Source organism: Hippopotamus amphibius, chromosome 1 (genome assembly GCF_030028045.1).
Source record: "Hippopotamus amphibius kiboko isolate mHipAmp2 chromosome 1, mHipAmp2.hap2, whole genome shotgun sequence".
NCBI lineage: Eukaryota > Metazoa > Chordata > Mammalia > Artiodactyla > Hippopotamidae > Hippopotamus > Hippopotamus amphibius.
The window spans coordinates 20,968,796-21,039,342 of record NC_080186.1 but is presented as its reverse complement, the minus strand read 5'-3'; the positions used below and the strand labels follow the sequence as shown (position 1 = coordinate 21,039,342).

Sequence of the window (70,547 nt, the reverse complement as noted above, 5' to 3'; positions counted from 1 at the left end):
CTAAACAAGAGGGAAGTTAGAAGTTTCTGTCTCTCATGTGAAAGTCCAGGAATGTTCTGGGTTCAAGCTGGCATGGTGGTACCACAATTATTAGGAACCTAGGCTTTTTCTATCTTTTTTGGTCTCAAATCCTCCACATTCAGCTTTGCCTCATGGCCCAAAATGGCTGCTGCAGCTCCAGCCATCACACCTGCATTTCATCTAGCAGGAAAAAGAAAAGAAGAGAAAGACACAATCTTGTTTAAAGGCAATTCCTAGAAGTTAAATGACCACTTCTAATTATATTCCATTAGCCAGAAATTAGTTATATGGCTAGATCTGCCTCAAGGAAGATCGGGAAATATAGATATTTATTTAAGTGTTTGTAAATAGTGATTTAAGGTACAGAAAGAGTGTGTAAAGTAGCTGTAACAGAGAGGGAAAGGGTGATGGGAGAGGAAGATAAAATCAGTCCACTAACACCAGTCACATGCTTATGAATGCCAGTGACTGTTCTAAGCACTTTGTGTATAGCCATGAATTCAATTCTTCAAACAATCTTGGGACATAGGTCCTACTATTCCCTGTTTGTCAGAATGGGGTCACACACTCACTCCCAAAATGCACTGACTGAAAGTTTAGCCTTTCCAGCTACTCCCTGAGTGACTCTGAGCAAGTTCTTTGCTGGCAAAACGGAATAGGTAAGCCATACTCAACTCAGACCAGACACAGTTTACCCCCGAGACCTGGATACATTGTTCCCCCTAAACCTTGGCCAAGTCAGACTTCTGCCAGCCAGGAGGAAAGGGTACGTGTTGCCCTAATGTCTATAAGCCAGGTATCAGCAGAGGCGCCCATGAGACTGAGGTAAATTTCACCCAAAACCCAGCCCGTGGACATGCTCAGGGTTGCTAGCTCTGACTTCTTGCTTCTGCTAAATTCTTATGTCTGTGGGTAGTTGGAGCTTCGAGGTGCAATTCCTCAGCTCTGGGACCTCCAGGAGGGTCTGCTGTTGGCACAGTGCTGGGCACAAAGTAGTTGCTCCCTAAACGCTTCTTAAATAAGAACAACAATAAGCATCCTTTAATGAGTGGTTATCACGCATCAGGCACTATGCTCAGAGCTTTACATATATTATGCCATTTGACACGGACAACTGCCAAGATATTCGTTTCATTGATAAGAAACTGAGACTCACAAAGACAAGATACTTGCCAAAGGTCTCACACCTGGTAAATAGCAGAGCTGAGATTTGAAGCTGTTGCAGAAATCAATCCCACGAGAAACCAAGCACCACACTCGGAGGGTTGGAGAACTCAGGTTTATTGAGCCAGCGGCACCAGACAAGCTAACGCTCCAAAATTCTGGGCACCGTTCTAGGTGCATTCTCTCCTTATATAGGTTAAAACACATAGCTACAATTGGCATTAATTGATTGGCTACAGTTGGCATTAATTGAGTGGATTAATTGATTGGCTACTCAGTTTTCATAGGTTACAGGTGATTACAGAGCGCAGGAGTTGCTAGGGGTTACATGTAAAGGGTTTTCAAACAGAGGCGAGCAGGCATAAAGCTATGAACTCCAAATTTCTCCTCATCAAAGCCACACATTTTTTAAAAACAATGCTTGGATGTCTGCGGCTCTCAAATAGCCACCCCTCTCTACCCACACGTACCATGAAAGTCCCAGGAGCCTGGGGTCTAGGCTGATGGTTCTGGGCACTGACAAAAGCAAGAATGAGTTTTGTCTGGGCTTCCAAGGATTCAGACAACTGCGGGACACTCCTGTCCAGTCTCCTTGATTTCTTCTGCTCCCAACCCCCTACCTGAGCGATCCTGTTGCCCAGAATGGAGGCCATTTTCACTGTGGAGAGAGGAAAGGAGGACAAGCCTTTCATCCACAGGGGACCTGGAAACATTTTCCAGAAAAGCAGCAGAGTACGTGGTTGAGAGCGGAACTCTAGGCTGTCACTCCTCAGCTTTGTGACCTGGTAAGGATTAAATGAGTTAATGCGCGTCACAGAAAGCACCGAGAAAGGGGCCAGCACACTTTCTATCCACAGTCTCCAAGAATGAGTCATCATCATGCCTGTTTCAGCGAAAGCTGGTATTAACAGAAGCCAACCACCCAGAGAGGGCTGTTTTGGCCCCTCAACTTTCTTTTTCTATATAATTAAATTGGTTTTTAAATAACAAGTGATACATGGTCAACTGGTAGAAACTGTAAAAATTCAGATTGAAAAAAAATCACCTACAATTCCACTCTCCAAAGATCATCTTTCTATTCTTTGACTGAACTAATATCATAGTGATTTGGTGCAATTTATTTTTTCCCCAGAGGGTGACTGGGATTTGTGGTTGTCCCACCCCCACCAGCATGAGTCACCCTGGTCCCACGCAGTCACCCAAGCCTCTGGGTTTGCTAAGGGGCGTGATGGCTCAGAGGCAAGTGAAAGAGGCTGAAGAACAGGCTCTGCAAGTGCATCTGGCTTGTCCCCAGCCACCTGGGGAATTTTATGAGCAAAGTGCTTCAGTGACTTTTAAAAGGAAAATCAGAGCTGCCACCCTGTTTACAATTTTTCAACCGCTTCCTGTGGTACTTAGAAGAAGGCCAAGATTGTCTACGTAGCCTTTGATGCCCCACCCCTGTGGCCTGGGTCTGAACTGTTGACTCTGTATTATCCATCGTGTGACTTTGGACAAGTCATTTAAACCTCTCTGTGCCTCAGTTTCCTCATCTATAAAATGGGAATAACAGAACCTACTTCTTAAAACTGCTATGAGGGTGAAATATGCTGAGTGAAGTACTTAGAACAGTACCTGGCACATGAAAAGCCCTTGATAAATGTGAGCAGTATGACTATTACTGTATCGTTCCATTCTTCCCTTTGCCCTCTACCCTGGGATGCACGTCTCAGCAGCCTGGCTCCACACCGCCCCCATTTAACCCCTCTGTACACAGCCTCTGACAGTGTCCAAAGGTGATAAGACAAAGCAATCCTTCCCCTCAGATGTCTTTCCGGTTTTGTAAGGGGGGGGGGGGGCGGATGGGATATCTTTCCAGAACCCCATCTGCTGATTGACCAGAACCGGGTCCCAAACCTCCCCCTAAATGAATAACTGGCAGAGAGGAATGGAAACGCCCTAGTTACACCACACCTGGACAAAATCAGGCTTCTGTTAGCTTCGATGGTTCTTCCCAAACTCCAGGTGCATCGGAATCCCCACCCACCCAGGCTTGCTTAGGTAGGTTTCAGGTAAGGTAAAGAATTTGCATTTTCCAGATGTTTCTGCTGCTGCTGCTGCTGATCCCAGGACCACACCTTGAGACTCCCAGGAGGAGGGGGACAAATGTCTGCCCTTGAGATGTAACCCCCTATGGCCTCTGGGCTTAGAGATGGGCTGCTGGCAACCCAGCTGTGACTGTGGCTCTGCGAAGACCTCCCCCACAGATCTCTGCCAGTTCTCATGGCCACTGTCCTGCTGCTGCTGCTTTCTTGTCGCTATGGCCTTTATGTATGCCCTGGAATGGATCCAAGTGAGGGACCAAGGGACGGAGAACATTTTCCCCAGCTCACAGAGCAACCATGGGTACCGGCTGTTGTGTGAGCAAGACTTTCACTAAAGACACAGCACACAGTGGAAAATAGCACAAGAGCTGTTCCTGTTCTTAAAAGCCCTGGGGCCACCCTGACACTGAACTCTCAGGACTCTTCACCCCTCGGTGGGTCCAGCCAGCTCCTCTCCCTTCCTCCGCACCTCTCTCCTACACATGTCTCCCTCCTTGCTGCCGCCAGGGGCCACCAGAACAATGCGGCTCCCTCCAGCCCCTCCTCCCCAACTCAGCCCGAGTCCCACCAGTGGCCAGATCCTTGAACCAAGGGCCCAGGGCAGGAGAGTCAGAGAAAGGCACCTGTGCAGAGCCTGGGGGTAAGGGTGCTGAGTCTGAGCTCCCAGCTTGGGGAAGGAGGTGCTTCTGATCTGAGCAAATTCTGAGGGCGGACAGGAGACAGCTAAGGCCTGAGGGCGGAACTCTGCCTCCCGTGGGCGGGGCAAGGACTGGGTTTTGGTTGTGAGCTATCCTGGCCCTGAGATGATTTTAGGACTATTGTGAGAGATGCTGGGCAGAGGATCCCTCCTACTTCTTCAGCTCTCAGAATCACTCACAACAGGCTCATACAAGGAATCACTGAGGCTTTTGAACCTCCAAAGCAGAGCACCTGCTGGCCAGGGCAGGTAGCCCCTAGAGGCATCCAGAGGCACCAGTTTGGGGGACGTGGTTTTGTTTTCTTTTGTTTTGTTGATCATACCATGCAGCATGTGGGATCTTATACCCTGACCAGGGATTGAGCCTGTGCCCCCTGCTGTGGAAGCACGGAGTCTTGAGATTTGGACCTCCAGGGAAGTTCCAGGGGACAGGGGTTTAGAAGCTCCAGGAAGATGGCATCCCTCTAATGCAGTTTTTTTTTTACTTAGGTTCTGGAAGAGCAACTGTGTCCTTTATGGTGAACTTTAAGGATGCCTAGAGGCTCCGACAGGGGGAGGACCCCTTGGCTGTCAGCATTTTGTGAAATTTTGATTTCACCCTCCAGAGGAATCCAGAGGTGGGGGGGTCCATTGTTCTTTCTAACCACAGTTTCCTTCTCTGGAGAGTAGATCCTGCTTTATTAAATAAAAGGCCCTTTTGTTCTGAGGCCCCTTATTGGGTTTGGCAAGGGTAGCCAGGTAGTCGAGTTTGGGAGGAGAAGCTGGGAAGGGCCGAATCGCTCAAACTGCTTGGTGTTACAAGTGAGCCTGGGAAGCCCCTGGGGGCGGTGAGGTGGGAGGGCTGTGAAGGTAGGAGGGCAAATGGAGATGGGGAGCTAGCAGATGGGAGCAGGCAGCCCAGCACGGACAGAAGGGAGCGGTGGAGGGGCTGGGATGAAGTGTGTGTGAGGAATGCCTGGGGGCCACAGCTTTTAAGAGCAGGAATGTCCCAGGAATGTCACTTTCAGTCGTGTGCTGAGCAGCGCTGTGACTTCCAGAGACCCAAACAGCTTCCGCTCACAGAACAGCCTGGTATTCATGGTTTCTTGGGAGAAGAAATGGGCTGCATCCTACGTTTGAGTCAATTCCAGGGCAGAAATAAAGAGAACAGCTGCTAGAATTCAGCAGAAGCAGGAAACCAGAGCCACACAATTGTAAGCCTTAGAAATTGAAGAAGCCTTGGGGAGGGTGAGGGATGGGGTCTGAGCCAAATTTATTTCAATCCTGATGAGCTGGGAACCCCCAGCCAAGCCTGGGTTCTGCCTTCAGAGCAGACTCTGCCCCCTGCTTCCTTACTAAAAGAAGCCTGTTGTGTTCAGGTGAGAGGGCAATGTACCCACCCAGAGAAGGGTGGGGAGGTTGATGACTGGTGGAAGATAATGGCATGTGTTCCCACTCCCCTCTGCTGTGACTGGGTTGAGGTAGGCATGTGACCCTCTTCTGGCCAATGAGACAGACAGGGAAGTGGGCTGGGGGCTTCGGGAAGGATTTCCCTCTCTAATAAAAGGAGAGAAAACCATTTTAGGGCAAGCCCTGTCCCAGCTCTCTTTTTGCAGGTGCTGTCTGTGGCCGAGCAGCCAAGCCATTACATTAAAAACACAGTCAGGGGACTTCCCTGGTGGTGCAGTGGTTAAGAGTCCACCTACCAATACAGGGGACACAGGTTCGAACCCTAGTCCAGGAAGATCCCACATGCCGAGGAGCAACTAAGCCCAAGCACCACAACTATTGAGCCTGCGCTCTAGAGCCCGCTGTGCCACAACCACAGAAGCCCACGCACCTAGAGCCTGTGCTCTGCAACAAGAGAAGCCACCATCATGAGGAGCCCATGCAACACAGTGAAGAGTAGCCCCCACTCGCTGCAACTAGAGAAAGCCTCTGCACAGCAACAAAGACCCAATGTAGCCAATAATTAATTTAAAAAACAAACAAACAAAAAAACTCCCACAGAGTCAGGGTTAAAAGCCTGGCTGGGCTCTGATTAGCTGTCTGGTCTTGAGAGAGTTGCTTGATCTTTCTGCCTCATCTGCAACATAAAAATAACAATGGCACCATCCTCATAGGGTTGTCGTGAAGATCAAATGAGCGAATACACCTAAAATGTTTAGATATCTCTGGCACATGGTGAGCACTCGATACATGATAGCTGTTATTATTATTTTTGTCTGTGGATATGATGCTTGGAACCACTGTAGCCATCTTTTAGCCATGAAGGAGGGACCCCTAACATATCAATAGAAGATGGGAAGGCAGAAAGAGGAAAGCAGTGTTGGTTCCAAAATAAGACCCCTTAAAATTATAAAGCTCTCAACTCTTTAGGCAACATTTAGTTGAGTATTTTGTTACTTGCAGCCTAAAGCATTCTAACCAATTTGTACATTAAAATTTGATTTCATTGACTTACAATGAAGATAAACCATCTAATCTATAGGACACTCATATTTATTCATGAGAATACTCACTCTGGAGGCAGCCTATGGCAGTGACTGCCAGTTATTCTCAAATATATAGTTTCTCCTTTTTTAAAAAAAAATTATTTTGTTGACGTATAGTTGATTTACAATGTTGTGTAGTTTCTCCTTTCTTTAATAAAAAGAACTACCATATTTTACCTGGGTACATGCTGCCTAGTCAGAAACTACATTTCCCAGTCTCCTTTGCAACTAGGTGAAGCCATATGCCCAACTTCTAGCCAAAGGAACGTGAATAGAAGTGAAACGTGCCATTTCTGAGTTTTGCCCTTAAAAGGATTAGGCTTGCCCTTCCCTCGCTCTTTTCTCTTTTGCTGGTGGGAAGATAATAAGAGCTGGAGCAGTTACCTTGGATCCAGAGATGAAAGAGCCATTTTGAGGGTAAGCAGGGTTGCCCCACCAACCCTGAACCATCTACCTCTGACCTCTTATATATAAGAAAAAAAATTATCTTGTTTAAGCCACTGTATTTTTTTTATTGCTTCACTACAGCAGATCTACGTGAAGCTACCGAATATCAGGTAGATATAGTGACACAGAAGTACTGTTCTGTGATTATTACTATGACCTTATGTATCAGTCAGCTATTGCTGCATAACAAAACACCCAAAATTTAGGACTTACTAATGCTTTATTATTTCTCATGATTCTGTGGATTGGCTGCATTCTTCTGCTGGTTTTTCCAGGGCTTGCTTGTGCAGCTGCATTCAATTGGAGGAATGGCTGAGGGCTGGGTTTGTTTGGGACAGTGGGGCTAGCTGGACTTCCCTCTCCATGTGGTCTTTCATCCTCAAGGAAGATAGTCCAAGCTAAGTTTCCTCATATGGTGATTCCATGAGAATTCCAAGAGAAAGCCCCAAGGCACCAGCACTTTTTAAGCCTCTGTTTGTATTCATGGTTGCTAGTACTCCACTGGCCAAAGCAAGTCACAAGGGCAAGCCCAGAGTCAATGTGGGAGGGTATAGATACCAGAGGCTTGATTCACTGGGCCATTTAGGTAACAATCCACCTTACCCTATTATGGCCTATGCATTTTGGAAGCTCATTAAGGATAATTAGAAATCCTAGTGCAGTGCTCATCAGGCCCATCTGCACAGGGTGTAATAACCCTCTAGGATTAGTAACAATTGAAATTCATTCCCTCATTTGGATATTCATCACCTAGCTCCGTTAAAAAAAAAGGGTTTCAGGTTGTTTATATAAGTACAAAGATTTTTTAAATGATAAATAAAAAGTGAATATTGGAGGGACTTCCTAGGTGGCGCAGTGGTTAAGAATCTGCCTGCCAATGCAGGGGACACGGGTTCAAGCCCTGCTCTGGGAAGATTCCACATGCCACGGAACAACTAAGCCCATGCGCCACAACTATTGAGCCTGTGCTCTAGAGCCTGTGAGCCACAACTATTGAGCCTGTGTGCTGCAACTATTGAAGCCCACGCACCTAGAGCCTGTACTCCACAACAAGAGAAGCCACTACAATGAGGAGCCCACACATCGCAACAAAGAGTAGCCCCTGCTCGCAGCAACTAGAGAAAGCCCGTGTGCAGCAACGAAGACCCAACACAGCCAATAAATAAATAAAATAAATAAATTTATTATTTTTTTTAAGTGAGTATTGGAGAGAATCAGAACAGAAGGAAAGTGAAGGTAGGAAAAAAACAAAAGATGGTAGCAGGAGTAGGTTCAGAACAAAAGATGTGTATCTCAAAGCTCCATGCTCCTGCTAGGAGAAGGACATGAGGGGCACTGGACAGTGCTAGAACAAGATCCAGGAGATGGTCAGGGGGTAGTGGAGGGGATCGGGGTGAAGAAGTGGCTTCCCACAGAGCTCTGCCACTTTGTGGGACTTAGGGGAGCTGGCATGAGGCTACATCTGCAGTACTCCAGGGTGGTGCTTCTCAACCTTACTGTGCATTAGAATCACCTGGGCAGCAGGTTTAATTCAGATTCATAGGCCCAATCCCCAGAGCCTGAGTTTTTGCCAAGCTTCCCAAGTAGGTGGTCTTTGAACCACATTGTGAAGTGACTTTGAAGCCCATGAGTGGATGCCAGATTCCGGGTTGGATATTCAGAGGGGAAGAAAAGCAAGAAGAAAGCTTCTTGAATAAGTGAGTAGCTCTCAGAGTCCCAGGAAGATTCTAGAAAGGGGAAGGGGATACAGTGTGGTCTTGGCACTCTCTAATAGTTCAGATACTTTATTTCTGCACAGAACAAAACCCTTTCCTGAATAAATATCTCCCAGTGAGAAGCTCAGCCCTCAGCAATATTACCCGCTCTAGGGCCCGTCCCCATCATACAGCACCATCACTGGGATTCCACCCCTTCTTCAGTCATTGCTGATTGGACCAGGGGTGGGCACCTGACTCAAGCTGCACCACACACGTTCTCTTTGCCAGGAAAGTGGAACAGAAACAGGAGTCTTTGATACTGTGTCCATTGATGGCTGGGTTCCACAGTGACAGCCCATGAACCCCTGATGTTCAGGTCTACAGGATTGCCTGGTCCCTGCCCTTCCTGGATCCTAGCTCTTCAGTGTCCCTCCAGCCTGTGACACATTCGGGCATCTTTCCACTAAATTCTACTTTTGGCTGAGTCGGCTTCTATCCCTGGCCTCCAAAAGCACTTTCACTGCTGCAGGCTGGCAGGATGACATGGGGTCAGAGTTGGTGGGTCTGAGGTTGTCCCTATGATCTCAAACTGGGCGGTCCCTAAGAAATGGGCCCATCTAGACATTTTCCTGGGGAAACTGTAAGATGCCAAGGGCTGACACTGGTTTTGTTTTTGTTTTTTTTGTGTGCATGTGGTTTTTTAAAAAAAAATTTATTTAGTTATTTGCACCAGGTCTTAGTTGTGGCACATGGGCTCCTTAGTTGCAGCATGAGAACTCTCAGTTGTGACATGTATGTGGGATCTAGTTCCCTGACCAGGGATTGAACCTGGGCCCCCTGCATTGGGAGCATGAAGTTTTAACCACTATGCCACTGGGGAAGTCCTGGGCCAGTAATGTATTTGGGAGAGCTGGGATGGACTGGGAAAGACACTTTGTGCTACAGCTGGAACTCACTGCCGAGATGCAAAAAGTAGGAGATCAATGAGGGGCAAAGGAGGAAGCGAGCTGATGGGAAGTTGGTGAGGTGTGCACTGGCTGTCATCTTCATCTGTCTTCAGACAGAGGCCACCGTGGGATGGAAGAGATGCTTAAGATCACTTAAATCGCTCTTTGAGGCAAGAAAACATCAGCATATTAGTTTCATATTCCTGAAGATTTATCTGAAGGCTCCTGTGGTAGCCAGCCTCCAAGATGGCCCCCAGCAAGCCCCACCGTCTGGTGGTCAGGTCCTTGTGTAGTCCCCTCCCACACTAAACAGGGCTGACCTAGGTGACCAATAGGATACAGCGGGAGAGACTGCATGTGATTTAGGCTATTTCATAAAAGACATGATGGTTTCAGCCTCACTCTCCTGGATGGATCACTTACTCTGGGAGAAGCCAGCTGCCATGCATGAGGACACGCAAGCAGTCCTATGGAGGGGCCCATGAGGGGAAGAACTGAGGCGGTCTGCCAACCATCAGCACCAACTTGCCAGCCACGTGGGTGAGCCACCACAGGAGGGGTTCTCCAGCCCCAGCCAAGCTTTCAGGTGACTGCAGTGCCGACTGACATCCTGACCACAACTTCAGGACAGACCCTGATTCAGAGCCACCAGCTAAGCTGCTCCTGGATTCCTGATCACAGAAGCTATGTGCGAGAATAAATGTTTATCGTGGCTAAGTGTGGGGGTAGTCTGTGGCCTGGCAAGAGATGATGAATGCAGCTGAGGGTGAGAATATGCTGCACTTGGAACATCTCCAGAAAGCAGTCACAAAGCGGATGACAGGAAAAGACTGTGTGGCCCAGACTTGCCTCAGTGGGACCTCAGGCACCAAAGGCAGCCATGCAGACTCCCCCAGCTTCTCCTATATCAGGGAGAATAGGAAAGGAAGCTCCCTTGGCATTTGAGGGAAAGGGCCCAAATGATTGGAAGCAGCTATTAACTTCCTTGTCTTTAGAGAACATCCTGCTTCATCACCACAAGAGACAAAATAAGTTCATAATTCCTCTGCTATTCAAATACCAGGATTTCTTTTTAATTAATTAATTAATTTATTTATTTATTGGCTGCGTTGGGTCTTTGTTGTTGTGCACAGGCTTTCTCCAGTTGCTGTGAGCAGGGGCTACTCTTCATTGTGGTGTGCAGGCTTCTCACTGCAGTGGCTTCTCTTGTTGTGGAGCATGGGCTCTAGGTGCGCGGGCTTCAGTAGTTGTGGCACATGGGCTCAGTAGTTGTGGCTCGTGGGCTCTAGAGCGTAGGCTCAGTAGTTGTGGTGCACGGGCTTCGTTGCTCCGTGGCATGCGGGATCTTCCCAGACCAGGGCTTGAACCCTTGTCCCCTGCATTGGCAGGAGCATTCTTAACCACTGCGCCACTAGGGAAGCCCCAAATACCAGGATTTCTGAGTGCCCATCTTAGTGATAGTGAGAGATGCACCTTTTCTTCTCCTGAGGTAAGTCCAAGGATCCCAGAGAGTCTACCAGTCCAAAGGAGACCACTCTGGTTAGTTTCTTTTGGTAGAAGAAACCGGAAAGTCTGGTCAGGACCACTGAGAGGGCCCACTTCTCAGCTGCATAGCCTTCACCAAGCCAGAAGTTCTATCAGTTTCTCAGAACATATCTGAGGAAATGAAACATTGCCTTTGCAAAACGCCCAGGGACCCTTCCTGAAGGAACAACTCTGGGATGACCCAGTTTGTTAGAGCGAAGAGGTCCAGGCCATTGGTACAAGCTGTCCTGACTGCTGAGTCAGGCTGCGTGCTTCTCCGGAAAGATGGGAGACTCAAGGTTATGCTAATTGTGTGGAGACTTTTCCTGGCCTGTCTGGGCTCGCCGCTTCCCTCAGGGAAAGGTAGGCCTCTGAGACCTTCATGATTCCTCTCCCCTTTTCTGCCCTCTACTTCTCCACACGCTTTGCACGCCGCCACCTCTAACTCATCCTGCCACGTCTCGCTGCCTGCAGGCCCAAGGGGCTCAGAGACCAGGATCCTTTTCCCTTAGGATCCACTTCCCTGGTAGTCCCACTCTTTTCTCTCAAAGATTCCTCTTTTGGAAAATTCCTGAGGGGCTTGACAACAGCACTGTCGTGACCTCTGTCCTGTGGATGTTACAGTCATGGTGGGCACAGGGACCCTCACCCTGACTCACTCCTCACCTCCCATGATGGGAGGAAGATTTTCTTCCACAGCACTGGACCCAGCATACAGGGCAGGGCCAAGGGGCCAGGACAGGACCCTCCTGAAAACCACTGCCCAGCGCGCAGTGGGACAGATGTGCCCTCTGGTGGCCTCACACCACAGACCCCACCACCACTCTCATGCCCCGGCGCAGACCTTACTACCACAATGGCCTTCAGGACCCCACCTGCCCACCTCCGTCCATGAGCCGGCTGCCCCTACCCCAGAGCAGGGGTCTCAGCTGAGAAGAGAAGTGAGGTCACTGCTCCTTGTCTGCTGAGTCGGGGTGGCGCTGCGTTTGTAGTTACCCCCGCTACCTTTTGGAGAACTTTGATGACCCCTGGGAAGGACTGAGAAGGTGCCTTTTATGCTGCAGGCCTCTGTGAGTGTGAGCTTGTAGGGAGTCCAGGGAAATGGTGAGGTCTAGAGTGACACCTCAGCCATCCTTGGGCCTCAAAGGTTGGGGGCACAGCCTCTCCGCACAGCCAGGATGGCCCCAGAAGAGGAGGAGTCTGCTGTCTCACCTGGAAAATGGGAATAATAAGATCTTCAAAGGAGATTATAGAAGGAAAGCTTTTATTCAACCTCTGATGAGGTGAATTTTCCAAAGGAAGTGGACACAGGGGTAGGCAGGGCTGGGGTGCAGAGGAGTGATTCTGAGTTTTCAGAATTTCAGGTGGCTCTGAGTCCTGGCAGCAAAGCTGGGCAAACAAAGACAAGCAAAGACAAGGACTGATTCTCTGGAGAAACTCAGGAACATGATTTGTGGGCCTGACCTCATGTTTCTTGAACGAAAAAATGACCGAATCGGTGAATGAATGACTTCACAACTGGAGGTGAGCTCACACAGAACAGCCCTGTGATATTCTCAAGTCATGGAAGCTGACTCCCAGAGGCCAGCAGTGGTCAAAAATTGGGAGCCAGCCCCCAGCTCCCAGCCCTTGAATTCCCTACGGTGCTGCTGAGAATTTGCCTCCTGTGCCACCTGCTGGTGGGCACTGACTGGCCGGCTCCTGCTAGAGTTGGAAATCTGTCACCTGGATGCAGAAGGGGATGGTGGAAGGATGGGGACCGGATTCTCTCCAGATGACCTACTCCCTCAGGAACAGCTGCTCCCTGATTTTTCCTGATCCTTCTAAGGGTTAGTCAAGAGAACATATAAAAGCCTTGGAAGAGGCAAAAGAGATTCCTAAGTGTCCTTTCAGAGGAAGGCTGAGCATCCCTGATGATCTGATCCGTGGGGCTGTGTGCTGTTGGTTGTCTTTGACTGACTTTATAACTCTGTAGGGAGAGAAGTAATTTGTAGAAAACAGATAATAATGCAGATGATTCTTGCCCATAGCAAGCAAATGATTCCTATGTACAGCCACGCAAAGGAATTTTGTCCAGTAGAGAACATTCTCATTTGAACTACTTTTAACACCTTGCTGGTTCCTTGTCAGTTACAGAGTGAAAGAATATCTTTGACACACATTCATTTTTTTTTTTTTTGTATAAGGGCCATGATCTTATCTTTTTGAAAATTACACTCGAGTAGATTCTTGGTCCTCAAGGAATCTACAAAGTCTCTCAGACCTTCCTTCCCATCGTGTCCCAACCTGTTCAGGTGGCACCAGCAACCGCATCTTCTGGGTCCCCACTGCACCCAGCACTGACTTCAAGGACAAAGTGCCCTGTGTGGTTCCCTGCCACCCTCTCTCTCCAGACTGCCAGTGCCCTAGAGCAGGGGCTGGATCTGATTCTCCCTGGATCTGCAAAGCTTGGTAGATGCTGTTGAGTGAACTTATGAATATTTAGTGTGGACCACACCCCTTGCTGGAGAGGGAGCCCAGGGTTACGGGAAGGGCAAGATATGCACGTGGCCTAACACTTCTCAGACTCAGTTTCCACATCTGTGCAATGAGGATCATATTTCCTGTGTGCTGAACATACCGATGGGAAGGAAGTCTTAAGTAACTCCTGCATGTTTTCCTTTTGCCTCTTTTGGTTTCTAGTCTGACCTCCCACCCCACCCCCAGAATACTAAGAACAGGAACAGGGTCATTTCCTCTGGCTCCCCACCCTGCAGGGCCTACGGGAAGTGTGTAGTTAAGTGTCCCCCAACCGCTACAACCCAGCCTGGTTCATGAATGAGAAAGGGAAAGGGAAATAGCTTGAGGGGCCAGGTGCCCACCATTTGGCAGTCAAGGATCATGGCCTACTTAGCAAAAGCCCCAATTGGGCTCCTATGCTGGGAGGGGAGGGGAAAAGAGGGGGTGGAAGTGACTGCAGGGGAGAGGTGGGTGTGGACCCTACACCTGAACACTGACAGGGAAACACCAAGAAAAAAACCAAAAGGAGGGAGAGGATGGAAGCGGCGCCATGTCCAGACCCCAGCCCCGACCCATCCTAAGCCACAGGAGCCCACCTGACTCTCTGGCCCGACTCCTCTAAACAGCTTCATCTGCTAAAGGGGGGAAAAAAAAAATTTACCGACAACCAAATAACTGGGATTCGGGCGCCACCTCGTGGCCATTTGTGAAACTGCCCACCCAGGCTGAGCCGGTGATCCAAGGGCAGAGAGAGGCAGGCCAGCACTTCTCCAACTTTCCTGGCCTCCATCCTCTTCCTCATTTTCTCCCTCCTGTCCATTGAGCACTAACTGTATTCCAGACTCTGTGCTCATACCTTTCAAGCCTTTACCACATTTATTCTTTTAAAAAAGAGATAATACTTAATACTAGTTTACAAATGAAGAAACCGAGGCACAGAGAGGTGTAGGAGTTTTCCCTAGGCCACACAGCTAGGCAGTGGACCAGAAGAGCTTCTCTCTGTACAGAAGAGGGATAGTGAAGCAGTCGGTCCTGCCCCTTAACAGCTGGTTGGCCTTGGGGCCTTTCAGCTCTAGTTCAAATAAGTTTTTGGTGCTGACTCTGGCACCTGCACTGGGCACTGGGACATCTAACCCTCCTCCTCAGTCCCTGTTCATCCCCTTCACAGCACTGATGCTGTGTCTCTAAGCTCCAAATTGATCTCAGAACACAGAATAGGTGCTCAATAAACATGTGTGAGTGAACTCATAAATCAATGAATGAATACAAGATTTTTAAAAACCCAAAAATGTGTGCCTGCCCTCAAGGTGCTGATGGCCTGGTGAGGAAAGCAGATCAGTAAAGGGCAGAAGTGGTTCCTGCCCCCCGCCCCCGCACTCCCCACCTTCCCTCAGTGCTTTGCCAAAGGGACATACAGCTTCTGTGGGACCCAAAGGAGGCACCTAACCTCATTCTGCCCTGAAGCCCTGAGAAGAACAACCAGCAGAGCTGAGACCTATAAAGGAGGGAAGGGGACAGGCCTCCAGACAGAGGCCACAGCTTAAGCATGCACCTGCCTGGTGTGCACTGCAAATTCTAAGTGTTTAGGAGGAACATAGAGGGAGGAGGAGAGGTCTGCACGGAATTTATCAGGGATTTGCCATTAAAACAAATCCCTCCCTTGACAATGCCTCAGATTCCTCATCCACAAAATAGGGATAAGATGAGGATGAAATGAGACTTGGAGCCTGGCACACAGTAACATTTAGGACTCTGATCGTTTACCCACACCAGATGCACTTCAGAGGTATGGTCACCAGGGGACAGTAGGTAGACCCCGGAGGCCACTGGGGAATGGCCTGAGACTCGGAGCTGCATTGGATCCCAATCCCCATCTAGTTTATTTTTTATTTTTTTAACAATTTTTTTAAATTTATTTATTTATTTATTGGCTGCGTTGGGTCTTCGTTGCTACACATGGTCTTTCTCTAGTTGCTGCGAGCAGGGGCTACTCTTCATTGTGGTGCGCAGGCTCCTCATTGCAGTGGCTTCTCTTGTGGAGCACAGGCCCTAGGCGTGTGGGCTTCAATAGTTGCGGCACATGGGCTCAGTAGTTGTGGCTCATGGGCTCTAGAGCACAGGCTCAGTAGTTGTGGCGCACGGGCTTAGTTGCTCCGTGGCATGTGGAATCTTCCCAGGGCAGGGCTTGAACCCGTATCCCCTGCATTGGCAAGCAGACTCTTCACCACTGCGTCACCTGGGAAGTCCCCCCATCTAGTTTAAATCACTGCCTCTCAGATGGCAGCATCAGGAGATCTCTTGGGGTCCAAATGTCCAACCCCCATGAGATTCGTCTTATAATGCATGGGCTCCAGGTCAAGGAACTGGGGTGGGCCTCACAGAGAGGGCATCAGAGAGAGTCCTTTGATGTAGCAAGTAATTCATTCTTGCTTATTAAGTACCTACTATGGTCCAGCAGTTAGCAGCCCTAGGGATGCAGTAGACAATAAACCAATAGCATGTGTTTGTGTGTGTGTGTGTGCGCGCGTGCGTGTGTGTTGATGAGATGTTGAAAAGTTCTTTTAGGGAGAAAAATAAACATGGGATGGGGAATAGGGCATGTGGGGATGGTTTACAGTTCTAAATAGGATGGTGCAGGAAGGCCTCCCAAGAAGGGACTTTGCATAGAGACCAGAAGATGTGGTGGAATTAATCCACGAGAATATCTAAGGAAGCCGAGTCCAGACAGAGGGGGCAGCAAGTGCAGATGCCCTGGGTCAAGGTTGTGCCTGCCTTGATTCAAAGAGCCTCGAAGAAGCCAGAGAATGGGCTGAGGGTGGGGAGGAGGCGGCCAGATGCAGTAGGGCCATATAGGCCACTGAGATGCCCAAATGAGGATATAACATGCAGTGACAAAGGTACGCAATGGGCGAGCAGCTCAGACCGCTCACTGGGCGAATCTCAGCTTGTGTCTCGTGACCCGACCACACCTCCCGCAGTGCACTATGAATTAATATTTGCTATAAACCCTGTAATTATCTTGTGAATAGCACAATTATGTTGCATTGTATTCTGTGTGTTAAAAGCATTCATTTGTTAAATGTAAACATTTACAATATACCATGTATTATGCAGCCCTTTTTACTTTTTTATTTAATAAACTGGAAGCCTTATAGTTAGAAGCAGAGGGTGCTTTTCTTGCCCTCCAAGAGTCCCCTGGAGGCAGGTCTACACTCACCCTCACCCACACCCTCACACACTCACCCTCACCCACACCCTCACACACTCACACTCACCCACACCCTCACACACTCACACTCACTCACCCACAGTGCCCGGCCAGAACCCAGGGGCGCTCACCTGCCACCTCAGGTTGGCCTTGGGCAGGTTCCTGCTGCGTCTTCCACTACGTCAGCGCCACTTCACCCAGCCCTTGACCATGTACGGAGCATGTCCTCGTCCTCCTGGGCCATCACTATGAAATGGGCAGGGATTCATGTGTCCACTCTACAGATAGATAAACAGGTTCTGAGCAGTGCTTGGATGGAGCAGGGAGTCTGGAGGAGGCAAGATGGAGATGGAGAAGATTTAAAAGTGTAAAGGTGAGGAGAGGAGCAGAAGAGTCATTGCTAACCCTGTAGTGGACCATGATCTCAGACAGACCTGGGTTTGAATCCCAGCCCCACCATTTATTTATATTAGGTAAATTCCTTAAAATCCATGAGCCTCAGCTTCCAAATCTTTACAATGGGTATAATGGTAGTACTCACCTCATGACTTTCTTATGAAGATTAAATGAGGTGGCATAGATGAAATGACTGTTGTTATTATTGTTATTTTCAGTCTTATCAAGTCCTGGGGTTAGGGGTGGGGTGGGGTGGGGTGGGGAGGATGCTACTCAAATTCCCCCACTCTGCCACACACTGATTAGACTCCTGTTGGGCTGCTTCCTCTGCCTGTGTAGACAGCAGTTATTTTACGACCATCACAGCCTTTCCCACCACTTCTGCTTTATAATTTACAAAGTGGTTTCATTCATTCATTCAACATTTACTGAGTGCCTCCTATATAAACCAGCACAGTGCTAGACTCTGGGCAACTGCTGGTGAATGAAGCAGGCACTGTCCCTGCACCTAGAGACCTTACAGACAGCAAGTAATCACACATGAAAATATAGTTAGAAATGGGAGGACTTCCTAGGCGGTGCAGTGGTTAAGAATCTGCCTGCCAATGCAGGGGACATGGGTTTGAGCCCTGCTCTGGGAAGGTTCTACATACTGCAGAGCAACTAAGCCCATGTGCCACAACTATTGAAGCCCATGTGCCTAGAGCCTGTGCTCCTCAACAAGAGAAGCCACTACAATGAGGAGCCCACGCACCACAATGAAGAGTAGCCCCCACTCGCATCAACTAGAGAAAGCCCGTGTGCAGCAATGAAGACCTAACGCAGCCAATAATTAATTAATTAATTAATTTTAAAAAAAGAAATGGGGTTAAGGGCTAGGCGAGAAAGATATGGGGGGGGGGGCCAGGGGAGAAAATAAGGGGCCCCAATTTAATCTCAACAGACCTGCTCATCAGTGGCCAAGGAGGACTCACCCCTGCTGCCCTGATGGAGCCCCTGAATCTCAGGACAGGGCAGGATCTTGCCCAAGGGCACCGGTGAGGTGAAGTGAAGCAACCAGGAAGGCAGCACATCCAGCTGGCCCTGGCTCCTTCCATTCTGGACATACTGGCCTCCTTGTTTCTCAAGTTTGCAGGCACATTCCTGCCTCAAGTCCCCTTGAACTTGCTGTTCCCTCTCCTGGGATGTCCCACGCTCCGATATCTCTGTGACTTCCTCTCTCACTCCGCATGGACTTCCGTTCAAATGTTAGCCTCTCAAAAGAGCATCCTCTGGGACTTCCCTGGTGGTCCAGTGGTTAAAACTTCACCTTCCAATGCAGGGGGTGCAGGTTTGATCCCTGATTGGGGAGCTAAGACCCCACATGCCTTATAGCCAAAAAAAACAAAACATAAAAGCAATATTATAACAAATTCAGAAAAAACCTTAAAAAGGATCCACATCAAAAAAAAAAAAAAAAAAAAGAGCAACTTCCTTACTTCTACCCTTTGTCCTCCTCACTTTCTTTCAGAACATGGGTCACCACCTCACATTATTATTATGCACGTGCTGTTGTCTGTCTCGCATCTAGAGCAGGGACTGTGCCTCCTGTTCACTTTTGTATCAGTGCATGGGGCACGCCTGGTGTTGAACAAATGAATGAAGGTAATCATGAAGTGGGATGAGGGCTATGAAGCCTATGGGTGAGGGAACAAGAGGCCTAATTGGTGGCGCGGTGTCAGACATGATTTCCCCAAGGAGCTGGGACAGCCCTTCAGAGTTAATCCAAACGGAGGCAAGGGAAGCAGGCCCCTGAGCCTCCCCGGGGACCAAGCCCTGAATCCAGGCTGCCCCCAGGGAGGGAACGTAGTCTTGTACGAGGTGGTTTCTGGGGGAATGAGCGCCTGAGTCCTGAAGGGGGGTCTGCGTCCACAAGCAGCCCCTTCACACGACCCTCCGGAGGGGCCCTGCTCACCCCAGCTTAACTGTGGGAAGTCCAGACTTATCACAAACCTCTTCCCCATCCCCGTATCTGTGGAAACTTCAGGAGTGTTTATACATGCCCAGGAACCCACCTTGAGCGGCCCCACTCAGGGAGCTTCTCGGCCTGGTATGCAGTAAGGGCTCACCACCTGTTAGATGGCTGGGATGGAGTGTGGAGGAAGGAGAGGGGCACGTCTAGGGAGACCCCGAATTTTCTTTCCGGTTTGGGCCCCTGACTAAGATGGAGGCCAAATTCGGGGAGAGAAGATGTGGTGGGTTTGGGACATATCGAAGCCATGGTGACTGAGATGCCCAGGCCCTGGGTTATGGTGCCAGCTCCCCAAGGAGCCCCCCACGACCGAGTAAAAGGGAGAAGAGACCAAGAGGGTTGCAGTGGGAGGGCAGCCTGGGTGGAATGGGATCTCCGACTCCAGGGAGCAGGCAATGAGGGCAGACATCAAGAGGGCAGGAGGGATGGGGACCAGAAGAGGGGGCCCAGCAGACGCGGCAGGCCCTGAGTGAGGCATGCGAGAGCTTGCGAGTGGGGGGCTTGGTGAGAGCCCTGGAGCTTGTGAGGGCCTGAGAGGGCCTGGTGCAGTTGTGGAGGAGGAGTAGGCGGAAACAAGACCCCCCAGGGAGCAGCTAACAGGGAGGCCTGCACCAGGGCTCCCCACACCCAGATCCTCCACCCCCATTCCACGTCAAGAACCCTCCCTCCTCCACGTCCACTGAGGTCCCCACTACCAGGTATCTCAGCCCAGGAGGTTCCTCCCCGGGAACTGCTGCCTCAGCCTGAATCCAAATCAGACAACAGGAAAGGCTTCCTGGCTGGGAGGGATGGGAGGCCCTGGGCAAGGTGAACGGGGGCATTTCTGTCCAAGATGAGAGACTGGACACGGTGACTTCCGGAGGCCCCTTTCCAATGGCTGGACAAAAAGAGCAACGTCTTCTCCGTCCTTGACGGAGCAGGAGGGGAGGTTTTTAGAACGAGGGAAGGCACTTGTTGCTGGAGACCATCAAGGTCAAGAGCTCAGATTTGAGCTGCACTCCCTGAGCTAAAATCTCAGCTCCGTCACTAACTAGCTGTGTAACCTTGCATAAGCTACTTAACCTCTCTGTGCCTCAGTTTCCTCATCCGTAAAAAGGGAACAATAGTAGTACCTATTTCTTAGGGCGCTTATGAAATTTCAGTTAATGAACTGAAATGTGTCAAGTGCTCCGAACGGCGCCTGGTACAAAGTGAGCTCTATATACATGTTTGATAAAAGCAATAAAAGATACTAGTGACTTCCATTTGAGAGCCTCCTCAGTGTTAAGCACTGTGCCAGGCTCTTTATTTACATTATCTCTAATCCCCACGTTCCTCTATAAGATAGTTCTTATAATTCCCATATTACAGATAAAGAAACTGAGACCTAGCAAGGCAAAGTCACTTGCTTAAGCTGACCTAGACTAACTTGACCAGCATTCCAAACTGCTATGCTGCTTTTCTCCACCACAAAGGCAGGCGGATGGATGAAACGGCCTCCCAGAGGCCAGTCTTGGACCCTCACACCACACTCACAGGGGCAGACCCCTCCAGTATATAAACCATCCCCAGCCTCATCAGAGCCTGGGAAGATTTCCTACTTGGAGCGTAACTAATGTGCTCTTTCCTACTCAGAGCACAACCATCTCATTAAGCAATTACTTCTGGGAGCGCCAAGGCAAGGAAGTGACCTCACTGGCAGCTCGACATCGCCCTGCCGCTGGGGAGGAAGGTCATGGAGGTAATCGTGACAATGGCGGCAGTGACACTGACGGTGACGTTGTCAAGTGACGTAAGAGGTGACGGCTGTCAGAGCTTGATGTTGGCGGAGGAGGTGACAGGGCTGGTAATTGACTTGATGGTGGTTAAGGGGATGGGTCCCTCATCCAGGTATCTGTCAGCCAACGTCACCCTAGGTGATTGGCCCAGGGATGTCCACTCTGGTTTCAAAGCTGTGCAAATGAGATTTAAAATATAATGTTCGATTCTCAACCTTTGGCTTTCTGAATAAAGCAGTTTATTTCAGCAGGAAAAAAGGCGTATCATAACACTGATTGGGAGGTGATGGTGGCAGTGATGATTTACAGGGTATATCTTGTGGCCGGGCTCTCTCAGCCTCCAACCCACCCTCCTAGACAGGAAGATGGTAAAGCTAACACCTGCATTTCTCTCCCTTGCAACGTTTATATGTGGAACAGGCTCCACCCATTAGATTCTCCCCAGCAAGATTTGGAATGCTAAAGTGAGGGGCAGTCCTTTCCTTGCTTCCGTTTTCTCATTTATAAAACAGGAATAATGATAGAAGAGTGCTGGCCACATAATAAGCATTATTTACGATTTGGATGTTGTTGTAGGTTCTTTGGGTTTTGGGGGTTTTTTTGTTTTGTTTTGTTTTCACTCCCTTTTGGCTGTTTCTGCCAGCCTGCAAGTTCGAGGTAACAGGTTTTTCTGCAGCAGTGTTCTGGTATTGAGTCCAGCTTCCTGCTTGCCCAGAGGCAGTGGCAATTGTGAACAGGTGGTAGCAACTTCTTACCTGCAGCTGCCTGGTCCCTGGACTGAAGCTTTGGGGCGTGTTCTTGAATTCACAGTGGCGCTTTTGGTGGGTCAGTTCTGTATGGCTCTGGGAGTCATTCTCAGAGGCGTGGCTCTCTGACAATTGTCCTCTGTTAAATACCTTCTTGCTAAAAACACCAAGGCGGGGTTTCTGTTTCCTGCACTGAACACTGACAAACACAGTTTGAGAGCCTGAGGATGGTTAAAGCTGTTGATGCTTCAGGTCACAAGACATGGATGGTGATGGTGTCTGGGGAAGATTATGGAGCTAAATTGATAGGTATTTGATCTTTGGATTGATGGGAATGGTGATAATGACAATGTCTAGTGGTGGGGGTAGGTGGCAATAAGGGTTCTGGGGCAGAAGCAATAGAACCCGACTCTGGCTGACCAGGAAGAAACAAAAGATATTGGGGCGCTCCCAGGATGGACACAAAGCTCCCAGGATGGAACCAGGCTAAGATAAAGGGCAAGAACCAAGGAAGTGACGGCATTGGACAGACCAAACCCCTCTGCAAGATGCCCAGATAGAACTTTCACCATCAGACACCACACTGACCACTGCTACCAAAGGCCACTTCTTTGAGTGAATTCTAAACCCTCCTATCTTTGCATCACTCACTTAAGAGTCAAAGCTCCGGGCTGAGGCATCCACTTGGCTGAGCCCAGGTCATGTGCCCACGTCCTATCTGCCAAGGAGTGGGAGGAGGGGCCTGTGGTCGCCTTAAGTTCAGCAGTAGGACATCCATCGAGACTCCTGTAGTGGGGGCTTCCCCCAAAGAGAAAGGGGGTTTGGATATAGGGCAGCCAAAAACCAACAAAAGTCCACCCAGTAAGGAAGCCTGGTGGTAACGATGGCATGAATCTAGAAGGCAATGCTGTCTTCTTTATTAAAACCAAACCCGGCTTCCTAGGTGGCGCAGTGGTTGAGAATCTGCCTGCCAATGCAGGGGACACAGGTTCAATCCCTTCTCCAGGAAGATCCCACATGCCGCAGAGCAACTAAACCCGTGTGCCACAACTATTGAGCCTGCGCTTTAGAGCCACAACTATTGAGCCCATGTGCTGCAACTACGGAAGCCCACACATCTAGAGCCCATGATCCGCAACAAGAGAAGCCACGGCAATGAGGAGCTCGCGCACCACAACGAAGAGTAGCCCCCACTCGCCGCAACTAAAAGAAAGCCCGCACACAGCAAAAAAGACCCAACACAGCCAATTAAATAAATAAATAAATAAATAAATTTATTAAAAAAAAAGAAAACCCACATCAGAGGCATCTGGACCTTTCAACACTGGCCAGATCCAAAGCCCCCTTGCAATCACCTACCAACTTCTGCTGCCTTCACCACAAGTGCCCGGTGGGGCACGACTCCATCTTTCACACTCTGGCCAAGTGCAGATGGGACACTGCACATTCCATTTATAGCACAGGATAGGGAAGAAGCCAGGTGTGGACGTTCAAACAAAATGTTAGCCATGACCTAGGGAGAACAAAGAAGAAAGAAACACAGACATCTATTAATGTATCCCATATCCTTTTATGGGGCACAGACCAGGTACAAGATACAGCAGAGCATGAGGTCCCTACCCCTTGGAGCTTACAATCTAATGGGGAAGACAGTTGAATCAGTAACACATAAGTAGACAAGGACACTACAGGGCAGGAAACACAAGGAGGATGAGATGGAGGAACTGGGGGAGCCCCTTAAGAGAGGGAGGTCAGGGGAGGACTCTGAGCTGAAGCTGAAGCCGATGTGCAGAGATCTGGGGTGACTGTGGACTCCAAGACCCTGAGGCTGGAACAAGCTTGCTGTGCATGTGGAAAAGAAAGGTGGCCCGTGTAAGTGAAGCATAGGAAGCCAGGGTGGGAAGAGGTGAGGTTAAAGTCAGCTGGGGAGGGACATCCCTGGCGATCCAGTGGTTGAGACTCTGCGCTTCCATTGCAGGAGGCACATGTTCGATCCCTGGTCAGGGAACTAAGATCCTACATACCACGTGGTGCAGCCAAAACAATAAATAAATAAATAAATAAATAAATAAATAAATAAATAAAATAATGTTAGCCAGGGAAAGAATTGGGATTTTTATTTAGATCAATGGGAAGCCTCTAAGGGCCACCCTTTGATAAGAGGAGGGCCTCATTCTCAGGAATGAGTTGGGAAGGAGAAGATGGGCTGAGAGCGGGGGCGGGTACAGGGTCAGTAGAGGTAAGAGCAGGGCTTCCCACACATTGGGCTCCTGTTCCCTCAGTGAAGTACGAAGCTAGGTCATCGCTGAACAGGGGGAGTAGGAGATGGCAGGACATGTGTCTATAAGGCCACATCAGGCTTCCAGTGTCCCAGAAACAGTCATGATACCGCCCTGGGGTGGCCCTAATCAGCCCTCACCCTGGGCACGCACTTCCTGGCAGTTTCCCTCAGGGGACGAAGGCACTTCCTTGACAGAGAAGAGGTCCCTGGTAACACCTGAAGCCTCAACCATCACAATCACAACATCAGTCACGATCATAACCACGGTCACCTCCACACTGACAGGCACAAGGACAGGACAGGAAACCCTCGAGGGCACCCTGACCCCAACCCCTACCTGCCCTGCGGATGGCAGTGGGACTGTCCTAGGACAGGGCCAGGGGTGTGCTGGGGCCGGCTCCTACCTGCTTGCAAGAGCTGATTCTGTGAATTTCTTGGCAACTCTACGTGCAGTGACATCACATGGGTGGCTTGACATCAGCCACAGTGGAGGGCTTTTGGTTATTCTTCCCAGCTAGCCCATTCATCAGCTTACCTCTGAACAGAGCCCTGAGGGCAGTTACAGACCCTGACCCGCACCACTTGCCTCAGTAAACTTCAGAGCCTAGAGCAGGACCAGTGGAAAGAGAGTCCAGAGTCTTTTGGGGCAGGTCATCTGGTGGGAGGATGTTGGGTGGAGGTGGGAGATCACCTCCCCTTAAGATACACCTGATGGTGGGCCAGGGAACCTGGGCATCACCTTCACCAGAGCCTCTGCTCCAGCCCAGGAGCCTAAAGGAAGGCCTGTGGACTCCCAGCTGGACTGCCTGACTCACGCTCCTGAGCTGGGTCTGTCCTGGGAGGGACCAAGGGCTGCTTCTCCCTGCTCCCTGCTCCCCACTCCCCGCTCCTCGCTCCCTGCTCCCCGCTCCCTGCTCTCTGCTCCCGGCTCCCAGGATGAGCCCGGATCTTGGTCATAAATTGGACCCGAGCCCAGTGACAAAGATCTCCACCCAGGCCCAAACAAAACCCCACCCTGGTTCTGGGTTGGGCTATGATCAGGCCACAGAAAACACACCCCCACTTCCATCTGCGCCTGACACAGGCTCGTCCCTAAAATCATGTGAAAGCCCAACCCCTGAGCCCAAAGGGGAGCAGGCAGGGCCAGGGGTTGGCTCAGCATCGTCCACCTCTGCAGTCAAGGCTTGAACTCCTGTCTGGGAAGCAAACAGTGAAAAACAAAACCAAATTAAAACCCACCACCATCTCCTCCTTGCTTTAGTGACACATCTTCATCTTAGGAAATGAAGCCTAAAAGCAAAGCATATTTTCTAAGACCTAACCCCTCCCCATTCCTGTCGGGCTCCCCCTTTGTTTTTTTTTTTTTTTTTGTATTTATTTATTTATTTATGGCTGTGTTGGGTCTTTGCTGCTGCACACAGGCTTTCTCTAGTTGCAGAGCATTGCGGTGCAAGGGCTTCTCATTGCGATGGCTTCTCTTGCTGCGGAGCACAGGCTCTAGGAGCGTGGGTTTCAGTAGTTGTGGCACTCTGGCTCAGTAGTTGTGGCGCATGGGCTTACTTGCTCCGTGGTGTGTGGTATCCTCCCGGACCAGGGCTCGAACCCATGTCCCTTGCATTGGCAGGTGGATTCTTAACCACTGTGCCACCAGGGTAGTCCCAAGGCTCCCTCTTTGATTTGGAGGATTCTAGCCCTAAACTCTCACTCCCCCCTGTCCCCAAATATAGGCTCTCAGATTGCCAGGAGGAGAGGGAGCTGAAAAAGCCCCAAGAACTTTATCTGAGAACCTAGAGGTGGAGGCCAGGACCTTATCATGCGACTGGGCAAGACCCTTCCTCTCTACAGCCTCAGTTTCCCCATCTGTACAGTGAGAGATTTAGCCTTCCAGCTCTAATATCCAAAGTTAATGATCCTGATGGAAATTTAGGGCCCCATGTTCCAGGGTTGGAAGGGTTGTATTTCCTGGACAATTCAGACCCAGGAGATCCAGGAAACTTTTCCTAAAACATGTACGGTGGACTTCCCTGGTGGCCCAGTGGTTAAGAATCCACCTGCCAATGCAGGGGACACGGGTTCGAGTCTGGTCCAGGAAGATCCCACATGCCGAGGAGCAAGTAAGCCCACGAGCCACAACTACTGAAGCCCACACACCTAGAACCCGTTCTCCACAACAAGAGAAGCCACCACAATAAGAAGCCCGCCCCCACTCGCCACAACTAGGGAAAGCCCGCACGCAGCATCAAAGACCCAACGCAGTCAAAAATAAAAATAAAATAAATAAATAAAATTTAAAAAAAGAAAGAAAGAAAGAAAAACATGTATGGGATACTGGGTTCAAGTCCTGAGATGTATTCTTAGCTCTGATACCTCATGCTAGTGACTTGGCTTCTCTGGGCCTCAGTTTTCTCATCTGTCAAAAGGCACCAACGCCAAATTTGTGAAGATCCAATGAGATGGTAGTAAGAAAAGTGCTTTGTAAGCTGTGGAGCACAGTCCTCATGGGAGGGAGGGGCATTTGTTATTCCTGTTGTCATGGGTTAATGTTTTGCCTTCCAGCAGAGCCCAGAAAGTGGATCAGTCTGGCCTAGCTCTCAGGCAGGAGACCTCCTCAGAGTCTCCCCGGAATCCACTCCCCCTGCCCAGAGCTAGCTCCAGCCCTGCATAAGTCTGCTGCCTGGGCTCCTCACCTCAGAGATGACAAATCTTCCTCACTGGCCACCAAGGGACCGTAGGCTTTAGAGCTAGGCTGGCCTTGGGGATCCTCAGATCCTGTCCCTTTACGGTGGCCCAGACAGGAAAAGGGTTTGCCCCAGGAGCCACACAGTATCTCAGCAGCACAACTGGGCCTCAAACCCAGGCCTCTCTTTCCTCTACCCTAGCTCCTAAAATGGGGTCCTCTGGAATCCTCACAGCTGCAGTGCCCCTGCTGGTGCCCCAAGTCAGCAGGCCCCGGCCAGGCGGGGACTCTGGGAGAGAGGGCTCTCTAAGGCATCCCTCCACAGCCTTCATGCCCTGCTGGGCTCCTGCCACCTCCAGGGAGCCTTCTTTACTTGGCACCCGAAAGACTGGAAATGGGTTCCCTCCCACATATCTCCTTTGACAGAACACCTGCTTAAAGGTGAAAGATGTCTGCCTGTCTGCTGGCCTCCAGATTGAAAGTTCCTCAGGATGGGGAACAGCTGGATTCATCTGGGCTCTCCACCACAGGGACCTGTGCCAGCCAGAGGGCAAAGGGAATGAGGGAGGAGACTGGGGATGGGAGGGCGCTCGGGGCAAGAACACAGTGCACTGGGATTTACTGGCCCAAACTGCATGCAGCAGGAAGAGGGTGGGACTGGCAGGACCTGGGACACAAAGACCCCACCCCTTCAGACGTTAATTCCCAGGGCTTCCCTCCCTCCCCAGTGGCCCATACCCCAGGGCAGGCTCCTCCCGTGGGAACTGCTGTCTCGGCAGCGGGCGCCCAGCCAAGCGGGTGCCAGGAATGAGGTCTGGCAGCAGGGCGGGCGCTTTCCTGGGCAGCGTTTGTTCTGGGCCATCCCGACGGGGCTGCCCCTTGCTCGGGCCTGGGGTGGGGGTGGCCCTGGGTAGGGACTCCGCTGGGAAGGCCCGAGTGGTGTGTGGCCCTGGAACAGGAGGCAGCCTTCTCCCGCGAGCGCCAGCGGAGCAGCTGCTGGGCAACACCTGGGAGCTGGTTAGAGATGCAGGTTTTCAGGTTCTTCCCCAGACCTGCTGTTCAGAATCTGCATTTTAACAAGATCCGCAGGTAACTCCTATGCACATTTCAATTTGAGAAGCCCTGTTTTACAAGCGTCTGCCTGTGTATTTACATGGCAAATAAATATCTACAAATTCCCAGTTATAAATATGTCATGGGTGTACTGCATAGCGATTGAAGTTAATAATGCTGTATTGTAATTCAAAAGTTGCTAAGAGGGTACATCTTTAATATTTATGTATTTATTTGGCTGTACCAGGTCTTAGTTGTGGCACACAGCATCTTCCTCGCCGAAGGATCATCCTTGCCGCGTGCAGGATCTTTAGTTGTGGCATGTGGGATCTAGTTCCTCTACCAGGAATCAAACCCTGGCCCTCTTCATTGGGAGCACGGAGTCTTAGCCACTGAACCATCAGGAAAGTTGCTAGAGAATAGATCTTAAAAGTTCTCATCACAAGAAAAAAAATTGTAACTACATATGGTGATAGATGTTAGCTGGACATTGTGGTGATCATTTCACAATGCATACAAATATCAAATCATGTTGTACACCTGAAACTTAATGTTTTATGTCAATTATACATCAATTAATAATTAAATCATGAAAAAAAACCAGATTACCTTCCTTTCATTTCTTCTTTACATTTCAGTTAAGGCATTACCTTGATTTTATTTTATTTTTCAAAATTTGGAGTGCATGAATAGGATATTTTACTCTGTGAATTTCATTCCATTACAGGAAAGAGATATTGCAAGAAATTTATTATAAAGGAGGGTTTGGGGTCTGCTGGGGCTGGAAACCCACTGATGAGTACCCACTCCTGTTTTCAGTTGGTGGCAGAGTCAGCCCTGAGGAGACAGAAATGGGAGTGGGCAGCTCTTGAACCTGAAGAGCTTACCTCTAGCAGGGAAGATGAGACAGACACACATATCGCCACCTCCTGAGCCTCAGTTTCCTCACCCATGAAATGGGTATAATCAGTCATCAGTCATGTCCGCCTGCCTCCCCAGGGGGCTAGACAGGCTTGAATGAGCTTGGAGTGGTGGTTGTGAGCTGCCTCGTACCTGAGGGAAGTGAGGTCTGAGAGTGCCCTGGTCACAGCTCTATCTTCTGGTGTCTCTTCCTGTCCTTTAGGGTCCAGCCCTCAGTCTCCTCTTTCTCTCCCAGAGCCTCATCTGCCTCTATGGTCTCACTCTCTCTTCCTCCTTCCTCCCCACACCCCCAAAAAACCCCCACAGCTATCTGAACCTTGCTCCATATTAGCAAACTAGCACTATTTCTGGGGAGAGCAAGCATGCGTTGAGTGTTGATGACATGCCAGGACCCTCATGCACTGGGTCCTTTATGCCAGCCCTGAGACTACGTCATAATACCCCAATGAGCAGAGAAGACCACGGCTCAGAGAAAGGGAGTGATTTGCACCAGTTGCTCACAGCCAATAAGAGGCCAAGATGGAACAGGAACTCAAGCTTTTGGCTCCTACTACACCAGGCTTCCTTGGCTGGAAACAGGAACCAACTTTCCATGACTTTGAGAAGGACTCTGTTCAAAGTCCCACCTCAGAGATCTGCCTCTAGCCACATTGCACCATACCCTGCAAGATCAGGTTCCAGAAGAGTGCCCCTTCCTCCTTCCCTCAAGCAACCCTTCCCTTGTTCCATGAATATTTATAGATTCCAGGAACTGGGATACACAGAAAACAAAAACAGACAAAATCTCTGCCCTCCTGGAGCTTCTGTTCCAACAGACAAACAGGCAATAAATAGGTGTGATGTGTAGCATGGTATATAGATGGTGCTGGGTGCTATGGAAACAATGAAGCAGAGGAGAGGGGGAGGGGAGTTTGCCATTCTAATTGGGTAGTTAGGCCTCGCTGAGAAAAGGACACACTGAGAAAAAGACCTGGAGGAACTGGGCAGAAGCCATGTGGCTAAGAGGGGGATGAGTGTGTCAGGCAGATGAAAGCAATTTGCAAAGGCTCTTAGGTGGGAGAGGAGCATCAAGAAGGCCAGTTTACCCGCAGCAGATGAGCGAGGGAAGAGTGGGAGGAGACGGGGGCGGGGAGGGGGGGTCCCATGGAGCCTTGTGGTACGTGGAAGGACTTTGGCTTTTTTAACTCCAAGTGAGATGGAGGCATTAAAATGACATGATCTGACTTGTGTTTTAAAAGGATCGTTCTGGCTGCTGGGTTGAAACCGCACTGTAGGAGACAAATGCACCAGCTGGGGCGCCGGCAGGGAGGCTCCAATAATCCAGGAGAGGGGGCAATGCCCACAAAGGTGGCAGCAAGCTGGATGGGGGGCGAGATGAGGTCAGAGTCTGCCTATATTCTGAAGGCAGAGCCAACAGCACTTGCTGACAAACTGGATGTGGGATGTGAGAGGAAAAAGGAATTAAAAAAATGGCTTCGGATATTCAGCCCAAGAACTGGAAGTTGCCATTTGCTGTGGAAGGAGCAATGCAGTTCAAGAATTGAGCTTTTGGGGCTTCCCTGGTGGCGCAGGGGTTAAGATCCACCTGCCAATGCAGGGGACACAACTTCAAGCCCTGGGCTGGGAAGATGCCACAGGCTGCAAAGCAACTAAGCCCATGTGCCACAACTACTGAGCCTTCAAACTAGAGCCCTCAAGCCACAGCTACTGAAGCCTGATCACCTAGAGCCCGTGCTCCGCAAAAAGAGAAGCCAAGGCACTGAGAAGCCCACGCACTGCAACAAAGAGTAGCCCCTGCTTGCCACAACTAGAGAGGGCCCGCATGTAGCAATGAAGACCTAATGCAGCCAAAGATAAATAAATAAATAAATAAATAAATAAATCTTTAAAAAAAGATTAAATCAATGAGTCTGGCATTCAGGGGCGAGCTCTGGGCTGGAATATATAAATCTGAGATTTGCCAGCACAGAGATGGCATTTAAAGCTTGAAACTGGATGAGATCACCAAGGGAGTGAATGTGGACAGAAAAAAGAGGACCAGGGAGCAAGTCCTGGGCACTTCACTGTTTAGCAGTTGAGTGGATGAGAGGAAACAACAAAACAGTAGTAGTCAGTCAAACAGAAGAAAAATCAGGAAAGTAAGATATCTTAAAAGTGAAGTAAAGAAAGCATCTCAAAGAGGAGGGAATGATCAGCTGTGTCACATACAATTTATAGATCTAGGAAAATATGAGCATTAAGAATTGATAATTAGAATGGAAGAAAATTTTGAAAATCATATATCTGATAAGGGACTTGTATTTAGAATATGTAAAGAACTCTCAGAACTCAACAATCATTTTTAAAATAATGCAATTTAGGGGACTTCCCTGGAGGTCCAGTGGTTGGAACGCCACGCTTCCACTGCAGTGGGCAAGGGTTTGATCTTTGGTAGGGGAACTGAGATCCCACACGCTGTGCAGTGCAAAAAGAAAAAAATGCAATTTAAAATGGATAAAGGATTTGAATAGACATTTCTCCAAAGATACACATGGCCAATAAGCACATGAAAAGAGATTCAACATCATTAGCCATCAGAGACACTCAAATCAAAACCACAATGAGATACTACTTCTAAGATGGTTACAATCAAAAAGACATATAATAACAAGTGTTGACAAAGATATGGAAAAATTGTAACCCTTATACACCACTGGTGAGAAAAGCAAAATGGTACAGCTTCTCTGGAAACCAGTCTGGCAGTTCCTCACATGGGTAAACATAAAGTTACCTTACGACCTCATGACCAGTAATTTTACTCCTAGATATATACCCAAGAGGAATGAAAACATATGTCCAGGACTTCCCTGGTGGTGCAGTGGTTAAGAACCTGCCTGCCAATGCAGGGAAGGTGGGTTCGATCCCTGGTCCAGGAAGATTCCACGTGCCTCGGAGCAATTAAGCCCATGCTACTGAGCCTGCATTCTAGAGCCCTCAAGCCACAACTACTGAGCCCATGCGCCACAACTATTGAAGCCCACACACCTAGAGCTCATGTTCCACAACAAGAGAAGCCACCGCAATGAGAAGCCCGTGCGCTGCAACAAAGAGTAGCCTCCACTCGCTGCAACTAGAGAAAGCCCGTGCACAGCAACGAAGACCCAATGCAGCCAAAAATAAAATAAATAATAAAATAAATCTTTAAAAAAAACAAAAAACTTGTACACAAATAGTAGAAACAACTCAAATGTCCATCAATTGATGAGTGGATAAGTAAAATGTAGTATGTCCATATATCCATGGAATATTATTTGGCAGTAAAGAAAAAGTAAAATACTAATACATGCTATAACACAAGTGAACCTTGAAAACATTATGCTAAGTAAAAGAAACCAGCCACTAAGAGACCACATATTGTATGATTCCATTTATATGAAATGTCCAGAACAGGCCAATCTATACAGAGGCAGAAAGTAGATTAGTGGTTGCCTGTGAGCTGAAGGGGTTGGAGGAAAATGGGGAGTGACTGCTAAAGGGCACAGGGTTTCTTTGGGGGTTGATGAAAATGTTCTAAAATTGATTACGGTGCTGGTGGAACAATTCTGTGAGTATACCAAGCAGCACTGAATTGTATACTTTATATGGGTAAAGTATATGTTAGGTGAATTATATCTCAATAAAGCTGTTTCCAAAAAAACTTGATGGGGAAATTCCCTGGCGGTTCAGTGCTTAGGACTGGGCGCTTTCACTGCCAGGGGCCCAGATTCGATCCCTGGCCGGGGAACCAAGATCCCGCAAGCCACTCAGTGCAGCCAAAAAAAAAAAAACACCTTGATGATTGGATTAAGCAATGTGATGGTTACAGGTGACCTCAACAAAAACAGTTTTGGCCTCGTGGTGGGGACAAAAGCCTGATTACCGCGTGTTCAAGGGAGAACAGCACAAGTGAAGGCCGCAAATATGAACATTTTCAGAGAGTTTTGCTATACACACAGTGCCCAGCTTACGGTGGTTCCATTGACAACGGTTGTACAAGGTACACATAATCTTTCGACTTTACAGTAGTGCAAAAGCAGTACTCATTCAGCAGAAAATGTACTTCACATTTTGAATTTTACTCTTCTGGGCTAGCGCGATATCAGGTCTGATGCTCTCTTGTGATGCTGGGCAGAGGCAGTGAGCTGCAGCTCCCAGGGAACCACGCAACCACATCACATCAAGGGGAGACCCATACACTGACACCTGTCCTGCCTTTTTTATTTTTAATATTTATTTATTTATTTATTTATATTTTTTTATTATTTTTGGCTACCTCAGGTCTTCGTTGCCAAGTGCAGGTTTCTTGGGCTTCTCTCTAGTTGCCATGCGTGGGCTCCAGGGCGCGTGGGCCCTGCTTACGAGCTCAGTAGTTGTGGCTCCAGGGCTTAGTTGCCCCACGGCATGTGGGATCTTCGTTCCCCAACCAGCGATGGAACCCGGGTCCCCTGCATTGGAAGGTGGGCTCTTCACCACTGGACCACCAGGGAAGTCCCCTGTTCTGTCTTTCAGTACAGTATTCAATAAATTACATGAGATAGCCAACATTTAATTGTAAAATAGGCTTTGTATTAGATAATTTTGCCCAACTTCAGGAGAACATTAGTGTTCCGAGCACGTTTAAGGTAGGCTAGGCTGTGATGGTCCATAAGTTACATGTATTGAACGCATTTTCCACTTAGGATATTTTCAACTTACTGTAGGTTTAACAGGACGTAAGCCCGTGGTAAGTCAAGGAAGATCTGTGTAGAAAAATGGGGTAGAGGGGATGCGGATGTGAGGTCAAGAGAGGTTTCTTGGTTTTGTTGTGTTTTTTCTGAGATGCAAGAAATTGTGTCTCAATGCTGATTGGAATGATCCAGTAGAAAGGGGGAAATGGCCCAAGTGAAGCCTTTGAGCAGGTGAGAGAGGCAGGGGATCTGGCGTATGAGTGGAGGGGAAGCACAGAGAGGACCAAGTGGGGTTCATCCAAGGTAGCAGGAGGGAGGGTAAAAATGAGGCACAAACCCAGGGACTGGGTAAAGGAGGTGTGGAGAGTCTGTGGAAATTCCCTTTCGATGGCTTCTACTTTCTCAGTGAGGCAGCAAGCGAGCGCAAGAGCTGAGGGAGGGCTGGGGGGAGAGCTGCCAGGGATTGAGGAGAGAGGAGAAGGCAAGAAGTTGTCTCTAGGACCGCGGGGAGTGACAGGACTGGGTCATATGGTAGGATCTCGAGATGGCGCCAAGGGTCCCCTGGAGGAGGGTGAGCGTGACATTCAAGTGAGACCAGTCATCAGGGCTGTGTGTCTTTTTCCAGCTTCTGTCAACGGTGTGGGTGCAAGTGTAGAGTTGGATTAATCAGGGTGTGGTTTAGCCAGCTGAGTGCAAATTAACAAGAAAGGAGCAAGGGGTTTGAGGGCGTGTGTAAGGAAATAATTATAATGATGGCCCATGGAATCTAAGCTGGTTAAGGAGGAAAGTCAGGACATGAGGGAGGCAAGGAACGGTAGGGAAAAGGTGGGAAGATCAATGGATTGAAGGTCCTGGTGGATCCGGAACTGATGGAGTTGGGGTTCTAGAAAGAGTGAGCCGAAAAGACAGGAGGTGGTGTCAGGAGGATGGGATACTTGACATTGAAATCACACGGGGTAGGGGCACAATTATTGGTAATGCTAAGGTCTAGGACATTACCTTGGTCATGAGGGGCTGAGGCAGGGTGGAGGACAAGAACCACGGGAGGAGAGAATGGGTGTTCTCCATAGGGGAGGATCACCTGTGTGTAACTGAACAAACCAAGTCATCCTCAGGGGCAGGGCCCTGGGGAGGGCACGGGCTTGGGATTCGGCCGGACCTGGATATGAAGCCCCACTCGCCAACTGTTGGGGTCATGCTCAAATTAATTAGTTTCTCTGAGCCTCAGTTTCCTCTCGTGCGAAGTGAGAGATCACTCCTATGTTAAAAGATTACATTCTGGGCTTCCTAAGTGGCGCAATGGTTGCGAATCCGCCTGCTAATGCAGGGGACACAGGTTTGATCCCTGCTCCAGGAAGATCCCGCATGCCACGGAGCAACTAAGCCCGTGTGCCACAACTATTGAGCCTGCGCTTTAGAGCCAGTGAGCCACAACTATTGAGCTCATGTGCTGCAACTACTGAAGCCCACGTGCCTAGAGCCCGAGCTCCGCAACAAGAGAAGCCACGGCAATGAGGAGCCCATGCACCACAACGAAGAGTAGCCCCCACTCACCGCAACTAAAAAGAAAGCCCAGGCACAGCAAAAAGACCTAACACAGCCAATAAAATAATAAATAAATAAATTTATTTTTAAAAAAAAGATTATGTTCTGAAAATTGAATGAGAAACTGTGTTGAAGATGCTTGGTGTGGTTCTAGGCACAGGGCACTCAGTACTGTGGGCTGCTCCTAGGATGCTCCTGTCTCAGGTCCCAGAGCTGAGGAGGAGCCAATGTAGAGACCAAGACTCTCGCAGGACCCCTTCTCCCTTCCCACCACCTTAAATCACTGAAGGTGTGAATGGAAAAGCCTGACTCCTATTTCTCTTCCATTTCACAGAATAGGAAACTGAGGCCCAGATAGGGAAAGTGTGTCGCTATGACTCAATTATCATACAGAGTAAATTCCCTTTCAAAATCACTTGGAGTCAGAATTAAGATGAGAAATGTGTATGGGGGGAAAAGGCTCATATATAAAATTTGAAAGCCAGTTGGACTCTTCAGGAGGTACTTCAGCCCTTGTTCCCCTCCATGTATTGGAACAATTAAAAGTTGGTCTTGGTGAAAATGAAAAACCCTACAAGTTTACCCCTGCTCTCTCTCGTCTTCTCTCTCCTCTTCCTACATCCCCAAATCACACACCCCCAAACACTGAAGTCCAGGTCCTGTGATAGGTCAAACATTGGACCAATTAGCTTTAGAAACAGAAGTGTCAACAGAAGGGTGACTCACAGCTCAGGAATTTGCTAATTGCTCTTCCTAGCCCAGGCAGAAGGAAGGGGAGAGGAAAAGAGATCTCTAAGTTTCCTTCCTTAGAGAACTTAATTCAAGTGTATGGGGTGGGCACAGCATCACCCACCCCCACAAGGCACTGCCCCTTGTAGTTCCAGCCCTAGCCAGTCTCCTTGGGGTAAATCCCTTCTGCTTTCTGGACCCCAGTTTCCTCATCTACAAAGTGGGAAGAGTAAACAAAATGATTGTCAAAGGGCCTCTCAGCGCAAGCCTTCAGAGTTCCAGGAATATGTAGCTTGGCACATTCTCTGCTGCCCTGGCTGTCCAGGGACAAGCATGGGGAGGTAGGGCAGAAGTGGATCCAGAAGACACAATGGAAATGTCACCTCCTTAGGGAGGACTTCCATGATTACACCATCTAATGATGTACATTGACCTCTCTCACTCTCTTTCCCTCTCTCTCTATATCTTTTTCACACTAACATACACCTGTGGCTGCTCTCTCTTCCATTACCCTGTTCTTTTAAATATTTATTTATTCATTTATTTATTATTTATTTTGGCTGTGCTGGATCTTAGTTGCAGCATGTGGGATCTTTGTTGCAGCATGCGGACTTCCTAGCTGCGGCATGTGAATTCTTAGTTGTGGCAGGCATGCGGGATCTAATTCCCTGGCCAGGGATCAAACCCGGGCCCCCTGCATTGGGAGCGCACAGCCTTACCCACTGGACCACCAGGGAAGTCCCTGTTTTATTTTCTTTTTAGCTCTATTCAAAATGTCTTATTTATTTACTTACTTGACTATTGTCTTACTACACTAGAATGTCGGTTTGAGAAGGGCAGGGACCTTGCCTATCATATCCCAGGGCCTAGCCCACCATCTGGTACACAGTAGGTGCTTAGTATGTCTATTTTAGTTGATAAATGAATAAATGAATGGATGAATGTATCTTGTAGGTGGTACCAGGGCTATGCCAAGCATGACTCTGTGACCTGTGCCAACCTGTCTAAGAAGAGCAGTTGGGAAATAGGGCTCTGCAGTCAGGAGACCTGGGTTCAAGTCTCACACTACCAATTAGTAGTTATATGACCTTAGGCATTTCACTTGACCTCTCTAAACCTTATGCTCTTCATCTGTAAGTTGAGGATAATGATGCCACATCTTGAGATGTATCTTTAGGAATTAGAGGTCATGTATATAAGGTATCTGGTGCATAGTAGGTTATCCAGTAAATGTTAAGTTTCCTTTCTATTCCTTCCTCTGCTGGAGCATGGAAGTGGTAGTTCAAGGGTTTGGAGACTCTAGGTTCGGTAGAATAGATAAGGTTTCTTATCTATTTCTTATCTTTCAAGAGAAGGTAAAACAAAATAGCAAGCAACTGCACTGAGGACAGTGCAAGAAACTTGCTCGAAGTCACAAAGCCAAGCAATGGAGCAAATAGCAGGTCCCCACCCTGGGGGCCAGAGGAAGTCCCTAACCCCAGACAAGATGGAGGGAGAGGATAAGGACAAGATCTTGCTTGGGCTGGCCTCCAGATAGAGGAAACAGCTGCTCTAGTCTGAGAGTTAGCCTCCTAGGATCTACTCCTAGGTCTGTTTAAGGCAACCTGGTGACCTTGGAATGTAGTTTATCATTTCTAGGTCTTGGTTTCTCTGTCTGTACATTAGACACATTGCTCCTTGCCCAGCCTAGCTTACAGAATGGGGGTGTTAGGAGAATGATATTTAATTAATTGTTAGAGGGACTTCCCTGGTGGTGCAGTGGTTAAGAATCTGCCTGCCAGTGCAGGGGACACAGGTTCGATCCCTGGGTTGGGTAGATCCCACATGCTGCAGAGCAACTAAGCCCATGCGCCACAACTACTGATTCTGCACACTAGAGCCCTCAAGCCACAACTACTGAGCCCAAGTGCCACAACTACTGAAGCCCACACGCGCCCAGAGCCTGTGCTCTGCAAAAAGAGATGCCACCACACTGAGAAGCCCATGCACCACAATGAAGACCCAATGCAGCCAATAAATAAATAAATAAAATTTTTAAATAATAATTAATTGCTAGAAGAATGATTTTTGATGTAAAAGAGAACATTGCAGAGACAAATCAGACTCAGTTTCTAAAATTTTGCCACAAGCACATATATTTAAAGTAAGAAAAAAAGATTAAAAGTGACAGTAATAATGTTTCATCCCACTAGGCTCTCTAAAGTGGGAGAGAAAAACATGTAAACATATTATTTCAATAGAACATACGAAAATGTTTTGGCAACGATAAATAATTAAATCAAATTTTTAAAAAACTATTGAGCCCCTTCTCTGGAGAAGATGAGGAAACTGGCTTAGAGAGCTTTAGTAACTTGCCCAAGGGCACACAGGACCTGAGAAAGACTTCCACCAGCGGCCCAGGAAGCTCCTGCCAGAGTTCAACACCCCAGTTCCAGCTTCCTTCCAACCTCCAGGCCCGTGAAGGCCCTGGGTCTGTGCAAGTGTAGTGGAAAAAGCATGGACTCACAGATTTCATAGTTCAGATTCAGCACCAGGGCCCCATCTCACTTGCTGTGTGACCTTGAAAGAGTCAGGCCCCTTCTCTGAGCAGGTTTCCTCACCCCTAAATCAAAACATGAACGCTAGCCAGGCAGTGATGTACACAAGAGAGTACATTTAAAAAGTATCTACCTTAGGAAGGTCCCAGAACATGCCCCTCCTTTGGCCTGCCCGCTGTCCTATCCTGCTGGGCGCTGGTATCCTCCCCCATCCATCCCAGGCCCTGGGCCAGCCACTTTGGGGCCCCCAATTTGGTGTCTGCATTGCTCACTTGCTGGGGAGCCCACCCCCCGCCCTGCCCCCAGCCATCCCCTGGCTGATGCGGAACATCTCAGAAGCCCATAGAATTGGAGAGTTTTAAACAGGAAACTGGTATAATTTTGGTTAGGAGCTCAGGCAAGAGGGAGAATTCTGCCAGCCACGGCCACGTCCAAAAGAAATAGAGAGGGAGGGTTTAGGGTTTCAAGTTTGTGCATTTAAGGGATATTAAGACAAATAAAGAACTTATATTCAGCCCCGAAAAAAAAAAAAAAGTATTTACCTTCGTATACAAGTTTGTTACCTTTCCTCAAATCTGGATGATTGCCGGGGAGCAGGAGAAGCACTAGGTGGAGTTGAACAAGTGGCGCAATCTCTCTGGGCTTCTGAAAATAGCGGATGACCAGGGCCAGGCCGGGTGATTTCTAAATTCCTTCCAGCGGGGGAAAGGAAAAAAAAAAAAAAAAAACCTTAGTGGTCCGACTCCGCTACAAACTCCACAGGTCACTTCCCTCACGCCGGCCCCTGGAGGGCGCAGTCCCTTTAAATCCAGGCCCAGCCTTCCACCCCGGCCAATCACGGAGAACAGAAGTTCTTTAAGGACCAAAGGAGGGAATTCAGCCGGAGAAGGAGGGCGGGGCAGGGGCGTGCCTTCCAGCCAATCGGAATCTTTCTGGAGACCAGTTACTCACGTGCAAAGCTCTGCTGACCAATGGCAGGCGCGTCGAGAGGCGGGGCGATTCCCGCGGTATGAAAGCTGCAGGGACCAATGGGCGTGTCGCCCGCGGCCTATAAGAGGCTGCTGGAACCCGGGCGACCAGCTTTAGGGTCGGTTGGTCTTTGCTGTCGGAGCTGTGCCCTGGGTTTGCCTCGCCGTCGCTGCCGTCCGGTCCCTGCGCCCTCCGCGTTGGCCCCGGCCCAGCCGCTCTCCCTGCCCTCCTCCCCTTAACCACCCCCCGGTTTCTGCCGTCGGGGCCCCGGGGCCGGGCTAATGATGCCGTCGGAGAGCGGAGCGGAGAGCCCGGACCGGGCGGCTGCACAGGTGGCTACTACGGCTGCGGCCTCCGCGGTGGCTACGACTGCCCCGGCAGGCAGCGGACCCGACCCGGAGGCCTCATCAGCCTCCCTCGGACGGCACCTGAGTGGGCTGAGCTGGCCGCAGGTGAAGCGGCTGGATGCGCTCCTGAGCGAGCCGATTCCCATTCATGGGCGCGGCAACTTCCCCACGCTGAGCGTGCAGCCCCGGCACATCGTGCAGGTGAGAGGGGCTGAGCGGGGATATGGGGTCTCCATCCTGAGGCTCTCTTGGCTGGGAGGCTCCCGAATCTGTTCGATTTGCTGGACAGCTAGGAAAACAAGGCTCAGAGAAGGACAGAGGCTGTAACAAAATCACAGGGCACTGATGGCAGTCCATACCCTCCTCCCCCTGCACCTCATAATCTCTCTCTACTTGACTTTCCAGTCCCCCACCCCTTGAGGAGCCCCGATTCCTCTCGGCCCATTCACCTAGGCCCTGGCTGGGAGAGGGGTGGGAAATAGGGAGGGACCTGGCCGGAGAGGAAGAACAGCCAGGCCTGCAAGGACAGCAGATGCCAGGCAGCCCTGTGTGGGTAAATGTGGCAGATGTGCATGCTTTAGTCCAAAATAGTTCTTTTCCTCTCTACATTGTCATCCCGGGTCCCACCCTCTACCCCTTCTTTCTCAAGGTTCTAGGAGCAGACTCTGTGCTGTGTTCCCACAGCCCACGGCTCAAGAGCCCCCTCGCTAGGTGGGAAAGAAATTCCAGCAAGGACTCCCTCCCTCTCAACTGGGGTTGTGACAGGAGGAGATTAAGCACCAGGCCCAGACCTGATGCCTGCATGCTGGAGGGCAACATCAAGTGTCCAGTTTAGGTGTTTCTCTCCCTCCCCAAGACTGGAAATGAGGGCCAGGTCCCTGGCTCCAAGCCCCATCTCTCTCCTGAGGAGCAGAAGAGAATACTGGCAACTCCTCCCCTCCTCCACAGACTCCCTCTTCCCTTTCCCCAACCCTCAACAACCCTAAAGTTGCTCTTTCACCTGTATAGCCCAGGCACGGTCGTGCTCTGAAATACCAGAATATGGTAACTATTGTATGCATTTTATAGCTGGGGAAGCTGAGGCCCCAAGAGAGGCAGTGAGCTGCCTAAGATTACCTAGAGGTGAAAATCAAACCCAGAGAATCTTGGGTCTTCCCAGGAGCCGGTTACCATAGGTTCAAGGTCTTCCCACTTCTTCGCAAGTTCCCAAGACTCAACTTCTAGGTCTTAGCAGATAGAAGAAACCAGAAAATCGAGTCACAATTCCTGCATATTCCTGCCAGCAGATGGACTTTCTTTCTGGGGAGGTAGCCGTAGAAGCCAGGTGAAGCAGACCATCCCCCTGCTCCTTCTGCCTTAGCTTCCACAGAGGGGGAGGAGTGTTTGCTGGGGGATTACCTCTCCCTCCCTCCCATGGAATGGGAGGGAGTGGGGGCAGATTCCCCAGGGCTGACTCATCAGTGGTGCTCACTGAGGCATTCCTTGGCTGCCCCGCTGTCATGGGGTAATTAGGAAACCAATTGAGGCTTTTCTCCCCTTGACAGTCAGGTCCACCTTGGGACCCCAAATGCTGTATCTCAAGGACAGTTGTCCCAGGCATGAGCTCAGTGTGGCAGTTCACCTCTGCAAGGACATAGGGTGCCCTGGAAGGGAAGTCCCTGCCCCTATCAGTATGGTCCAAACTGCCTTTCCTGGTGCCTGCTCTGTGCCAAGCCCTTTTCAGGACACGCGGGGCATAGATGTGACTGGGACCCAGCCTCCCTGCCTTCCAGCCAGGTGGGGAAGACTGCAGATCAACAGGAGCTGACTCTACAATGTGATAAGAGTACAATGTCTCCTAGGCTAGGGTCAGAAATATCACAGAACAGGGAGCTGCCAGCTGTGGTGGGGAGGAGGAAGTGGCGACTTCAGAGTTGGACTTGGAGGGTGGACATCTGGCTTCAGGGCCTGGACAGTTGTCAATTCCCTTTGCTGGGCCCAGTGTCCCTATTTGTTCAATGGGGATGGGTTGAACTGCTCTCCAATCCCCCCTCTGGTTCCAGAATCCAAAGGAAACAGGTGTCTTCACCTGGCCTGCACAATTGCCTCCACGGGGAAGAAAGTCCATCTCCTGGCAGGAATCTGCAGCTGGCAGCTTCACAAGCTGTTGGGATATGTGTGTGTGTGTGTGTGTGTGTGTGTGTGTGTGTGTGTGTGTGTGTGGTGGGGGGGTGCTGGTTGTTGACTTTGAGCTTCTCACCAGTGCTGAGTTGTCCCACGGTTTAAGAATTGGAACCTTTTTCCCTCTCTACCCCCACAAGGTTTGCCTACAGCAGTAATCTGGGCAGTTCGAGATGCTATTCTTGCTTGTCCCTGGGCAAGAGGGGCCCACTTTCCTGTAGGAGGTCCCCTGCTCATAGCTCTGGAAGAACTGGTTCTAATTAAGTTCAGCCATTTACTGGCTGTGTAACCCTAAACAAGTCCTTTGCCCTCTCTGGGTCCAGAGGATTGATTAGACTCTGACCTCTCCAGCTGCAGCCAGAGGGCCTGCATTAGGTGACTCTGGATTCAAGTTTTGTAAGCCTGCTGGCGACAGCACCCGTGGTCCCCTGCAGGTCTCAGCAGCAGCCTGGGAGCAGAGTGGCGTGGGGGAGGGCCTTGGCACAGGAGAAAGGAGGGTGCAGCCACTGCCCCCTCCATGGCTGGAAAGCCTGATTCAGGAGGCTCCAAGCTGCCCTGCAGTCCTTGGGTGTGGCGGTATCTGGAGACTGCCTGCCAAGCTGGCTGTGGTCTCACCTGGGAAAGAGACAACAGCCGCTGGCTGGCTGACACAGCCGGCCCCATGGCCTGACGCAGGCGATTTAACAAGGGTACTCCTACCTACTCACCAGGCCAGGTGCCATGCCCTGGGGTGGGCATCAGCCTGGGAGCAGGAGCTGGCACTGAGTAAGGCTCAGTCAGCTCTAATGGGACTTAGGGAGGGGGCCTTTCTACTCTGCAGGTCCGCCAGGGTCCTTGGGACAAGGTCTTTGGCCCAGTTCTCCCCCTGGCCTACATGGGTACAGCTGCTGGCTGCCAGAGTGTGGGTTAGGAGTCCCACAGGCTGGACTGCAACAACTGGTCCCCTACTTCCCGCCTCCCCTGTCTGCCGAGCTAAGGCTTCCCCAACCCGCACCTTCTTGCTCCCTCGCTACTCTGGCCCTGGGCTTCAGTGATTGGAGGGTTGCCCTCACTTTGAAACTTTGAAAGGAAGAGAAGGTTAGAACCTTAGTTTCTGGTCTCTGCTACGTCTGCACCCTGGGTTGGTAATGTGGTAGAAAGAGGATAGACTTTGGAGTCAGCCATACCTGGATCACCTCTGGGTGATCTTGGGCAGGTCCTTTCACTCCTCATTTTCCCCATCTATAACTTGGAGATCATAAAGATCTATTCCCCCATATATTCTGGTGAGCAGGTCCAGTGCCTGGCACCCAGTAGGTGCCTAGCCAACATTACTCTTCCCCTGCCCCAGCTGCCTGGCCCGCCAGGTCCCTGATGGCCAGATGTCTCCTCCCATAGCCATGATAATGCCTTCCCCTAGTCAGGGTCCTCCTCCCGGAAGCTTCCTGGAGGGAGCTGCCCATCTCAGATTGCCCCACTGCAGCTTGCCTCCTCAGCACTTAGGTGCATTCTTTGCAGTAATTCCCTGGGAGGCCAGCAGAGCAGCTGGGCCCGGAGCTGACTTGGCAGCAAGGTGGGGTTGCAGAATCGCTCAGGGTAGGAATGCTGCCTGGTCACTTTCGGTGTGCGAAGCACTCTGGGCTGCTGAGGACACTGAATGTCCGGGCCCAGCTCCTCTCTCCTCCCCTCCCTGGTCCTAGGCCCAGGGAGGTGCCTCTGGCTAGAGGAACAGGTTCAAGATGACATATAGGTTTACCTGTTGTGTTCCTGTGTCAGCAGATGGGTTCTGGTACATTCTTCCCACTTGGCTTTACGAGGCTTCCTGAGGCTTAGACCCATCCCCTCACCCAAGAACAGAAAGAGTCTGGGTTTTAACTTCCAGCCCTGGCATTTCTGAATGGCTTCCCCTCAGAGCCTTAAGTGTTTTACCACTATAAGCCCCCGTTTCCTTAACTGTAAAATGAGTCTAATATTTGCCTTACTGTGTCCTTGTAAAGATAAATGAGTGTGTCATAGTCAAAAGAGCATGCACGGACTTGAGAAGCCAACTGACCTGGGTTCTAGTCTCAGCCTGACTATTCTCTGACTTTGGACATGACTTCTCTGTGCCTCAGGTCCCCCATCTGTAAACTAGGATAATAATACTCAAGCATAGGGTTATTGTGAGCGTTAATGTAGTAATGCATGTGCACAGCCAATTACATTCCCAACACATTTGAGCAGTTTGCATCATGCCTGGCACAAAACTAAGTGTTTTACTTGCAGTTTTAGAGAGGCAGAATTGCATAGTGGTTAAGATATGAACTCTGTGTTTAATTCCCAGCTCTGAATTCACCAGCTGTGTGACTTTGGGCAAGTTACTTGGCCCCGCTGTGCTTCCACTTCCCCATCTGGGAGTAATAGTACGCACCTCATAGAGTTACTGTAAGAATTACGCGAGTTTATATCCTAATGTATAAAGAGCTTAGATCCAGACCTGGCACTTAGTAAATTCTATGCACGTATGTGCTGTCATTGCTTTTCTTTCTGAGTCATTCCTCCAAATGGGCTACTCTCTAGGTTAGGAAATGGAGGCTTACAGAGTTAAATGACTTTCCAAAGGCACAGCAGTCGATAAGTGGTCAACAGCGGTTGATATCACCATGATTATTAGGTGGCAGCCCAAAGCGCAGCCCGGAGGCCCAGGTTGCTGATACCTCTCCCTCCTGCCATCCCCTTTGCAGGTCGTCCGCAGCAGCCTGGAGGAGCAGGGACTGTGCGTACACGGCGTGTGGCTGCATGGCTCCGCCGCCAGCCACGTGCTGCACCCCGAGAGCGGCCTGGGCTACAAAGACCTGGACCTGGTGTTCCGCGTGGACCTGCGCAGCGAGGCGTCCTTCCAGCTGACCAAAGAGGTGGTGCTGGCCTGCCTGCTGGACTTCCTGCCGGCCGGCGTCAGCCGGGCCAAGATCACGGCCCTGACACTCAAGGAGGCTTATGTGCAGAAGCTGGTGAAAGTGTGCACGGACACAGACCGCTGGAGCCTCATCTCCTTGTCCAACAAGAGCGGTAAGAACGTGGAGCTCAAGTTCGTGGATTCGGTCCGGCGCCAATTTGAGTTCAGCATAGACTCCTTCCAGATCCTCCTGGACTCCCTGCTGCTCTTTGGCCAGTGCTCCTCCACGCCCATGTCCGAGGCCTTCCACCCCACAGTCACAGGCGAGAGCCTGTACGGGGACTTCGCCGAGGCCCTGGACCACCTGCGGCACCGCGTCATCGCCACCCGCAGCCCGGAAGAGATCCGCGGGGGCGGCCTCCTCAAGTACTGCCACCTGCTGGTGCGGGGCTTCCGGCCGCGGCCCAGCACCGACGTGGGCGCCCTGCAGCGGTACATGTGCTCCCGCTTCTTCATCGACTTCCCGGACCTGGCGGAGCAGCAGCGCACGCTGGAGCGCTACCTCGAGGCCCACTTCAGCGGGGCCGACTCGGCGCGCCGCTACGCCTGCCTGGTGACGCTGCACCGGGTGGTCAACGAGAGCACCGTGTGCCTTATGAGCCACGAGCGCCGCCAGACGCTGGACCTCATCGCCGCGCTGGCGCTCCAGGCGCTGGCCGAGCAGGGCCCGGCGGCCGCGGCTGCCCTGGCGTGGCACTGCCCCGTCCCCGAGGGGATCGTGCCCGCCACTGTCAATTACTACGTGACCCCCGTGCAGCCTCTGCTGGCCCGGGCCCACGCCTCCTATCCCACCTGGCTGCCTTGTAACTGACTCAGACCCTGGCCAGAAAGGACGAGCCCTCTCCGGATGGAGTGGGGCCTCCAGAAGTGTGCGGAAGACATGATCAGAGACAGGCAGTCGGTGCCAGGTGGCCCAGCACTGCTGCAGGGTTGGGCCTCAGACTGAACAGACCAGACTCCACCCCCGAGTGAGGCCCCTGTAGGCTGAAGGCCAAGCTGGGGTTCTTGGCAAATGGACCTTCTGGTTATTTGCACCACACTTGTGGACCAGCATGATTGTGGGGTGCAGGGGAAATTCGTCTTGGGGGTCAGTTGCCTTCAGGAGACAATGTTTGGGATGGTAGCCTCAATGCCCATCATCTCAGGTTGATTTCTGTGGCCTAGAAAGGGTCTTTTTGGCTAGGGCCAGCCCACAGTGGAACCGGCAGCCTCGGAGGGCCCGCAGCCCACACAGTGGCTAAAATAGGTGTGTTATGGGAACTACTCACTCTGGGTTGGGCTGGGCCACTGACTAGGAGGAAGGAAACTGAGGCATGAGGCAGATACCTAGGTTTGGAAAGGGACAGGTTTAGCTCAGTCCCCTAACACACCTACCCCCAGCTGTCGGTTGAGGCATGCAGTGGGCAGGAAGCAGGTAGCCTGGGGTGGGGTGCATCCCATATCCCTGCCGGGTGCTGCTCCCTTCCCTCATGTTGCAAGGAGCCCTTCTGCCTGGGAGCTTGTTCTCCGGAGGGTGCTGGGTCCAAAGTAGCCGCAGTCAAGTGCTCCCACCCCTCTGGTCTGGTTACAGGGTTCTTACAAGGGGGAGGAGAGCCATGCCCCACTTCCCTTCCCATCCCTCTGGGTTTGTTACTATTTTGCACTCTTAACACCTGCCAATAAAGATTGTCTACACTGAGCCTAGTACCATGCTTTCTCCTGGGAGGAGGACCTTCCACAGGCTGTGGGATCTGGGGCTGCCTCCCCCAGCCTGAGTCTGGCTTGTATTGTGGGAGCAGACATTTGGAGGGCGGGGTCTGAATCCTGGGCTGTAGCCGGGGAATGCTCCTTCCCCCAACACCAGCGCAGCCTGGCGACTGTGCAAGGAGCCCTTCTACATGTGTGACTTGCTCATGTGCATCGCCTCAGCAAGTCTCTTGCTAAAGAGCAAATATTTCAGTGTTTCCTACCTGGAGTCCTAATAACCGTGGACCTGGCCTCATCCTCCAGTGCTCAGGGCTGCTTGACCCCAGCTCTGCTCTCCCTTCCCCACCCCTTCCCGGGAAGCAGGTGGAGAACAAGCAGGGTGAGTCTAGACTGGAGGCCCCTCTAGTAGTGGCAGCTGGGACTGGGGGGCTTCTAAGGCCCCCAGAGCCAGAGCCCTGGTTTGACCTCCCTGCTGGGAGAGGGCCCCTCAATCCTCCAGCTCCCTCCCTCACGCCCTGGTGCTGATGGGCACACTCTGGCTTTCTCTAAGCAAGGCCCCTAGAGGGACAGGGACTCTCCTTTCCAAACCCAGCTGGGGCCATGCCTGGCTCTCTGGGAGTGAGTACCAGCCACCAGCCACAAGCTCTCAGGGTGTTCCCTCAGGGCATCAGCCAGTCATAGGCCTGGACGCTGCCCACTGTTTACCCACCCTCTTTGATCCAGGGATTGCAAAGTCCTTAACATATTTGGCCTCATGTGTGGCCTCTGAAGTGCTGGCTTTGATGGTTCCAGCCAGGGTGGAAAAAACAAGGCTGCAGAGGAGGTCCCAGGTCACCTGGGTAGGTCCAGTCATCTCACCTGCTCAGTGGGTCCCTGCTGGGCTCAGAATGGCTGGAAGGATGAGTGGAAAGGCTTTCTTTGGTGACTGAAAGCAGCCTCCCACCGCACCTTGGCCATGCCTACCCAACTAGGTCCTGGGACAGGGGACTAAGTTCGTCCCAGTTCCTGCTTTGGGTGTGAGGGGGATACTCACAGTGTAAGCACACAGGCTTAGCTTGTTGGGGTGGGGAGTGGGATTCACCTGGCTGTGCTTGTTTCCGAGGGGGGAGAGCCAGAAACTCATGGCACACGCATGCATGCACTGGATTCAGCCCACGAGTGCCAGCTACCCCCCCCCCAGAGGTGGGAACACATCAGCAAACAGAAGACCAAGATCCCCACCCTCCCGAAGATTACATTCTAATGGGGTAGAAAGAAAATAAGCTAAGTTATATAGTCTTAGGAGGTCAGCAATGCCTAAAATTATACACAGCAGGGTAAGGGATTGGAAGTGCTGGGGTTTGCGATTTTTAAAAGGGTGAACCTCCCTGAAAGGGTGACATTTGATTGAACAACAACTTAAAGACAGTGGGACGCAAGCCATGTGGATGTCTGGGGAAAGAGCGTTCTGGGCGGCGGGGACTTGCCAATGTACGCAGGTGTGTCTGGGGAAGGGCATGTGTGCCTGAGGGTGTTTTGCTGACCTTGTGCTGGCGCATGTGCTCCCCAGGAGAAGCAGGAGACAGGAGTTGCCCACTAACAGCTATCACTTCTGGAGAGCTCGCCTCCAGACTGCCTGCCATGCTAAGTTCTCCCAGATCACACCCTCTCAGTGTACCCTCCTAACATCTCCACGAGAGAAGTATTTCCGTTTGACAGACAAGGAAACTGATGCCAGAGAGGTCAAAGAGGTGTGTCTGCCCCTAGAGCCATGGCTGTTAACCCCTGCACCATCGTGCCCCTACCCTCTGATTTCACGTGGATGAGCATGACAGTATATCTCCTGAACACACATGTGACAGGGCATGTTTGGCATGTGACAGAGAAAAAGAGTTTGCATTACTGTTTGCCACGTCGTACATTTTCTTGATGCAACTGTGACACCAGCCATGGTTTGTGGTGACTATGTCAGAGGCCCATGTGGCAGCAGGCATGCCTGTGGGTATGTTTGGGGGAGGTGTAGTGTTTCCGGGTGTGAGAAAAACACTGACTCAGTGGCTGGCATTGTTCTCTCATAGACAATTCCTGTAGCCATCTAAGATGCCAGGACAGGAAGGAATCAAGAACTGGGAATCAGAGCCAGAGAGGGGAAGGCTGAGGAAGGAAAGAGCCATCCCCCATCCCCAACCCCACAGTGCTCTCTAAGCAACAGTCCACTCTCCCCCTACGACCCATGGTGCGTGGGGTGGGGGGTGGGGGGCTCCAGAGGGGGAAAAACCTTTCTGTGAACTTTGGGGAGTGGAAGATATGCCCCCAGGCAGTTGTGATGTGTCTGCCCTTTCAGTTCCACTCTCCAGCCTTCTTCATGTTCTGTGCCCTTGGAAGCTGACCTCTATGGATCAATGCCTCCCTTGTTCCCTGCTCTCTGTTGGGTTCAGCCAATGATTCTCCAGCGGGAGATACTGGAAGGAGGGAGAATAGCGTGTTTATTCCCCCTTCTCCCTCCCCATCAGGTCACCATGGTTGCCTACATCTCTCAACCAAAGACCACTTCTCCTTTCTCCAGGTCCCTGTGCCCTCCTATCGCCTCTCCCCTCTTTACCCCTTCAGGCCCAGGAGTTGAAATGGCTTCTCCCTGTTGCTAGCCCCAGAGAGTTGCATGTACCTTGTTAGTTTCTTAAGCCCAGCCCACATCTTTGGAAATAGTCCCTTTTTAAATCTCTGCCCAGTCTGAGTGTGCTCTGTCTCCTACTGGGACCCTGACTGACAGACAGGTCCATCCATTCACCAGCACGGTCACACACAATCCTCCACGGATCACCATGCTGCTGTGTTATCACAAAACCACTCACACCCCTTCGTGTCACACAGTCTCACACGTGCAGTCCCATCCCCTAGCTTCCTCATCACATCCTTAATTGGGGAAGACTTCCTGGAGAGGGTCAACTTGGAGCCAAGTCAAGGGAGAAGTCAGTCTGCAAATCAGTCAACAGGCCCAGACTGCCAAACGAAACATAACAGAAGCTTCTCAAGACAAGGCCAACTTAAAGAGCCCTGACAGACACACACAAAAGAAAGGCAGTGAGGGCACTCACAGAGTAAACCTCAAAACCACACACGCTCGTCTCACATCACTGAGATTTATTCTTCCTGAACATATATATCAGAGAACTGATTCAATATGCATTCATTTTGCAGAATTCTACAACTTCTGGGTTATGTGTGAGTCAATGTGGCCCCCTTCCCTCTACTATCAGGATATTTGAATAAATGTGCTCCCTTTTTTCATTCGAAACTTAGAATTTTTTGTTGCCAACACCGCTTCCTGAGAAAGAGGTGTGTTTCCCAGGAGCCAGCAGCCCATTATCTTTCTAAGGGGCCACAGGCATACGCCCACATGAAAAGGGCAAGGACGGTGGATGAGGGGAACTGAGGAACTGCTCACAGCAATGTTTCCCCTCAAACAGGCCTCCTGGCGCTGTTAGACTGAGAAGCAACAGCATCTACCAAAATGGGGAACCCAGCTGTGCTGCGACTTGTTTAAGAATGATGACTACATGTTTAAAAGAGATCCTTTTCACTTTCACATTGGAAAGCTTTGCTGCACTCAAATAATCTGATTGCATCTCAAGGACTTGTCGTAACATCTCCAGTTGTACAGTGTAAGCCAAAGTCGAATACGGCATATATAAAGAAATTCATACTATAGGCAACTTCCCCAGAATCCAGCCCCTTGCCACTGTAAAGTGAAGGTTTCCTGTGAAATGAGGAGGCTGCTGTGCTTGTGTAAGGTTGATTAGAGAAGTCTTCCTGAAGGAGGCGTCCAGGGAATGAGCAGAATCCAGGAGTCAGATCCAGAGTCGAGGCTCTAAGGAGCTGGGAGGAGCTGGAAAGAATAATTTCAAGAGCTTTAATTACCTCTCTCCCACAGCCACCCAGCCCCACCCAAACTCTTCAACATCTACCTCCTTAAGAGGGGCCATTGTGGAGAGAAGGAGCAGGGGCAATATTTTGAAACCGGGCTCCACTGGCTCCCGCCCTGGAAGGGGTGGGGGCTCCTGGGGTGAGCTCCCTGGGGCCTCTGTTCTTGGCTGGGATCCCCACTGGTCTGAGCAGCTGGAATGGAATGTTCCTGGGATTAATAAGCCTGCCCCCTCCTCCACCTCTCCCCTTATGGAGCTCCTCGGGGACTGTAGTGGGGGGAGAAGGGGGACTGTTTCAGGGATGCCTGATATGGCGATGCTCTGGAGAAGCAAAGGCCCACACTGCCTGGGGGCTCTGTCCTGGCAGCTTCTCCTGGGCTAGGTAGGTTGGCTCCGCTGAACATTTACAGACCTCCTCTATGTGCTAGGCACTTAGTGTGACCTCTTATTTAATACTCAGAAATTATCCCCTCCCTAACTCCCCATAGAACACACACATACACACACACACACACACACAAAACTGGCTCAGAGAAGGGAAGTCACTTCCCAAGTTCTCCCAGCTGAGAAGCTCCAGGCCAGGACTAAATCCTAGGTCTTTCTAGTTCTAAGACAGGACACTTTGTGCCCCACCATGGAGCCTGTCACCCTCCTCCTCTGCCATCCCAGGCTCATTGCTCTCCTTGGCACCAAACATGCCAGCCCAGGTGTGCAGGGAGAGGAGGCAGTCTCCAAGGCAAGCCCAGACCCTGAGCATCCTTGGCCTGCCCTTGCCTGAAGCCAGGTGTGCTGACTCAGCCTGACTCACCCTCTGGAGCCCAGAACACTAAGCAGGGGAGCCAGCCTCTGGGGGTGTGCCCAGACCTTGGAGGGGTGGCACCTTCTGCCACCCCTCCAATGTCTGATCACATCCCTCCCCAGAACCAAGGACCAGGGTTCATCGTACCCAGACTTAACGGGTGAGAGCCCAGAAACCCTCCAAGTGGAGCCCTCATTAGCCTGATAAATTAAAAGCCACATAGCCTAATGTTTAAGGTGTCCTCCACTTAGAGGTTCTATGTCCTTGGGCAAGTCATTGGCCCTCCCTGACCCTCAGTTTCCTCATCTGTGGAAATGGGGCTAACTACTTTGCAGAGTAGCTGGGAGGACTGAAACAGATAATGGGTGTAAAGTGCTTAGCACAGCGCCTGGCATAGAGGTGGTGGTTAATATATTATGCCACAACCAAGGATTCCCTTCCCCCATCACTCCTAGCCAGGGTGCGGTCAAGGTTTAATGTGGGAAGAAATAGGCTGGGGATCTCCCAGCTTTTCCAAATACCTCCTCCCATGCTGGCTGTAAAGCAGGGGAGGAGGTAAAAGGCTCTGCTTCTTCAGCTCAGAGAAGACTGGGACCCTGGGTTTTTCTCCAGGGACCTGGCTGTCAGGGTAAGGGAGCCTTCTAGAGACTGCCCGCTGCAGGCTTGGAGCACCTTAGCTGCGAATTGTCACTTCAGTCTAATCTTTAGGAAGCCACCTTGATACCCAGGTGGCGGCGACGGCAGGATGGGGTGTTCTGATCCATTATCAGTGTAATAAATCTGCGAGCAGTGAAACTACTCTGGGCTTTTACTCAGACGGTGACCGCCAACAGGGGCAACCTCTCTCTCCAGGAAAGTCTTTCCTGATGGATTTTCCCTCTGAAATCAGAGGCCCGCCCCTTCTCTAAGTAACCGCCAGGACTCCCACATTCTGCCAGACCTTTAATGCTCAATGTCTGAGAAGCCCGGGCAATCTGGGAAGCGACTGGCTGGGGGCGGGGACACTGTGGGTACGGAGCCTGCTCCAGGCCACGCCCCCACGCCCGGGGAAGCAGCCCACACTGCCCTCTAGTGGCGCCTCCCAGAGGCGCCTCACTTGTCAGGGGCCAACAGAGAGAGCGAAAGGGCTCACCCAGCGGAGGGGTAGGTCCCGACTAAAGCCCTGAACTGATTTTCCAGCCCCTCACTTCCCTTTGCTGACATCCCAGATTCACTGGTGGCAATCAATGTCCTCAGTGCACAGACCCTCAGGATCCCCTGTACTCAGTCCAGTCCCCAGGGCTAGATGGCTGGGCCACCTAGAAAGTGTTCAGGAAAGTATGGGGGGTGGGGTGGGGGGGGTGGTATAGTATATAATCAGGGGCTATAGTTATTCGTGAAGGCCTACAAACAGCCCTCCAACAATTCTGGGGCAGGTTCCTAGAGGTGGGCTGGCAGACACAAGCCCTTGAAAACAGAGGCCCTATGATTCAGTGCTGCTTCTTGAGCCCCTGGACTGAGCAGAGATCAATGTTTGTTGATTGAGGAGAAAATAGAGTCTTCTAGAGGGGCCCTGGGTGGGCCAGGCAGGGATGGGAAAGTGACTTTTTTTTAGTTGGCTGAGGGGTAGTGGACAGAGCACTGAACCAAGAGCTGGGGTTCAAGTCACTGAGCGCTGTGTGCCCTGGCTGAGGCCCTTAATAAGAAGCAGTGGGACATCTGGAAATGGAGAGAGAGGACAGAGCTGCCTGTGACACTAGGATCAACCTCCATTTCCTACATATACCACTTTCTCCAGCAAGAGCCACCTCTAATTCCCTACCCGCCACCCCCCTCCTCTAAATCAGGACAAAGCTGATTACCAATAAATCCCAGAGAAAGGCAAAATTGTGGTGACACAGAGCACTTTACACCATTAGCTAAAAGCTTCTCTGGACCAAGCATCCCTCTCCCGTGCAACCCAGAAAACAAACAGTCCTGGCTGCAGCCCAGCGCTGCAGCCTGAGCTCCTCACTGTGTCACCTCCAGGGAGTCCTTGTCCTCTCTGGGCCTCTAGACCCAAAATGACCCACGTGGCTTTGGAAGGTCCTCTTTCTCTGGGGAGGCCAGAGGATGTCAGGGCCCAGCACTTCTCTCCCATCCCCAAGCTCTCAGAGTCTCTGAGACCTCCTCCTGGACTTCCCTTCCCCAGCTAAGAATGGGTTCAGGAAGTCCTGGCTGTTAGCTGAGAAACCAGGCAAAAAGTTTGCTACCTGGGAAGAGGAAGAGCTGGCTGGGGGAGGGACAGGTGAGGGCCCCTGCGGCTCTGCCTTTCAGAGCAGTTCACCTGACCCTGAGGACTCTAGGATTATACCAGATTCCTGTGACTCTTCATATCTCATTCTACACCCTTCTCCCCGTTCCCAAGCCCTGACATGAGGAGGGGCAGCTATATTCAGAGAGAGACTGAGGAAACTGGCCCAAAGAGGGGACAGAGTTGTTCTAGGTCACATGGCAGACAAGCTGACACCAGTTCTATCTAGCCCCTGCCCCTAGACAGCAGAGAGATACTGCAAGAAGGACACACACAGGCCTAGGACCTAGTTCTGTCCTTAGCTGGCATGTGACCTTGCCACTCGGTAAAATGAGGACTTTAAGTCAGCTCCTAGGCTCCACCAGCAAAAGCAGTGCCTGTTTCTAGGTGTGATATAAGAGAATAAAACATTCTTCCATGATTTATGGGAGAAGAAGACAGACCTCTGCCCTGTGTTAACCTCTTCTGGGAGGTGAAGATACACACTTCACAGACTGATAAGTGAGGCTGCAGTCAACTGAGCAAGTGAGCAGCAAAGCAGCAGCCAGGCCATTTACAGCTGAGTAGGGCAGGGGAATGGGGGGCCTGAAGGGCATGTGGAAAGAGAAGCAGATCTCATTTCAGGTCTGGCCCTTTAAGGCCCCACTTTCTAGAATCTAGAAGCCAATGACATACCTGCCCCCCGGGGCCTGTTAAAGGATGTCACCTGGCTCCATCCCTGGCCGAGCCATCTTAGCGACAGGTTGGGAGGGAGTCCCTAGGAGAGCTGGCAAAGCTTCAGGCAGTCACCAAACACTCCACCCTGGTCATCTGAGTCAGGCTGAAATCTTAGCGAAGCTGCCTGAGTGTCTGAGAAAAGATCTGTCTCCTAGAAATGCAAGGGCCTAAGTATAAGTATGATGAGAGCAAATCCTTAGCCTCTCTGGGATTCCATCTCCCCAAGTGGGAAACAAGGGCTTAAGAGAGGAGAACTCAGGTACATGGCTTTGCCAGTCCTCACCCCATCCTGGGGCCTCATTATTCTGTCCTCCCGAAGGGCGGTGCCAGAAAGCAGCAGCCTCAAGGACAGGGCTCTTCTTACGGCCCCAAGGGACCCAGGAAGGGCAACGCCGGTGGAGGTGAGGGTGCGGGTGCTGCGTCAGTGCAGGAGGCTCCAACTGGTAAAAGTTTGCTGGCAAACCCCTTCTGGGATCTGAGCAGCCTCAATTTGTCCAGCTGTCTAATGGGGACTTGGTGCTACTACCTCATTCCCCAGGAGGTCTGGGAGAGGCAGCAGCAGAAAGTGGGCTGCTTTTATTAAAGACCCAGCGGTCTCCAGAAGCCCTAGGGATGTCTGGAGCCTTGCACCGCCCCGCCCGCCCTGCCCCTCGGATGCACCCGCCGCTAAGACCGCACCTCAGTTTAGTCTTCTTCGCTGGGCCCTCGGCCCCCCGACTGTCTCTTCCTGTGGTCGGGCAATCTGTCCATCCGCGTCGGTGACGCCGTGCATCCAGCCGGCGTCCGCAATCCGTCTGTCTGCACCTCGGCGATGGCCGGTCGGGGCGGCCAGGGGTCCCGGCGCGGAGGTCAGCGCTGGGGGGAGGCGGGGCCGCGGGGCGGGCTCCGGCGGAAGGGCGAGTCGGGCTCCGGGCCGTGGCCCCGCCGCAGGCGCCCGGCGCCCCAGGGCACGCAGCCGCCCAGACCCAGCGCCGAGGCGAGCAGCGCGGGCGGGCGGGCGCGGCGGCCACGGCGCGAGCCCTTCTTGAGGCGCGAGCCGTGCGCCGCCAGGTAGAGCTCGGCCTGCGCCACGCCGCCGCCTAGGCGGCCCAGGCTCTCGGCGCGGTGCGCCAGGCGCAGCTCGGCCGCCAGGAAGACGCGGTGCAGCTGCAGCACGCGGCTCTCCAGCTCCGACACCAGGCGCCGGCGGCCCTCCACCTCCAGCAGTCGCCGCCGCGCTTCGGCCAGCTCCAGCGCGCGGCCCCCCGCCGCCGCCGCCGCCGCCGCGCCAGGGCCGCCGCCCGCGCCCCCGCTAGCGCCCTGGCGCCAGCGCTGCAGCTCCTGCCCCTCGGCCGAGCCCGCCGACTCCTGGGCTGTTTCGGGCTGCGGTGAGGCCCGGGCCGGGGTCGGGGTCAAGGTCGGAGTTGGGGACGGGGGCTGAGGGGACGACAGGGACTCCCGGGGCGGCGGCGGCGGCGGGGACCCCGGTTCGGCCGACCCTTCCTGGGCCCCCGGGCCGCAGGCGCTGATGCGGCAGCCCGGCATCCCCCGCCCCCCCGGTGGTCCGCAGGGGTAGGTCCGCGGGTCTGGCCGGCTGTCCCCCACGCGGGGCAGGACCGACACCACAAACCACAGAGAAGCGGCCGCAGCCCCCACACTAGCGTCCAGTCAGCCGCCGGTGAGTCTTATAGACCATGGGGCGGGGCGAAGGGCAGCACAGCCAATCAGAGGCTGGCATGCCCTGAACCCTCCTCCCCTGCCCCGCCCCGTCAGGGTACTGCCGGAGCCCTTCAGTTCCCTGGTCCTCCGACCCACTCTGCCCTGCTAGGGCATCCAGTCACCGTCCTCCTCCTCCAAATTTGGGGTGGAAAGGGGACCGCATCTTCTCTGGTCTGGCCCCTGAGTCATAAGCTCTGGTAGCTAGTGCTTAGAAATCATGGACTCCACACCTGCGGGAGGGTTTTGCCTGAAGCCACACTAGGTGACAGTGAAAGCCTGAAAGAGAACTCAGGAGGCTTCTCTCCTTGCACAGCACTGAACGCTGCCCCTTGGCTGAATCGGCTCTACCTGGTCTCCTGGACGGCAAACTTCACCAGGACGCCCTTCTCCAATCTCCCTGCGGCCATGGAGAGGTTAACACAGAGGGGCGACTGGCCTCCTGGTGGGGATCTGGCGGGTTGGTTCCTCACCAGGCAGGCCCTTCACTTGCAGAACAAACCTCAGCACTGCTGCTGAGCTTGGCGCGGCTTTCGCAAACCTCGGTGGCCCCCCGGAGGTGCCCCACCCCTCAGTGGGCAAAATTCTTTCCAAGTCCCTGCTCCTGTCTGCTCCTCCCAGTAGGTATCGCCACACCTCTCACACAGAGCGGGAAACAGACTCAGAAGGTGTAGCCGAGCCTTGCCCAAGGTCCGTGGCTCAGTCTGCACCACCGAATGGGACAAGCTCATCCATTCATGCGTCTGGTCACTGAGGGGACCCTGCTTAAGTGGGACTTTAGTCATACTGGCAAAACGATAGAAATGAGCTGTAGCCATTTTTCCAAAAGCAGAAGTGATCTTTCCAGACCCCCTCCAAACACTGACCACGATGTCATGGCACTGCCATCCACTTGAGAGTGTCATCGGAAATGAAAGGGCTCTGTGTTGGGTGGTGGCAGGGGCTGGAGGGCCAGAAACCAGCTGAGACCAATTGGGAAGAACTGCAGCAGACCTTGGGTTCAGGAGGACCTGCCAAAAGTGTGGCCAGTGGTTACCACCGCAGTCTGAAGAGGAGGCCGATGGGGGCACTGCACTGGCTTGATGTGGAGAAGGAGGAGGACTTGAGAGCACACCCCACACACACACACACCCCACCCCACCCCCGCATCATGTTATCTAAGTGCTTTTAAGTGCCTTAGATTGAGTGATGGGGACTTGTGGGTGAGACAGCTCAGCTCCCGAGAGGCAGCTCAGAAGGGGCTTGGAGAGGAGGGAGAGGTCCATGAGGGGGCGTCAAACTCAGTGAAGGGGAAGGGAGGAGGACTTAGAAGGAGGGAGTGAGGGGGAGGGTGTTCAGTGACCTGGAGTAGTGGAGGCTCGGGGGAGGGCAGGGGAGAGGTTCCGTGAGAGGAGGGGCTCGGTGAATATGATGGGCTCAGTGAGGGGAAAGGGGTTTAAAGGGTGCATTGGTGCTAGAGGCTCACAGAGGGAGAAGGAGAAGGGAAGTTCAGTGAGGAGGATGGGGCTTAGGGAGTCAGAGGAGATGAATCAAGGGGAACAAGACCAGGATTTACCCCCACCTCCCACCATCAGCCAGATTCAGAGAACCAATCAGATCTCAGTTCAAATCCTACACACCCTGCCCATCTGGGTTACCATGGGCAAGTTGTTTCTCTGGATAGGAGATACTCAACCTACATTTATTGAATAGATGAACATTCTCTGTCTCTCCACAGCATCCCTAAGGGAGGGGCATCAGCAGTCTTTGCTCCTGATGAGAAACTGAAGCCCAGAGAAGTGAAGAGACTTGCTCAAGGTCACACAGCACATAAGTGGCCAAAGATTCAAACACAGATCTAACCCACCCCAAAGTCATAGCTCGCCTCCCTGCTGTTCTCTGATATAACCCTGTCTAAAAAGAATGAAAGAAAAATAATACAAGGGTAGACAGAGCTAGTTGAGAATTGACATGTCCGCTTCATTCATTCATTCATTCTTTATTTCACTCATTCAACAAATTTGCTTGTTGCCTTCTCTGTTGAGCTGTCTGCTAGAGGTACAGCAGTGATCAGATGGGGCCCTGCCCTCAGAGAACACACAGTCTAGGGAGGACACAGGTGACCGCAGTTCGGTGAGGTATCTCCTGGGATAGGAGAAACACAGTGGCTGTGCAAACCAGAGCAGACACTGAGCCCAGCTAGGTCGGGGAGGGAATCAGAGAGTGTTCCCTGCAAAAGGTGATATTTAAACTGAGACCTGAAGGATGAATTAAAGTGTGCAATGGATGCACAGATGGTGGGGGGACAGGAAGGGAGAAGGATCAGGATGGGAACACCATGCGTACAGGACCAGAGGTGAGAGAGCTTTGGCATCTGCCAGCTTCCTTGCTCTGAGCTCCGTGCTCCCAGGAGCGGGCAGGGGACACAGCCAACCACCTCTTAGGGCACAGCCAGCCTGGCAAACACAACATTTGGAATTAGAAAATGCACTTTTAAACTATAAGGATTACTCTTTTTTTTCTGATCTTTAAAAGTTACACATTCATTTTGTAGGAAAGATAGGAAATAGAGAAAATACTAAAATACAAAAAAAAGAATAGAGAGGAAAGGCATCTGGAACTGAAGAAACTTGAATTTGAATTGAAGCTCAGTTCTTTCCTAGCTGCACAACCCTGAGACAGGCACTTTTTCTCTGTGAACGTCAGGGCCTGAGGAATGGAACCTCTAATACTTATGGCACAAAGACATAAAAATATCAAGGATTTGTCCAAGGTCTCACAACTGGTCACGTCTGTCTGTGGTCTGAGTCAGAAACCTTGAAAGGCAGCCCTGAGGGGACCTGCTTTCAGAGACCTGTCCATTATATACACTCCCCTTCCAGGACAGCAGCCAGTGGAGACAGAACCTCACAGAGGGAATGGCAAGTGCAGCTGTGGCCCGAAGCAGGCTCCCCTCCGTCAGCTGAGAGTGGGGTGGGGCAGGAGGTTAAGGCTTGAAAAGTCGACTTCTATCCCAGCCTAGAAGATTCAAGGCCTCTGCTAAGAGATCCAACCCCTCCCTTTCAGTCTCTTCCTGGCAACCTGGCCTGGCACCCTCTAGGATGTGATATCAGTTTAATAATTTAGCAGACGCAGACAAAGATAGCAGCTCTGAAAATAACCCAGCTAGGTCCCAGCCTCCATCTCCTCTTTCCTCAGCAGACTCCCCTGCCCTCCCCCCAAGGTCTCTGGTTGTCCCACACACCTGTCAGTGCCCCTGCCTGCCAGTGGGCACCTGATCCAACACCTCTTCCTTCTTCCAAACTTCTCCTCCTCCTCATCTCCTCCTTCTCTCCATTCTCATATTATTATATTAATTAGAGCTTAAGGGAACTTTGGGCTAGAAGTCAGAAGATTTGGGTTCAATTCATCATGTGGGCTTGAGCAAGTCCCTTCTCCTCGCTAAGCCTCTGTTCCCACATTTGTCAGATGAGGCCTCTGGGTTCCTAAATGTGGCATGAACATGTTTGGGTGGGGGGAGGGCAGTGACTCGGACAGGGGACTGGGTATATTTCCCAGGAAGGCACGACTGCAGTGTCACCCATCAGTGCAGTCAACAGCACTGCCACCCATCCTGCTGCTCCATCCTGAGAGCTCACAGCTTTTCTTTTCTTCCTTCCTTCCTTCTTTCTTCCTTTCTTTCTTTCTTTCTCTTTCTTTTTCTCTTTCTTTCTTTCTTCCTTTCTTTCTTTTTCTTTCTTTTTCTCTTTCTTTCTTTCTTTTCTTTTCTTCTCTTTTTCTTTTTCTCTTTCTTTCTTTCTCTCTCTCTTTCCTTTCTTTCTTTCTTTCTTTCTTTCTTTCTTTCTTTCTTTCTTTCCCTTTCTTTCTTTCTTTCTTTCTTTCTTTCTTTCTTTCTTTTTCTTTCTTTCTATCTTTCTATCTTTCTTTCCTCCTTTCTTTTAATTTCTCTTGTGATGAAAATTTTGCCCTGGTTCTTATTCCTAGAATAAAAGGCTGTGACTTGTGTTCACAATGGATGTAGCAGGTTCCACGTGCTTTTGGTGCTTCATCACGTTCTGACAAGTACAAGTTTTATTTCCCTCTGGGAAGCTGGAAAGAGCAATACCCCTTCCCCCTTGAAGCTTTGTTCAAATCACCCCACCTTTAGGGGTCTCAGTTTTCACAGTAAAATGGCCAGGTGTTGAAGGGTAAGAAGGACAAGGTTAGGTTCCATGGTCTCTAGATTGTAAGCTCCAAAAGGGGTGAGTTCGAATTTGCCTTTATGCATTCATTCAGCAATGTAATTAAGCACATACCATGTACCAGCCATGGTGCAAGGTGCTAGGGGCACAGCAGTAAATAAGAAAAGCACAATCCCTGTTTCCACAAAGCTTACATTTCAGAAACCAAAATAATTAAATCCCAAGAAATGTGCCATGAAGGAACAATAAAATACCTCCCAGTGTTTACTTAGTGCCTACTCTGTGCCGTGTACAGAGTACTTATGCTTTGAAGTATATTATTAACATGCCCCATTTTACAGATAAGGAATCTGAAGGACAGAGTGGTTAAGTAAATGTGGCCAAGGCCACATGGTCAAGGAGTGGCCAAGCTAGGATTCAACACCGAGGCAGTCTGCCTCCAGAGCCTGTTTTCAACCATGAGGCCATAGTGCTTCCCTAGAAATCATGAACAACAACTAATCTGGTGACATGATAGAAAGGGGAGTCAGGGAGGGCCTCTCCTTAAGAGATGACATTTAACCTGAGACCCAAAAGATAAGCAGGAGTCAGTTATGTGGAATTGGGGAGAAAGATTTCCCAGCAGAAAAAAATAGTATGTGCAAAGGTCCTGAGACAGAAAGATTAGTGTGTTCAGTGCCTGGGAAACTGGGAAATGGAGACAGTTGGGGTCAGAGGAGCTGGGTCGGGAGGCCAGAGTGAGGATTTGGGGTTTTACTCTAAGTGCAGGGGAAGCTTTTGAAAGGTTTAAGTGGGGATCAACATGATCTGATTTGTTTTTAAAAGATCATGCTCTTAGCCACGTAGAGAATGAACTGAAAGGCAACAAGAGGAGGATGAGGGAGACCAGTTAGGGGATTACTGCAGTAATCCAGCTGAGAGAGGATGGAGGCCAGGCCAGGAGTAATGGCAGGAGGTGGGAAGAGAGACGGATTTGGATTTTATTTGGAGATGAGCTGAGAGGACTTGTGGATGGATTAGTGTGGGGGTGAGGTAATGCTCTCTGGGTCTGTGGATAGAACGGTAGAATGGATTGTGGCGCCCTTGACTGAGATGTGAAAAACCAAGGGAGGAACAGGTTTAGTAGAGAAATCAAGGTCAAGAGGGTTTTTTTTCCCACTACATGATAATTGCTTCATTACAAAAATAAGAACAAAAGTCTATAGTAATAGCCCATCGTATCTTCCCATTTTTTAGTCTACCTAAGAAATAGTGTACCTTGCAGGGGGTATACATTCAGTTTCAAAGGTGGAAAGAGGACTTCCCTGGCGGTCCAGAGGTTAAGACTCCACACTTCCATTGCAGGGGGCACGGGTTCGATCACTAGTCAGAGAACTAAGATCCCGCATGCCACATGCACAATACGGCCAAAAAAGAAAAAGAAAAAAAAGAAGATGGAAAGATTATTTAAAATAACTGACCTTAGCACAGCACCATTCAGATATTATGGTTTGAGTTACTGTGCACTGCAAAATGAAAGTCTAACTTGTAAAGTCATGCTCTCTGCATCAGTCTAGTGCAGAAAGGCAAAACTCAGTAAAAAAAAAAAAAAAAAAAGTAACACAGAAAGGAAAAAAATATATTTTACTAGCTAGTAAAGGTCTACACACATAGAGAATAGGTAAATCTTTGGAAATAATTTTGTTTTGGACACCTATTTTGGAAACTTTTCTGTTTCTCTTCTCTACTCTCAATACTCTACTCATAGAACACTTCACTTCTGACACTTCTGGTCATTAAATGTGTTGTGTGTGCGTTTTTCCACACCAACCAATTCTTCGATCCCAGCTGGGTGTCCTGCAATTCAATGTGATTCGATTCTGACACTAACTGAAATTAACACAGACCCCACAGGGCAAGGGCTTATCCCACAAGACTGCCCTTCACTTCAGACACCAATCACAAGTAGTAGCTTCCCCGTTATCCACAACTTCTGTCCGACTTACCTACAAATCAGAGGTTCCCACAACCCCCTCACTGGATTCAATAATTTGCTAGAACAGCTCGAAAACTCAAGTAAACACATTTACTAGTTTGTTATATAATAAAGGTTACAGATGAACAGCCAAACGAAGAGACACTAGGGTGAGATCTGGAAGGGTCATGAGTGCGAGGAGCCTGTCCCATGGAGGTGCAGTGCACCACCCTCCCAGCATGTGGATATGTTCACCAACCCAGAAGCTCTCCACACACTGTACTTTGGGGATTTTTATAAAGGTTTCATCACATGAGCCTGATTAAAATCATTAACTCAGTCTCCAGCCCCTCTCCCCTTCCCAGAGGATGGGGTGGGGTGGGGCTGAAAGTTCTAAGCTTATAATCATGGCTTGGTCTTCCTGGTGACCAGCTCCCTTCCTGAAGTTATCCAGGTGCCCACAAGCAGTCACCTCATTAGAACAAAATATGCTCCTATGACCCAGGAAATTCCAAGGGTTTTAGGAGTTCCGTGTCAGGAACTGGGGCAGACACCAATACATATTTTTTTTCCCGTTATTTCACAACAGCCAAGGTGGATATCCATGATAAGCAGGGAGTGTATAGATGCTTCTGGAAGTCAGCACTGGAGAGTCAGAGCTGGAGACTTTAATTTGGGGAGTCATCCATAGATGGTAGTTAAAGCCAGGGGATAGGATGAGTGGCCTTGGGAGAAAGTGTTGATGGAGAAGTGGACAGAAGTCTGAGGCACCACATTTAGAAGTCAGGAAGATGGAAAGGAACCAGCAAAGGAGCCTGAGCAGGGCTGGTTGGCAATAAAGGGGGGAAACAGAAAAGTGGGCTGAGCAACTAACTGAGAGGAAGGAAGCAATTATGGCAAATGCAGACCATTCTTCTGTGTCAGCTTTGCTCTGAAAAGCAGAGAAATAGGGCGGTAGCTGGCAAAAAAGTGGGGTTGAACAGGGGTTCTGTAAGAGGGGAGCTGCTAGAAGCACCTTTGTATGCTGATGGGATTGATTTAGCAGAAAGGGAAATATGGCTGCCTTGCATGAATAACCTCACAAGGGAGATTCTTTTTTTTTTGCGGGGGCGGGAGGAGGCTGTGCTGCTCGGCTTGTGGGATTTTAGTTTCCTGACCAGGGAACGAACCCATGCCCGCTGCAGTGGAAGCATGGAGTCTTAACCACTGTGAAACAGATAGGTGGCGTTTCAGGAGGCTCTGAAGAACTCCAGACCTTTATGTCTCAATGCAGAAAGAATTCAGCAAGAGGCGAAGTGATAGACAAGAAGTGATTTATTAGAATAGGACACTTGGGACTTCCCTGGTGGTGCAGTGGTTAAGAATCCGCCTGCCAATGCAGGGGACATGGGTTCGATCCCTGCTCCAGGATCCCATACGCCTTGGAGCAACGAAGCCCGTGCACCACAACCAGTGAGCCTGTGCTCTAGAGCCTGTGAGCCACAACTACTGAAGCCTGCATGCCTAGAGCCTGTGCTCCACAAGAAAAGCCACCACAATGAGAAGCCCGTGCACCACCACGAAGAGTAGCCCCTGCTCTCTGTGACTAGAGAAAGCCTGCACACAGCAACGAAGACCCAACACAGCCAAAAAATTGATTAATTTTTTTAAATGCTCTCTTATTTTTTAAAAAAAAGAAGAATAGGATGCTTGTGAGGCTTACAAGCGGACAGGCAAGCATTGCACTGCCCCAAGTACTTAGTGGGTTACATTTTTATAATCAAAGGAAGAGAGGGGAGGGGGAGAAGAGCTTCTGTGTCTTTCTTGAGTAGACATCACACTTCCATCATCGGCTCCTCCTCCAGGGCGAGCAGGGGAGTTTTCTTGTCCCTACATGGTCCGGCCAGGACTATCACGGCACTTTGGAAAAATTATTTCAGGTCTCAGTACAATGAGGGTCTTTCACGCTGAAATGTCACCTTTCCATAAATGATTGTTTTCTTGTGGGCATAGAACATGTCCTGGGGGTCATTAACTTGATGATACCACTGGGCAGGTCGTAGGCCTTATTCTCCACTACTGTTTTATTGTTTGGGGGGCATTGTGCAAAGAGCATGTCCTAGGGGTCAAAGAGCATGTTTGGGGGTTCATTAACTTCCTGAGCTCACTGGACAGGATGTGGGTCTCATGCCACCATTGTTTTATTGTTTGGGGGCATGTCTTATGCTTCTGCTGCATGGGTTTGTTGCTAATCAAGTTAGCTTGATTTTGTTGTTAAGCAAGCCAACCTGGCTTTGATGATAAGCGACTTGTTCTGCTTTATGAGTCAAGCAAGTCCACACTGTTTCAGGATTTCCCCATTACTTTCTTGAGTGATCATTAATCTTACTGTGGTCTCCCAAAGCCCCCTAAAGTCCCCTCTCTATCGACAATCCCCTAACAGGATTTCTAAGCTAACTATTTGATTATCCTACTGGACTGCCAGGGAAGTCCCCACGTGGGAGATTCTTAAGACAGAAAGAGAGGATGGGCGCTCCAGTAAGCTCATTCCTACCACAAGCCTTCATTAAGCACTTATTGTGTACCAGGCACTTCCAAGTGCTAGAAATATAGCAGTGATCAAGACAAGCAAGGTCCCTGCCCTCTGAGCACTCTGATTCCAGAGGAAAAGAGAAAAGCCAAAAAGAATAAAAACTAATAAGATCATTTCAGATTGCATTACATGTATGCTTTGAAGGAAGAAAATGGGGTGATATGATAGGGCGTAACCTCGGCAATGTACTTTAAAAAAAAATAATAGCCCCATAGCCATGTTTTATTTTAATTTTTTATCTATTTTTATTTTTTATTTATTATTGGTTGCGTTTGGGTCTTCGTTGCTGCTAATGGGTTTTCTCTAGTTGTGGTAGGTGGGGACTACTCTTTGTTGCAGCACATGGGCTTCTCAGCGCAGTGGCCTCTCTTGTTGCTCTAGGCACACGGGCTTCAGTTGTTGTGGCACTTGGCCTCAGTAGTTGTGCCTCGAGGGCTCTAGAGCGCCAGCTCAGTATTTGTGGCACATGGGCTTAGTTGCTCCATGGCATGTGGGAACTTCCCGGACCAGGGATCGAACTGATGTCCCCTGCATTGGCAGGTGGATACTTAACCAGGGAAGTCCCCTGGCAATGTACTTTAGATAGAGAAGTCTAGGATGATGGAGTGAGCAGCTATGGGCGTTGCCTTCCCACCACTTACTTGTCCTACTTTTTATACCAATGCGTTTATATTTTGGGGGGAGCCACCTTTCCTACATGTTCAGTGCATGTTTCTTGTAGGGCTGACCCCAGCCCCTCTCCAGGAATGGGGTTATGATCCTGGCCTGGCCAATGAAACTCAGAACTAGGAAGTTTACTAGAACTATTGAGAAAGAGAAACTTTCTTTCCTCAGGCATTGTTGACCAAGTAGATTATAAACCTAGAACTGCAGGCAGTCATCTTGTCACCAAAAGGAAGTGTGTACCTGGTGCCTGGCAGGAGAGCCCAGAAACAGAGACCTGATGAGTGTGGAAATCACTTGAGCACCTAATTCCAGCTGTACCCAAAGGTACCCTTGGACTTTTCAGTTAAGTGAGCCAATAGATTCTCTTGTTTTTCTTAAGCTGTTTTGAGCTATTTTGAACTTACAATTGAACAAATCCTAACTGATGAAGAAAGCAAAGGAGCTGGGATTAGAAGTGCTAGGGAGGAGCAATCCAGGTAGAAGGAACAGGAAGTGCAAAGATTCTTTGCAGGACAGTTTGGCATATTTGGAGAACATAAAGGAGGCAAGCGAAGCTGGAATATAATGAGGTGTGGTGATAGAATGAAATGGGATAGACCCACAGAAAGAGAGTTCCATTTCCAGCAAAATGGCAGAAGAGAGGAGCAGAGAAATGCTTCCCCATATATAGCACTTAAAAATGATGGATAATTTTTTTTCAATTTTTTTGTAAAGCATCAGTGAGCTGACTACAAAGTAAGGGAATTAACAAAGGTCAGAAGTGACAAGAAAGGGCAATTCCTCAAGAATAAATCAGTCTTGGGACTTCCCTGGTGGGCAAGTGGTAAAGAATCCTCCTGCAATGCAGGGGACGCAGGTTCAATCCCTGGTCAGGGAACTAAGATCCCACATGCTGTGGGGCAACTAAGGGGCCACAACTGCTGAGCCCATGTGCCACAACTAGAGAAGAGAAAACCCATACCCTTTAACTAGAGAGAAGCCCGTGCAACACAACAAAAGATCCCTCATGCCACAACAAAAAAATAAACTCAAAATGGATTAAAGACCTAAATGTAAGGCCAGACACTATAAAACTCCTCGAGGAAAACATAGGCAGAACACTCTATGACATCCATCAAAGCAAGATCCTTTTTGACCCACCTCCTAGAATCATGGAAATAAAATCAAGAATAAACAAATGGGACCTCATGAAACTTAAAAGCTTTTGCACAGCGAAAGAAACCATAAACAAGACAAGAAGACAACCATCAGAATGGGAGAAAATACTTGCCAACCAAGCAACAGCAAAGGATTAATCTCCAAAATATACAAGCATCTCATACAGCTTAATACCAAAAAAGCAAATAACCCAATCCACAAATAGGCAGAAGACCTAAACAGACATTTCTCCGAAGAAGACATACAGATGGCCAACAAACACATGAAAAGATGCTCAACATCACTCATCATTAGAGAAATGCAAGTCAAAGCCACAGTGAGGTATCACTTCACACCAGTCAGAATGGCCATCATCAAAAAATCTAGAAACAATAGATGTTGGAGAAGTTGTGGAGAAAAGGGAACTCTCCTGCACTGTTGGTGGGAATGTAAGTTGATACAGCCACTATGGAAAACAGTTTGGAGGTTCCTTAAAAAACCAAAAATAGAACTACCATATGACCCAGTAATCCCACTCCTGGGCATATACCCAGAGAAAATCATAATCCAAAAAGAAACATGTACCATAATGTTCATTGCAGCACTATTTACAATAGCCAGGACATGGAAGCAACCTAAATGCCCATCAACAAATGAATGGATAAAGAAGACGTGACATATATATACAATGGAATATTACTCAGCCATAAAAAGGAATGAAATGGAGCTACATGTAATGAGGTGGATAGACCCAGAGTCTGTCATACAGAGTGAAGTAAGCCAGAAAGAGAAAAAAAATATTGTATGCTAACTCATATATACGGACTCTAAAAGCAAACAAACAAACAAAGGTACTGATGAACCCAGTGACAGGATAAGAATAAGGATGCAGATGCAGAGAATGGACTGGAGGACACGGGGTTGGGGGGGCGGGGGGCGAAGGGGAAGCTGGGACGAAGGGAGAGAGTAGCATAGATATATAAATACTACCAACTGCAAAATAGATAGCTAGTGGGAAGTTGCCGTATAACAAAGGGAGATCAACTCGATGATGGGTGATGCCTTGGAGGGCGGGGACGGGGTGGGGGGGGGGGGAGTCGCGGGAGGGAGGGGATATGGGGATATGTGTATAAATACAGTTGATTCACTTTGGTGTACCTCCTAAGCTGGTACAAGAGTGTAAAGCAATCATACTCCAATAAAGAGCTTAGAAAGAAAGAAAGAAAGAAAGAAAGAAAGAAAGAAAGAAAGAAAGAAAGAAAGAAAGAAAGAAAGAAAGAAAAGAAAGATCCCACGTGCCACAACTAAGACCCGACACAGACAAAAATATAAATAAATAAATAAATAAATAAATAAATAAATAAATAAATAAATAAAAGAATAAATGAGTCGTATCTGGTGTTTGCCCTGAAGGCACCTGTTGAACCCTGAGACCTAGACAGTCAAAATTTTTTATTACTTAACCCACAATAAGACATTTCACAGCATAATCATTTCATGATGTATATAAGACAAATCATTCTGCTGTACACAGACTTATACACTGCTATATGTCAATTATATCTCCATAAAACTGGAAGAAAAAAAGACATTTTTACAACAGCACCCAAGACAGAGACAAAAGTTTCACAAGCAATATTCACCCTAATTACATGTGAGCCATGCTAATATTCCTCAGTCTAATCTATTCCAAACTATTCAATTGCCTCTTTTTTTTTTTTTTTTTAATGCTGGTTGAGTCCCATTAAACAATGGAGTGCTAGGAGCTGAAGAGTATTCTATTTGGAGCGGGGAAGCCAAGTTGCAATCAAACTGCAAGTTGCAATCAGGAAACATTCAGAAGAAAAAGACCATTGCGGTCCCAGGTCCAGTGTTTTGTTGGAGTTTTCTTTTCTAGGGAGTTAAAGTTTGGTCATATTGAGTTTGAAATATCAATTAGATATTCAAGCAGAAATTTTGAGTGGGCAGTTAATTTATATGTCTGGGCCTCGGGAGAGAGAACTGGGTTGCAGGTGTGAATTCAGAGTTATCAGCAGACAGGCAGTACTTAACTGGATGAGATGACCGTGGGAGGAGAGAAGGCAGAGGAGAAGAGAGGACCAAGGACTGAGCCTGGGGCATTCAGATGTTAAGCAGCCAGTGAGAAGAAGTGACCCACAACCTCTACCCTTTTCTTTCTCCTTTTCTCCAATCTTGCTGTCAGAAACACAGATGTGGTGGATGCCCTCAAGGATGTTAAGACCAAGGCCTCACTCTAGGCATGGTAGAACAGTGAGCTGCTGTGTGGGGTCTGATACTTCCAGCTGAATCTAATTCCTAACTGACACAGGAACAATACTGAGAAACTCCTGGCAAGATTGACCACGAAAAAAAAAAAGGAAAGTGGCACAAATAAACAATGTGAAATTTGAAGATTGGGACTACAGAACTACAGCTATGGCAGAGATTTAAAAGATAATTGAGGGAGATCCCTGGTGGCACAGTGGAAAAGACTCTGTGCTCCCAATGCAGGGGGCCTGGGTTCTCGATCCCTGGTCAGGAAACTAGATCCCACATGCATGGCACAACTGAGTTCACGTGCCACAAATAAGAAGCCCTGGAGACACAACTAAGGAGCCTTTGAGCTGCAACTAAGACCCAGCACAACCAAATAAATAATTTTTTTTTTTTTTTAAAGAGGTGAGCTGGGGCTTCCTAGGTGGTGCAGTGGTTGAGAATCCGCCTGCCAATGCAGGGGACACGGGTTCGATCCCTGCTCCAGGAAGATCCCACATGCCGCGGAGCAACTAAGCCCGTGAGCCACAACTATTGAGCCCATGTGCTGCAACTACTGAAGCCCATGCACCTAGAGCCTGTGCTCTGCAACAAGAGAAGCCATGGCAATGAGGAGCCCACGCACCACAACGAAGAGTAGCCCCTACTCACCACAACTAAAAAAAAAAAAAGAAAGCCCGGGCACAGCAAAAAAGACCCAACACAGACAATTTAACTAATTAATTAATTATTTAAAAAAAGAGGTGAGCTGACAGTCCTCCCTTTAAAAAAAAAAGATAATTGGAGACTATTAGAAACAATTTTATGACAACAAAGTTAGAACAAAGGTAAAATAGACAAATTCCTGGAAAAATTAAAATTTATATCAAAAACAATCAAGTAGATTATGAGAAAGAAAAATTATAGAACATTACTTGAGAACATAGATGTAAATGCCCTAAACAAAAGATTAACAAGCTAAATCTAGCAATGTATTTACAAGATAATAAGCACGAATTCCCTGGCAGTCCAGTGGTTAGGACTCAGCACTTTCACTGCCGAGGCCCAGGTTCAATCCCTGGTCAGGGAACTAAGATCCCACAAACCACATGGTACAACCAAAAAAATAATAATAATAATAATAATAAAATAAAAAAATAAAAGAAAATAAACATGTCCTGACCAAACGTGAGTTTACTCTAGGAAGTCTGAGTCAACATTAGAAAATCTACTACTGTAACCATACTAATATGTTAGAGGAGGGAAACCAAGTGAACATTTCAATATACAGAAAATGCGCCTGATAATTCAACAATGTTTTATGTTAAAAATTCTTAGCAAACTAAAAAAAAAAAAGGAAGGGCTTCCTAGGTGGTGCAGTGGTTAAGAATCCGCCTGCCAATGCAGGGGACACGGGTTCGATCCCTGCTCCAGGAAGATCCCACATGCCACGGAGCAACTAAGCCCGTGTGCCCAAAAAAAAAAAAAAAAAAAAAAAAAAAAAGGAAAAAAAAAAAATCTTAGGAAACTAAGTATAAAGCACCCCTAACCCGGTAAAGCGCCCCCTCCTGGAGGGGAGGGTATCTACATACATTTGGAATTCCGTAAGGAAAATGTCTCTGCTCCCCATTTATTCAATCACCTCTAATTTTACTTTTTAGTTTTATTGAGCTATAATGAACATACAGTTATGTATAAGTTTAACGTGTACAGCATAAATCAGCTTTTATTATAAAAGAAACTAAAACATTTTTGTGGACCCCTAAAAGTACTGAGACGCCTAGGTACTGTGCTTATTGTGGGTTGAGGAGTCCAACAATAATGGAAACTCGACTTCCCACCAGCCAGATGGAATGAGGGCTCTGAGTGGGTTTTTAAAATAGCTTATATCTTGCCTACCTGATTATGTGCACCCATTCATAGCCTCTACACCCGCTTCAGCCTTTTCTCTCACTTCTGTCTCTTTCTGACGCTCTCTAGGTCTGTCCCTATCTCCCTTTCCTGGTCTTTCTATGATTATGCCTTCCCCTCCCTCCAGCCTTCCCCACCCCCCACCAGCCCCACCTGCTACAGAGCACTCTGGTTCCAAGGAGAAGATGCTTTAGCTGTGAGTGCATCAGATGCCAGGACCTCCCCTCCCACTCCCTCCATCTCTTCCATGCCCTCCCTCCTCCCGTATCTGAGGCTGGACTCAGCAGCCACCGCCCACTGCCACCCCCAGACAAGCTGGGAGGAAGGAACAGC

General features: G+C 49.9%; 2 protein-coding genes and 1 long non-coding RNA gene across 3 annotated transcripts; 1 reads left to right on the top strand and 2 right to left on the bottom strand.

Annotated features, from left to right (window-relative positions):
* Positions 1–12,363: 12,363 nt before the first annotated feature.
* On the bottom strand, positions 12,364–18,508 carry LOC130832766 (uncharacterized). Its single transcript, XR_009048370.1, has 3 exons — positions 18,133–18,508; positions 16,894–17,090; positions 12,364–13,024 (listed from the first exon to the last, which is right to left on the bottom strand). It is a non-coding gene; the product is annotated as an uncharacterized LOC130832766 (long non-coding RNA).
* Positions 18,509–39,181: 20,673 nt separating this feature from the next.
* TENT5B (terminal nucleotidyltransferase 5B) lies at positions 39,182–46,168 on the top strand. The gene is made up of 2 exons (XM_057701531.1): positions 39,182–39,617; positions 44,279–46,168. Exons 1-2 carry the CDS (start codon positions 39,351–39,353, stop codon positions 45,299–45,301), a joined length of 1,290 nt encoding a protein of 429 aa, XP_057557514.1. The 5' UTR covers positions 39,182–39,350; the 3' UTR covers positions 45,302–46,168.
* A 2,653-nt stretch (positions 46,169–48,821) lies between these two features.
* Positions 48,822–55,498, bottom strand: TRNP1 (TMF1 regulated nuclear protein 1). Its single transcript, XM_057732802.1, has 2 exons — positions 54,545–55,498; positions 48,822–50,041 (listed from the first exon to the last, which is right to left on the bottom strand). Exon 1 carries the CDS (start codon positions 55,388–55,390, stop codon positions 54,716–54,718), a length of 675 nt encoding a protein of 224 aa, XP_057588785.1. The 5' UTR covers positions 55,391–55,498; the 3' UTR covers positions 48,822–50,041; positions 54,545–54,715.
* Between the last annotated feature and the right edge of the window lie 15,049 nt (positions 55,499–70,547).

Coding starts and splice junctions, on each gene's coding strand:
- TENT5B (XM_057701531.1), top strand. CDS start 39,351: ATGATGCCGTCGGAGAGCGGAGCGGAGAGCCCGGACCGGGCGGCTGCA. Junction 39,618..44,278: donor AGCCCCGGCACATCGTGCAG/GTGAGAGGGGCT, acceptor TCCCCTTTGCAG/GTCGTCCGCAGCAGCCTGGA.
- TRNP1 (XM_057732802.1), bottom strand. CDS start 55,390: ATGCCGGGCTGCCGCATCAGCGCCTGCGGCCCGGGGGCCCAGGAAGGG.